General features: G+C 35.5%; 7 protein-coding genes and 2 pseudogenes across 7 annotated transcripts; 5 read left to right on the top strand and 4 right to left on the bottom strand.

The window, feature by feature from the left end:
• Positions 1-12,685: 12,685 nt before the first annotated feature.
• Positions 12,686-14,089, bottom strand: LOC112088097. The gene has a single exon (XM_024158255.1). It carries the CDS (start codon positions 14,087-14,089, stop codon positions 12,686-12,688), a length of 1,404 nt encoding a protein of 467 aa, XP_024014023.1.
• A 909-nt stretch (positions 14,090-14,998) lies between these two features.
• Positions 14,999-17,040, top strand: LOC112088092 (annotated as a pseudogene).
• Positions 17,041-36,351: 19,311 nt separating this feature from the next.
• On the top strand, positions 36,352-38,051 carry LOC18010338 (annotated as a pseudogene).
• Positions 38,052-38,776: 725 nt separating this feature from the next.
• Positions 38,777-42,678, bottom strand: LOC18010339 (leucine-rich repeat receptor-like serine/threonine-protein kinase At2g14510). The gene is made up of 13 exons (XM_006392187.1): positions 42,594-42,678; positions 41,895-42,432; positions 41,304-41,785; positions 41,053-41,197; positions 40,884-40,955; positions 40,648-40,719; positions 40,496-40,573; positions 40,247-40,398; positions 39,965-40,161; positions 39,752-39,878; positions 39,587-39,652; positions 39,288-39,477; positions 38,777-39,185 (listed from the first exon to the last, which is right to left on the bottom strand). Exons 1-13 carry the CDS (start codon positions 42,676-42,678, stop codon positions 38,777-38,779), a joined length of 2,613 nt encoding a protein of 870 aa, XP_006392249.1.
• A 6,272-nt stretch (positions 42,679-48,950) lies between these two features.
• LOC18010300 (glutathione S-transferase U16) lies at positions 48,951-50,253 on the top strand. The gene is made up of 2 exons (XM_006392186.2): positions 48,951-49,302; positions 49,752-50,253. The coding sequence occupies exons 1-2, from the start codon at positions 48,976-48,978 to the stop codon at positions 50,127-50,129; spliced, it is 705 nt and encodes a 234-aa protein (XP_006392248.1). The 5' UTR covers positions 48,951-48,975; the 3' UTR covers positions 50,130-50,253.
• Positions 50,254-50,974: 721 nt separating this feature from the next.
• LOC18010123 lies at positions 50,975-52,309 on the top strand. Its single transcript, XM_006392185.2, has 3 exons — positions 50,975-51,711; positions 51,789-52,083; positions 52,173-52,309. The coding sequence occupies exons 1-3, from the start codon at positions 51,136-51,138 to the stop codon at positions 52,193-52,195; spliced, it is 894 nt and encodes a 297-aa protein (XP_006392247.1). The 5' UTR covers positions 50,975-51,135; the 3' UTR covers positions 52,196-52,309.
• On the bottom strand, positions 52,032-54,228 carry LOC18010323 (pentatricopeptide repeat-containing protein At1g59720, chloroplastic/mitochondrial). The gene has a single exon (XM_006392184.2). It carries the CDS (start codon positions 54,198-54,200, stop codon positions 52,347-52,349), a length of 1,854 nt encoding a protein of 617 aa, XP_006392246.1. The 5' UTR covers positions 54,201-54,228; the 3' UTR covers positions 52,032-52,346.
• A 7,690-nt stretch (positions 54,229-61,918) lies between these two features.
• LOC18010128 (dnaJ homolog subfamily B member 1) lies at positions 61,919-64,126 on the top strand. Its single transcript, XM_006392183.2, has 2 exons — positions 61,919-62,622; positions 63,484-64,126. Exons 1-2 carry the CDS (start codon positions 62,006-62,008, stop codon positions 63,935-63,937), a joined length of 1,071 nt encoding a protein of 356 aa, XP_006392245.1. The 5' UTR covers positions 61,919-62,005; the 3' UTR covers positions 63,938-64,126.
• Positions 64,127-64,437: 311 nt separating this feature from the next.
• On the bottom strand, positions 64,438-65,356 carry LOC18010334 (thioredoxin H7). The gene is made up of 3 exons (XM_006392182.2): positions 65,159-65,356; positions 64,827-64,949; positions 64,438-64,718 (listed from the first exon to the last, which is right to left on the bottom strand). Exons 1-3 carry the CDS (start codon positions 65,288-65,290, stop codon positions 64,587-64,589), a joined length of 387 nt encoding a protein of 128 aa, XP_006392244.1. The 5' UTR covers positions 65,291-65,356; the 3' UTR covers positions 64,438-64,586.
• Between the last annotated feature and the right edge of the window lie 6,121 nt (positions 65,357-71,477).

Genomic DNA, 71,477 nt, shown 5'->3' with positions numbered 1-71,477 from the left:
TAAGCATTTCATTAATCCTTAATCCTGTTTAAGTTTGTACTTGTCTCTAGATTAATCAAAACCCACTCTTGTTTGCTTGAATTAAGAACTTGATCATATAGCTTAGTGTCTAACACCACATCTGGATTGATAAACCTCTTTGTGCTACATTGACAAGGGGATTGATAGCCCTGAGACCATAAAAAGTCTTGTCTATCAATGTTCAAGGGTTTATGTAAATATAGTTCAATGTAACAAGATACTCACAAATAAAAATCAAAAGATCATGAGTTAAAAGATAGTTATTACAGACAAAAAAAAGGACATAAGATAAATATTTAAGTGAACTAATAGGACATATATGTTCAAGGTTAATATGAAAAGCAAAGATTGAGAGAAAAGGTATATTATCGAAAAACGATTCATGCAATAAATTCTTGACCATTGATTGTGGTGTTTATACCATAAAGACCAATAATCATCTGTGATCGGATCACAATTTACTGGCGTAATCTCAGAAAACTCGTGCAAAGAAACATCAATGGTAACAAAACCAACTTAAATATAACTATGGAACAAGTCTACCATACGTACGGAACCTTTTTAACATACGACACCCCAAAACAAGTCTACCACACTACTGGTTTTTTTGTAGATTGTTGAATACCTTTAAGGAAATAAGTAATTTCAATTGAAAAAAGTCAAATGTCTACCGAAAGCAATGTAACTAAGTCTACCGCAAGAAATGTAAATAACTCTACCATAAGAAAAAGTCTACCATCAAGCACCATATAAGACTACCAGATCGAGGTTATCTGAGTAAATACCAAAGTAATTTAGTCTACCACATGAAGCTCAACATAAGTCTACCATACATGAAATAAAATTGTTTCAAAATCTTCCACAATTACAAACAAATCTACCACCATTTTTAAGTTTACCTTACCTAACAGTAAATCTACTACATAACGGAATGAAATCACTAATATTTTACTTGAATTTAAATCTACTACACTACTAATAAATCTACCACAAGAGCGATTAATCTACCAACTATATATAACTCTACTAATTTCATAACTAATCTACCACAAGATGTATAAATCTACCATCATGTTAGCTTAAATTTTAGTGAATAACTCTACCATCAAAAGAAATAATTCTACCAATTTGGATATTAAATATACCCCCATTGTCAACAAATCTACCAACAAAGTCAACTATTTTCTGTAAATCAATAAATTTGTTAACAAGTCTACCAACACTTTAACAAGTGTGCCATACAAGACAACAAATCTACCAAAAATTAACAAATCTACTGTGTCATTAATATAACTCTACCAAAAAAAGTCTACCAAAATTTTACAAATCTACCAACTTCCAAACATATATACCATTGTCCTAATAAATATGTCATCCAAAAAATTGCGTTTAACGGTAGACTTATCATTTTTTAAACGCACTTTTTTACTTACGTGGCATAAAAAAATAATGGCATTTTTGTAATTGGGTTTTTTTCATCAAAAACGAAAATGATATTTTGGATAAGGTATGTTAGTTTTGTAATAAAAATAAAAATATGTCAAACAACTAATAAACATAAAAGGTTAGTATAATAATCCTCCCAAAAATGAATGGGTTTTGTTCTCTAGGGAAAATGATGTTATGATGGTAGTTAATGGCTATGAAGTCGTTTCTCTATTTAAATCTAGATGTACGTGTGATAATGAAATTTTCAGTCTACATGTCTGATTTCTTGAAGGGGTTGGGAGAATTGAGATCCTCGCTTTATTGTGTTGAGATAGAAGATGAGACAAAGCTGGATTTTGGAAATCTAATCAACTTGGAGAGATTTAGAAAATTCTCAACAAAACATAGCAGTATGATTTAAGGGGTCTCTCAATCATAATTAACAGCGAGGATTCTTTGCCGAGGAGTGTACTTGTATGTTCTATCTTCATCGCTAGGTCAAAATTCAAGGTTGTCTTAGTAATATATCTCATGGCACGTTTTCTATGAATGTCACGCATTGTTTTCTTAAATTTTTAATTTTATGGAGAAAAAGTGGAAGAGGAGTGGTTGCAACTCGAGGAAAGTTTTGTTGCTATAAGCAAAGAAACCCCATTTTTAAGCTGGGAAGCAATTGGGTTTATGGACATTTGAGTTGGAAACTTTTAAGTTGTATGCTAGAGATAAACTTAAAGAACAAAAGCTTTTAGACGAGTCAAAAAAAAATTGTTTTCAATAGGTCAACAAGGTTTTTTCTAACGATACAATGAAGAATGTGATACCGGAATCGATAAATTCAATAATTTCCTTGGAAAGCTTAGTGCTAAATCTCGTACGAGATCTTGAGAAATTTGCAATGCAAGTGTGTGTCATGAAAGTATGAAAAAGAGTTGAAGGTTAAGTATTGTGTTAAATGTATGCTAGTATCGTGTTAAGTATATGGGTTCCATGGACTGTTAATTTTCATGATATGTTTACTGTGATTAAACTCGTGTTATAGAGCGGAGAAATTTTTCTTTGATTTAAGAAAAATTGTTAATTTGTTTTGAGATTTTCTGAATATTATAATATTTTAATAATTATTGTAGATAGAGTTGTTAAATCGGACAAAATTATTTATGTAACCAGTTTTGCAATAAAATAAAATATAAACTTATGACTTAATTTTTTTAATTTTTTTTTTATTTATATCTATATCCAAATTAAAAAAAATAATAATAATATTATAATAAAAAAATTATTGAAAAATCTCGAATATATTTAAGATATGTGGAATAATTATCATTATAATATATAGAATAGTTTAATATCATAATGATTAAAAAGAAATTTCCTCAATGATGATTAAAGACTATACAGTAAATATTCTATTTACTGAAAGAATTCACTAATTTTGAGAGATAATTATTTTTTATTTTAATTATTTTTTATTTGTAATAGTATAGTATGTAATAATGTACAAAATAAAATTTATTTCCCTAAATAACACTTAATAATATAGAGATGGATAATGCCTTCAACATTAAAAAATGGGTTTTTAGTGATAAAACCCCCCAATTAAATTTAAATTAGGCAAAAATTCTTCAACTATTTTTGTAACATAAAATCCCTTCAACTAAGTTTTTCTAATCATTTAGTCTGTCCGTGGACAATATCATTAAATTCAAATAGACTACAATTAAAAGTGAACATGTGGTGTTTTGTACTTGTAAAAAAAACGACATGACCTGAAAAAAAAATTCAAAATCGATTTAAGACGGAAAAATCCTAAATTCAAAAAGTAGGGTTTTTCATCCAATTTGAAAATCTACTAAATTCTTCTTCTAACATAGTTTCTTATTCTTATTCAGATCAAATTATGTAACAAAAGGATGAGATCAGCTTGTGAGACTTGGAACTCATTACATGAAGGGGGTTGATAACAAAGAGTTAATTTGAAAACTCATACAACTATCGAAGGGGGTTGATAACAAAGCAAATTCTTAGGAGGAAGAAAAACAAGTTGTTAAACATCAAAGAAAACTACAGGTTCCTCATCTTCTTCCAAGCTCCACATTTGTGATTCTTTCTCCTCTTCCTCCCAATTTGGGAAAATATTTCTTTCAATTCAACTGACTTCTCTCTCAAATTCGTTTTAATCAACAGAACAAATCATTTCTAGTCTCACCCAATTGACTTCTAAGCCATAAAAACTACTTAAAATCACACTTGCAAACTTAGAATTCATCAATTTAGGTTTAAGAATTTGGAGATTTTAGAACTTAAGTTAAAGCTGGAGATTCTAATATCTGATTTTCAAAAAACTTGTTGTTTATAATAAAAATTGTACTGTTTTGATATGTATGTGTGTATTTTTTTCTAAAAAACATAACACTTCATTTAGATTTAATAATACTGATCACGAATAGTTAAATCATTACGAAACTTTAGTTTAGTTGAAACATTTTTACGTTATAAAAATAGTTATAAAAGTGGTTGAGCAGTTTTTATCCAATTCAAACTTAATTGATATGATTTTTTATTAAAAAAAGGTTTCTTTCAGGTATAACCTCTCTTCTGAAGTCAAACACCAAAATAACTTTTTTTTCCTTTTTCCTATTTTTGCTATTTTGTAACTATATCATTTTCTCTCTTATATATCCATGAAAATACCATTATATATCATTTATTTCGATTTTCAAAATTATAACACAAAGACCCCTTGGACCTAGAAAACCACTCTTTATTACAAAAATGCCATCTTTTTAATACTTCCAACCACCATTAACAACCACTTTCAATCTTTAAATGTTTCTCAACCAATTTTAAAGCTGTTATAACTAAATATCAGAGCTCATACACTCATAATTTTTCTTATTCTTTTCAAATTTTATCTCCAAAACTTCTGGGTTGATTTACAATATCATAAGTGATGCATTTTCGGTGATTCTTGCATAACCATGACCTGAATTGTTTTTTCGGTGAAATTCAGATTTTTGGGTGTATGAGAGACCTAAAAACGAACTCAAAACCGATATAGGTAATAATACACTTCATTTTCGGTAATATCTATATCTGTATCACGAAAGTATACTTCAACATAAGGTCTACTAGTCAACATAAGGTTATTTGCAATTGACTTTTTAAAAATATTTAACCAGTATACTTCAGAAGAAAAAAAGAGGTTATTTTTGTAGTTGACCGATCTTTGACTTTTTAAAAGTTGCTAACTTCTGAAGTCTTCTTTATACTATAGAAGTCTACTTTCAAGTTATTTTTGTACTTGACCAAAATTACTGAGGTTATTTTTTTGTTTGACTAAAATTTGAAACTTCAAAAAAAAAACAAAAATTCCAAAAAATGAAGTAGACTTAAGGAAGAAGTCTAAAACTACTAGAATTTTTCAGTCAAACACAAAAGTAACTTTTTTAGTAAACTTCCCAATGAAGTCTACTATAAACAATCAATTGCAAAACTAACCTATTTTATCTAGTAGACTTCTATTGAAGCCAGTGGCCTGGTCAAATGCCAAACTACTCTTAAAGTCTACTCCAAAATCAATGGCATGGTCAAATGCCAAACTAACCTTTTCTGATAGAATTCTACAAGTGAAGTCTAATATGATATAGTCAATGTTTTGGTCAATTGCAAAAATAACATTTTTTGTATGTAGACTTCTCTCGCAGACTTCCACTGGGAAAAGTAGACTTCTCTTGCAGTATACTCATGCAGTCTAATTGTGTAGTCTACTTTTTGTTTTTATTTTAAAAATGCTTTTCCAACATATTTATAACGTTTTTTTTTTAATTTTACGTTTTGCTATGCGTGTTAGCAAGGGATTGAACTACTCAATGATTGTCATTTCATTTAAGTCGATATTTATTGTGGAATCAAAATTTTAGATTTATAAGCTAGTTAGCTTGTGAAGGTAGACTTCATTTGCAGTTTACGAATGTTGTCTGCGAAAGAAGTCTCTTTGATAGAAAAGTTTTGTTTCTTATGTGTTTACGATAATGTGGTTCATAATTTTGTTTGCTAATATGGCTTATTTGTGTGTTTTACGGGGGGAATGAAAGATGGAAGAGAAATTTTGGTATTTTGTGGTGGATATTGGCAAAGGAGAAAAAATGTTTTTTTTAGTAATGGTTGTACCTTTGGAAAACTTACAACCTTAAAGTCTACTTCATAAGTATTGTTAAGATGGTTATGGTTGTCTTTGTTAAAGGGGAATCTGATGGTTAAAGGGAAATCTCATAAGTATTGTTAAGATGGTTATGGTTGTCTTTGTTAAAGGGGAATCTGATGGTTAAAAGGGAAATCTGATGGTTGTATTTGTTAAAGGGAAATCTGATCTTATCTAAAATCTCTTATTCTCATATAATAAAATGATCATCTCTTATTCTCTTGTATAATTTTAAAGTAAAATGATCATCCATCTTGTTATTTAGAAGTCTTTTTCCATTTGAAACAAAGGACGAAACAAATTCTATGTCAAAATATCAAAGCTCATAATCATTAGAGAATTAGATAAGTACAAATAAGATACAAATGCTCATGACCATTACAAAACAGCTTTATGACCATTACATATTAGACAAACAAACGAGAAAATGTGTAATACAAAACAGCTCCTGTTTGAAAAACGGTCCATGGAAGCAGCATATCTGTTTCCTTGACTGTTGATGGTTGGCTCTGCACTTCCACCAATGGCACATATCTCCCAGTGTGTGTAGTCGTTGTTAACCACATGGAAATAACCAAAAAATATATATAACTTGTTAGTAGAACAACTGCATTAGGTAGGTTTCTAGATTAAATGACAAGAGCAAACCAAAAAAATAAGAGAAAGAAAAGAAAAAAGCCAATATGCAAACAATAGAAGACTAGACAATAGACTTTGATTCTTATCATATCGGCCACAGTCATAACAACAATGGTGATCATGATACCAAAATGTTAACAATAAAATGCTAAAATGATAGCAGAAGCTTAATTTGATTGCTAGGAAAGTAAAAAAAATACAGTAAGAGAAATGGCATGCAAGCTTCTTAATATGTAATTGCTCTTTCAAAGTCTACGAAAGTTACTTCTATCAGTGTTAGAATTCTTTTTTAAAGAGGTGATATATTTTCATGTAACAATGACAGCTTTGGTAGAGGAAACATCTGAGGTTTTTAAATCCCTATAATAATCAGGAACATCATACCTAAATAAGGTTCTTATCCAAACAATGTTAAGAGAAATGGTAAGATAGCTTACCTGTGGTGTACTCGTCATTAACCTGCTTGCAAGATCATTGTGAATAGAAACAGGCAGAGGTGGCATCCGGCTGATGATATCATGCTTCTCCTTCATGCTGCAGCAATGAGAAGTAAGAGTTCAGAAAATCAAGCTTTTTATTAAACAGAAGGAGAAAGACGACACAGGAAATGCATCATCAGCGATTCATTGTGCTAAACTGCTAATTGATCCAACTAAAAAGTAAAATCTGGACATAAACTGACAATAACTCCCAAACTCGAGAAACCTAATAGGACACTAAAATGATGATGGAGTAAGAGAAAGAATACTAAAACGTCTTAATTAAGGGAAAGATTCTAAAGATTACAAATCACACAAGCTAGACCTACAAACAGCTCCCTGTAAGTTAAGAATAGCTGTGAAAAAAAAAAAGCTTTAAACCAAACATAGTTAATCATTTAGAGAGGTCACGTGAATAGCTTCTCTGATGTTTGTGCAACGAGAAAGAGACTCAAAAAATTATTTTTACGTTACCTGAGCGGTGAAAACAGCAGCGGTGGAGAGGTGACCCTGATATAAGAAAATCAGATCTTGATAGAGCCGACGGAAAGAAGAGGAAGGAGGAAGGAGAAGGAAGGAGAAATCTGCAAAAAAAAAAAAAAAAGTAATGAGAAAGGATTTTCACCAGCGACGAGAAGAGGAAGAGGGAGAAAGAGCAACGACGTACCATTTTTAGCTGGTGACCAACAATAAATACGGTGAGAAGATGCAACTGACGGCAGCAATGAAATTATCATTTTGAGATGATATCGCTACTTAGACCGCCCTTAGGGTTTTTTTCTGTTTACCAAATAACAATGTAGATATGAAATCCTTTTTATATCAGCTATTTTAGATAATTTAAAATTGAACCGAAATTGGTTAAGAACAAACTAAATTCGGTTAGGTTAAATCTATAATTTTCTCGAATAGATTTATTGTCCGGTTATTTAATAACACTATTTATATCTGGATCTGGGTAATTCTCATCGATTACGTGAATTTTTTTTTGTTAGAGTTTATTTTCGATTCAATTTTAATTTAAATTTTGATTAAGTTAAACTTCCATATTAAAGTCTATTAAGTCTAAATCCTAAATCAAATATTTTGCTTTTATTAATTTGAAACTATATATTTAAACGTATGAATGTGAAACAATAATTTGTATAAATTAAAAATAACCATATCTAATTTATGATTGCAAATTTGAAATCAAAATTATTTTTTATTAATTTCAAAATTAAATTTTATGATTTAGTTATATAGTAAATTTCATAAACTTTATTAGAAGTCTACCTTCTATAGTCTTTAAAACATTTCGTAAGGATTTAAACCAGTGGCGGAATGAGCTTTGTGGGACTTGGGTCAGTTGACCCACGTGGATTCAAAAAAAAAATTGAATGTTGCATTAAATATTTTCCCACATCGACAAGTTCTTTTACTATAAATAAGACTCATTCATCTTAAAATATTATTTATAAATTGTGGACTCATTCTAATATAATTTAGAAACCAAATTCCACATTAATTTTTCTTTTTAAAAGGAAGCTGTATATCAATCAGCAATAAGTTTCAAGTAATTATATGAAACTTCCCTTTTATTTTTAAATGTTTTCTAAGATGTGGTTAAATTACTTGACTGTCTTTTTTTTAACGCTGGGTTTATTATTAAATAACGAACTCATACAAAATCATCAAAGGAAGTTGGATACCAGTAGGTACCATAAAGAAAAGACAACATAGAATTCAACCCAATAAGAGGACAAAGAAAACTCTATAGGGAAGAGGGGAAAGACACTAGACGCCTTCGATATTGCGCTAACCAGTATGAACCACGGGGGACTCCAATCAGAGATTACCAGCCTCCATTTGTAAGAGACGACTTAACCAAGCAGGGCCATAACGTGAGATATAGGATTGGTATCTCGCATCTCGGGTAACACTAGTAGCAATTGCCTCTGCCGCCATATTTCCAAGAGGGCCCGAGTGCTCGAGACTCCAGGAGTTGAAGGTCTGAAGTTGTTGCCAGATAACCGAGGTAAGGCCCAGAGACTGAGGGAATAGATGGGGATTTAGGAAAGTTTCCCTGGCCTCAATACCACAAGATTCAAAGGAGATATGTCGTACCGGACGAAGCTCACTTAGATTGCATAAGCTTTCCGTAGCCCACGAGAAACTCAGTAGTTCTGCTTCACGTTGGGAGGGAACATTGGCAAAAGCTCGTCTACTATGAAACAGTGTTCTACCCTTGTCATCTCGGACAATCCACGACACCCCACAGGAAAGCGATTCTCGACACCACGAGGAGCCAATGTTACACTTTAAGGAGTGGGCCAAAGGTTTCTTCCAAGTACTATGTTCCCATCTGGGGTTAGCCTCCTTTCCGTCATCTTGGTCATTGATATGGAACCAGCTCTCTGCATCCTCTCTGGCCTTAAGAACAATAGAATGAGCCTCATACCGAACTGATTCAAAGGTAAGAGCATTACGTGCTTTCCAAATTTGCCAAAGGATCCAGGGAAATGACAGCTTGTTCGCTCTAGACAGCAATGGGTTTCGACTGCACTCGAATAGGTGATAAAGGTTGAGCATTGTCGAGTTAGTGGTAAAACCTGCTGCTGGGAAGGGAATACCTGAAATTTCCCAGACTGCTCTAGCACTTTCGCAGGTGAACAGGACATGGCAAATACTCTCTGTTCCATCACCACAGGAAGGACATCGAACATCCACTGGCAAGTTACGAGATCTAAGCCTCTCTTTCACTGCCAGAGCCCCAGCGAGAACTCTCCACATGAAGTGTTTGATCTTAGGGGAAGTTTTGGACTTCCAGAGCTTATTCCACAAGGCTTTTTCCACTGGAGGGATAACCGGCCGGTTATTAGGTTCAGTGTATCTAACATTTTCCAAAAGCTGGTATCCACTTTGAGATGTATATTTGCCACTCTTAGTCATACACCACACCTGGTCATCCCGCCTTGTTAGAACAGGTTGCAGTGCGAGTATTCTTGCTGCATCCTCCTCAGTGAAGGTCTGGTGAACCAATGGCACATTCCATTGTCCAGTATCGTCCATAAGGTCTGCTACCGACATAGTGAGGTCAATATTGGCTCCCTCCTGGTATCGAGGAACCCTTGGGATGGTGTCTGGGATCCAATTGTCAATCCAAACCTTGGTTTCCCTGCCATTGCCAATAGTTTTAAGCAGACCTTGGACCAGAAGCTCCTTACCAAACATGATGCTTCTCCAAGCATAAGAAGGTCTAGTTCCCGTTACACTATCGAGGAATGAGCTATTCTTGAAGTACCGACTCTTGAGGATCCTCGCCAGTAAGGATTCAGGGTTTGACCAAATCCTCCATGCTTGTTTACCCAGAAGAGCTTGGTTAAAGAGGGCGATATCATGGAAGCCCATCCCACCCTCTTCCTTACTTCTACACAGCCTCTGCCATGCCACCCAGGATATCTTATTCCGATCATTGCACTAGTGAGCTTCGTACACAGATCCTTAGACAGCCTAAAGCAAGACATGGCGTACACCGGAAGGGCAAGGCATACCGATTTAAGGAGTATTTCCTTACCCCCTTGAGAAAGGGATTTAGCAAACCACCCTTTGAGGCGACCCTGGAGTTTTTCGCGTAAAAAGCTGAGTAATTTGCTTTTAGATCCGCTGAAGCTTTCCGGTAATCCCAAGTATTTACCATCACCACCTTCCTGCTCAATGCCAAGGACATTCTTAACTGAAGCTTTAACATGATCTGGGATCTTGGCACCAAATATCACAGACGACTTAGCCTGGTTAATCTCCTAGCCGGATGCATCGCTGTAGAGCGTGAGGCAGCGGATTAACTCACCACTCTCTTCTACTGAGGCTCTACACATTAGGAGACTATCGTCAGCAAAAAGGAGGTGGTGCACCGACGGTCCGCCTGTAGAAAGCCGAATACCATGAAGCTTCCCTTCCGCTTCAGACATGTTGAACGTATGCACCAGAGCTTCTGCACAAAGAATAAACAAGAAAGGAGACAAAGGATCTCCTTGTCTAATGCCTCTCTCAGGTTTGATGAAGCCATGAAGCTGACCATTTAGGAGCACCGAGTAAGTAACTGAGTTAATACACGCCATGATCCATCGTATCCATTTGCAGGCGAAACCCATTTTCTCCATCAAAGTTTCTAAGAAGCACCATTCAACTCTGTCGTAGGCCTTAGACATGTCTGTTTTAACTGCCATGAAGGTATCCGCCACTGAAGGGTTAGTCCTCAAGCCATGAACCATTTCGTGAGCCACGATAATGTTGTCTGAGATTAAGCGTCCAGAGACAAAGGCACCTTGAGTATCTGATACGATCGTCGGAAGAAAGGGTTTGATGCGATCACATAAGATCTTGGAGATGATCTTATATTGGACCGAACACAAGCTAATTGGTCGCATATCCTTCATTACCGTGGGGTTCGTAATCTTAGGGATGAGGCAAAGTTGCGTGTGATTCCATCCCAGAGGAAGAACAGCAGACTCAAAGAAATTATGAATCTCGCGTTTTACTGCAGGTCCAACTATATTCCAGAATCTCTGGTAGAAAATACCCGACAGGCCATCCTCTCCAGGTGCACTGCTACCCTTGACTGCAAAGGCCGCTCCTTTGATTTCGTCATCTGTTATCCTCCGTGTGAGAGAGGCGTTCATTTCCGGAGATACACGTTCATTAAAACCAGTGAATAATGACTCCAAGTCATAAGGGTTGTTACTCATGAACAGCTCTCTAAAGTACTCCACAGCTATATTACCTTTGGAGCCTTCCGAAAATTGCTCTCTGCCTTGATCATCTTTGAGCATTAATACCCTATTCTTTGCCTTTTTCCCTTTGACACAGTTGTGGAAATATTTAGTATTTTTATCTCCTGATTTCAGCCACAAATCACGACTTCTCTGTTTCCAGAAGGACTCTTCGTCCCTATGAGCTTCAGCTAACTCCAACCGATACTTCCGCATAAGATCCGGGTTAGGGTGTGATTTCGCAATCTCCTTTTCCAGGTCTTGAGAGAGGCGCTGAATTCTGGTTTGTGAATTGAGATTATTCACTCTCTTCCACCTAGACAATTCCCGACGGCACCGGTTGATTCTGTCCAAAAGAGGCGTATTGTCATTAATACTTAGCTCTCCCCATCCCCGCTTAATAACCTCCTCAATACCCTCACTATCCGCCATTCTTTTATCAAAGAAGAAACGCCCTCTTGCCAGCTGTTCATCTTCATAAGCAAACTTAACCAGAATGGGGCGATGATCTGATCCCAGCATCTCCAAGTACTCCATCATGGATTGAGGGAACATCTGGAACCATTCATCATTCCCGAAGCTTCTATCTAGTCTACATTGAATCCACACTCGGTCACGCCAGCCGGCCCAGGAGAAAGAATTCCCAACACTATGGAGTTCTGTGACTTTGCAGTTCTCAGCCATATTTCGAAAATCCCAGAAGGTGGATTCTCTTCTTTCCTCACCACCAAGTTTCTCCTCGTTGTTCATTAATTCGTTGAAATCTCCAAGTAGCATCCAGGCCTCATCCCTCACTAGCCCAATATCTGAGAGACGATCCCAAACAAGGTTCCGTTGAGAGCGAACTGGGTCTCCGTATATGCAAGAGAGAAAGAACTCAATCGATCCCATCTTGATCCGGAGATCAATGATACGTTTGTCCATGGACAACACTGTCACCTTGTAACTCTTCTTCCACATCACCGCCAAACCACCACTCAAGCCAATTGGGTCAACCGTGACCATCTCATCGTACCCCAAACTCTCCTTCAAACCCACCATATAGTTATGTTGTTGTTTAGTTTCCATCAAGAACATGAGATCCGGGAAACGTTTCTTCCGAAACTCCCGGAGTCGTTGAACTGTCTCGGTGCTTCCTGCTCCTCGACAGTTCCAACTCATTATACTCATTGGGACTGCAGCGGCTTCAAACTGGAAGCCACCGTCTTTTCGCTGGGTTTGGGAGATTTGGAAGGAGAGGGTACAGAAGGAGGACCAGCTTTCCTCTTCGACATCCCTTCCTTGGTCGTGTTTTCCGGCAAGAGGCCATTTTCTGTGGGCGTACTGATATTTGACCGAGGTCTTCTCTTCCAGGCTTGAGGTCTGCGTCTGTATTTCCTGCCAGTCATCGAGTTCCCGGACGTTAAGGCTTGTGTACCGGAGCCTAACCGAAAAACCGTTGGAAATCGAGTGGGAGCCGTAAGAGGGAAGCTATGCGCCGTGGAGTTTTCAGTATCAGAGTCTCCAAATGGATTTTGGCCCGGAGCCGAGAATATCGGTCGCTCATTGTTGATATTTCGACGCTTAAGTCTGTTAGAGGAATCCTCAAATCCAAAGACATGTCCTTTTCCTTTGTCCAGCTGGGTGGTGAACATGGGTAACTTTACCATAGATTCATCAGTCGCCTCCCTGGTCGGTTGACGTACCCTTTCGATTCGAACAAGCTTGTCTGCATCCTCAGCGTGCGTTACCAAACGAAGATTCGAATTTTTTCCTTCACGTGAGGGCCCAGGTAACAAAGGGGAAAAGCCAGGAGGAACCTCCAATGCTTTGTTGGTGGTAACTGGTGCCGTCAACAAACCAAAGTTAATGTTTCGTCTGGCTTCCAAAGAGGCTCGGAGGTCAGGATTTCCCCTGGGCTGAGATTTACGGAGCTGAGGGCAAGAGCTCTTTTCATGAGTAAGTCTCAGACAATGAAAACATTTCTTCCTCAGTTTCTCGTACTTGTACTGGATCACAACTCGCTCACCAGTGGGTAAGTTTAAATCCTTGAAATCTCTTGCCGGTTTGGAGATATCAAAAGTCACTCTAGCTCGTACAAATTCCGTTTTCTGAGATCGCTTGGGGTCATATGCAATCTCCTCCGGATGACCAACAGCCTTAGCCAGCTCAAACATTGTCTCTGCAGTATAAAAATTCATTGGGATATTAGCAATCTGGATCCACACCTCAAACTTGGTGAGGAAATCCGCCGGTGGGTTAGCCGTCCATCGTTCCAAAAGCATTGTCCAATGATTATAGGACCATGGTCTATCTTTCAGAACAATCTCCAGGTCTTCCTCTCTTTCAAAGATGAATTGAAACTTGTCTTTGGAAAGTGCAATACCCCGAACTCTGTTGTACACTCTCCAGATTCTCGGCATTGCTTCAATCATCTTTGCCATGGGTTGGCTGTCAGGGTTGAGAAGTCTCCCCAGTAAACTCAGAGAGTTGGCGTCAAACACCTTGAAACGGGGGTCGTCCGGGAGATTGATGGGTTCATCATCTTCCAGTGACATCGAACGGATTGCAGAATGAAGGAGATCCGCCATGAAATTCACTAGGAGGTCGCTGTAAACGAGGTAGCGCCGCCGTGTAGAATCAAGGTGGGGAAGAAGGTCGACGGCTAGGAGAGTAAATTTGCAATTAATGTTGCAGAATTCAATCACTAGTTTAAGGGAATTCATCTTAAAAATTTGGATTGATTGGCAAGGAATAGTTGACAAGGGGAAGTTTTCTTTCTGGAATGGAAGCCAAAATGGAAAGAATGAGAGCCGAGATATTGAATTGCCTTAAAGACCGTCGCTGAGGAGCCGGTAAATATTCCACTCAAACTAGAGGGAAAAGGAAATACCCACCAAATTACTTGACTGTCTATTTTAAGCAATTTAAAATATAGACATCAACTATCTATGCCTCTGATAATAGTATACAATTTTTTATATATATTATGCTACAAATTTTTAAATATTAAATTATGATTAACATATTTTTGTTTTGGTGTACATATAGGTCATAATGTCAAACATAATGGAACAGTTTCTGAAAAAAAAAAATCTCGACCATCTAATCCGGCAAAGAAAAAAAAATTCAACAGTCAAACACAATGGAACGGTTTTTGAAAAGAAGATCTCCACCATCTAATATTGAATTGGATGATTTATCACATGATCCAGCAAAGCGAAAAAACATTCAAGAGTCAAACACAATGGAACAGTTTCTGAAAAGAAGATCTCCACCATCGAAATATTGAATTAGATGATTTACCACATGATCCAGCAAAGCGAAAAAACATTCAAGATTATCATCCTGATCAAAGAGATGAGGTACGACGCAAATACTTGACTAGAGGATCTTGTCAACCTCGCGGTCATACTTTTAAACAAAAGTTAATAGGAAATGCATTGCGGTGCTTTAATCCACATTGGTTTGATCAGTATCCTGATTGGTTAGAGTATAGCATGGCAGAAGAAAAGGCTTTTTGCCTATTTTGTTACTTATTCAGAGTTCAAGTTGGAAAACAAAGTGGGTGTGATGCTTTTGTATCGACAGGTTTTTCTAGTTGGAATAAGGCTGATAGCTTCAGTAAACATGTGGGTGATCATACTAGTTTTCACAGCAATGCCAAAAATAAATGTGAAGATTTGATGAGACAAGGTCAGTCTATCAGGCATGCTTTACATAAGCAAAACGATATTATGAAAGACGAGTATCGGATCCGTTTGAGTGCTTCGATTGATGTTGCTAGACACTTGTTACACCAAGGCTTATCTTTTCGTGCTCATAATGAGAAAGAAGTCTCAAAAAACAAAGGTAATTTCATTGAGCTTCTGAAATATACAGCTAGACAGAATGAGGCTGTAGGAAAATTTGTGCTGATCAATGCTCCTAAAAATAATCAGATGACATCTCCTCCGATTCAAAAAGACATTGCACATTGCTTTGCAGAAGAGGTAACTAAATCTGTTATCCAAGAAATTGATAATGATATCTTTGCCTTGTTGGTAGATGAATCTGCTGATGTTTCTGATAAAGAGCAAATGGCTGTGGTTTTTCGCTTTGTTGATAAATTTGGGTTAGTGAAAGAAAGATTTATTGGCATTAGTCATGTGAAAGAGACATTTTCTTTAACTCTAAAGCATGCTATTGATTCTTTATTTGCCAAAAATGGACTGAGTTTAAAAAAGGTGAGAGGACAAGGTTATGATGGAGCTAGCAATATGAAAGGAGAATTCAATGGATTGCGCTCATTGATTTTGAAAGAAAGTAGATCTGCTTATTATGTTCATCGCTTTGCTCATCAATTACAGTTGGTTGTTGTGGCTGTTGCACAAAAAAAACATAATCAAGTAGGAGAATTTTTTGACATGATTCATCTTTTGTTGAATGTGATTGGTGCTTCTTGCAAAAGAAAAATAGTTCTCATTGAAAGTAATTGCAAAAGAATGGATGAAGGGATCAAGAATGGTGAAATAAAGAGTGGAACTGGGCTGAATCAAGACCAATCACTTAAAAAACCTGGAAATACTCGTTGGGGTTCACATTATAAGACATTATTGCGCCTTGTTGAGATGTTTCCGTGTATTGTTGAAGTTCTTGAACATATTCAGAATTATGGCACAGACAGCACCAAAAGACAACAAGCATATGGCCTCCTCAAATATTTTCACACCTTTGATTTTGTTTTCTATCTACAGTTGATGCTTGTTGTTCTTGGACTCACTAATAACTTATCAAAGGCTCTACAAAAAGGAGACCAAGAGATCTTGAATGCTGTTTCATTGGTGGAATCTACTAAACGACAGTTGCAAAAGCTTAGAGATGATGGATGGGATGATTTTGTGGCTAAAGTTTATTCTTTTAGTGACAAAAATGAAACTGAAATGCCTAATCTCGAGGACGAGTTTGTTGATTCAAGAAAGCCAAGGACAAAGACTGGTATAACCAACTTGCATCATTATAAGGTGGATTGTTTTTACACCGTCTTAGATATGCAACTTCAAGAGTTTAATGATCGCTTTGACGAGGTGAATTCTGAGATACTTGTTTGTATGTCATCCTTAAGTCTGATAGATTCTTTTCGTCAATTTGACAAGTCAAAGTTGGTGAGATTGGCTGAGCTTTATCCAGATGACTTTAGTTTTGTAGAGCGGAGATCACTTGATCATCAACTTGACATCTACCTTTTGATAATGTGCAAAAGGATGATAGGTTTACTAACCTAGAAAGTCTTGGTGATCTTGCTCGTGTATTGGTGGAGACAAGGAAACATCTTTCTCATCCTTTGGTCTATCGTCTTTTGAAGCTATGTTTGATTCTTCCTGTTGCGACTGCAACCGTCGAAAGGTGTTTTTCTGCAATGAAAATTGTGAAGACGACCTCACGTAATAGCATTGGTGATGAGTTTTTAAGCGATTGTCTAGTTTGTTTTATTGAAAAACATGTGCTTGAAACTGTGATAAAACGATTTCAAAATATGAATGAGCGTAGACTACATCTTTGAGATGTTTATCAATGGTGATTTTTTTTTTCTTTTCCATTAAAATTTATACAATTTTTTCTATTATGATCCATGTCAATGATTTTTCTGCCTCCGCCACTGGTTTAAACCGTAATTAAAACATCTGTTTTTTTGTCATAAAGGATTATATTGTCATTTCACTACTCCTTTAAATTATTTTTGTCAAATGTTGCATAAAATGTCTATTTTTCTGTTCAAAATCAATTTTTTTAGGTCATTTTTAGCAAAACCTCCCCCACAGATTAGTCGTCCTAATTAAGACCAAAATCTTATATATAAAAGACAATCAACTTTCTCCAGCTAAATGCCACATCAGCATTGGAGAGAGTGTCACATGTCCATTTACAATCTTAATTAAAAAATAATTAATAAAATTTAAAGAAACACATTAAAAATATAAATAAATAATATGTATATAAATAAATTTATATAATAAACGAATTAAAATTTAATTTAAATATATTACAACTTATAAATATTATATAATACAAAACTTTTTAAATGCACCATTCTATTTTCTTTTTTCAAATGATTTGAATTTCATTTTTAAACTAAAAAAATAACTAAATTTTAATGCAAGTGTAAAAAATTATGAAACTGAATATATTAAGAAGTTTCAAATAGTCTTATATAAAACTAATAAATTTATAAAACATAAAAATATTAATAAATGATTAAAGAGATAAAAAAAATATAAAAAAATAATAGTAAAAAGAAGAGTGGATATATAAAAATTTTCATAATTTTTTTTTGTACAAAAAAACCAGGAATCAATAAAATATATATAACAAAAAACTCAAAATTGTATATTGAGAAAATTGACAAATATTATATTAGTAGGATTTACAACAATAAAAAGAATATGAAGATGGAAGAACAAATAAATATTCCTCCCTGGTATTCAACTTATATTTTTATATGAACTATTACATTTTTATATAGAAATTAAATAGTAGGTTTTTAATTCTTTATTATAATGGGAGAAATTTTGGACTATTTCGTACAACTGGTGTAGAATAGTTACAAAATATGTTATAAAAAAACCAAAGAAAATATAAATATTTTAAAGGCAAAAAAATTGATAATAAAAACAAAATTTAATAAAAGTTTTTAAAATGTATAATTTAAAATATAAATTAAAATAAAACCGCTTATTAGGCACTGTACGAAGTATTTGAAATACAGGAAAGAGCGCAGGTTCTCTCCTAGTCTATATTATAAAACTTGCTCAACTTTCTTCAGCTACTTGTCACGTTGCCATCTGTCCCTAAAAAAATTACATAGACAGAACAACGCTTTTATGGACATTAACGATTCCCTTCCCGTCATACCTTCCACGGTCGCTTCTCCTTCCGACTCTCTGACTTTCCATAAATCTCATCGGTTTTCCTTTTACATGTAATTAATGGCAAAGAGAAATTGAAATCATCGTGAGACACAACTAGATTCTGTGAAAAATTACTGGTAGCGGTGAACAGAGCCGTGCCTGAGCACAGGCTAATGAAGCATATGTTTTAGGGTCGGAGGAGTTAAATATTTTTTTGGGGCCAATTTTTCAGAATTTGAATTAGTCTAAGTGGTTTGTGAATAGTTGAAAACACGTTTGGTTAGAGGTTTGTCTAGGTTCGATTCTTCCCAAGCGTATAACTGTCATTTTTTCTTTTTTTGCCAATTATTTATGGGTTAAGCTGCATTAAGAAAAATTTTAAGGGGCCAATTTTTTTTCTTCTCGCATGTACTTAAAAAAATCTCAGAGCCGTGTACTTAAAGAAATCTCAGGCACGGCTCTGGCGGTGAAGCCTGTAAATCTCCAACACAAATCGAAACGCCTATCCTAACGGAAACCTGACAAAGCTTGCAGTCTCCCCTAGACTTCATTTCCCATCCGTTCATGGTCTAATGAGTAAGGATCCTCTTCCAGAAGCTGCGATTCAATTTGTCACAGTGTGTTTTAATTCACAGCAATGGTACCACATATAATTACAGTACATCCAATAGCTCCATCTCCATGATGACTTCTACTGTCTATACTTTTTAAATCATGTTAAATATATCTATATCAGTTAGATTTCTAGATGTATTAGAGCTAAAAATGGTCCCATCCCGTTTACTTATTTATTCGATCAATTGATGTGGATGATTAATATGCTTCTTTCAAATGATTGTTCAGCACAGGTTGGAGTTATACATGATCAGTCAGTGACCTCTTGCAATGCATTACGTTTACGAAAACTTACATTTCTTATGCAGTAGGAAAATGTCTTTGATGGCTGCAATACTTTCTTGGTTTTGGTTGGAGTTATACTTGATCAACTCCTCTTTATATTTGTATTGGTAAAAGCTCTTCGTTTTAGACATTTTAACAGTCTGCTGGAGTCTAATTCAATCCCCGTAACTCTACTTTAAAAATGGCTCAGGAGCAAGGAGATTAGGCAGGTTTTAGGCAACTTGCGGCATCTCATCTATTGTGCACTTCTTATGCTTTTGATCTCAACAGAAGCTCGAGTTCAGAAGGAACAACACTCATTTTTCGCTTGGAAGGACAACACCCAACTTAATGAGTCAATAGATGAATGTTCCCGACCTGCACCATAATCGTTTAGCAACAGAAAAGAAAAGGAGGCGGAGGACAATAGTAAGCTATATGTTTATGCCAATCCAAATTTTAGCTCATACCTCTCTGGTGTGGGCTTTAGTTTTCGTGGTATGACCGTATGAGATGACGGACTTAATGGAAGTGAGTTATGAAATTCAAGACACACTCTGTAGGACCTACGATGTCCCTGATGACATTGACGGAGATAAACTCAAGGGAGGTAAGTTGTTGATGTGTGTTTTGGAGAACTCTCTTTACTTCACTCTTTTCTAGAAATTCATTTTCTGCTCTTTATGTTACTTGGGGTCAGTAAAAACTTTTGCCATATGTCTCCTCTTACACGTTTTACTGGTTTGTGAATTCAGAGCTTGATGCTCTCGAAACTCATGGGACTGAAGCAGACGGAGTGCCTTCATATCTCTAACCGAAAAGGAACCGGATATTGATGACAAACTGAACGAGCTCATGTCAGTTTCCTCTTAACTTTTTTCTCTTTCTTTTACTATCAATTAGAACTTCAAATCAATTTAAAAGAAATTAAGTTGAGAGATCACATCAGATAAGAAGTCTCAAATATAGGTCATAACCAGATTTATGGACCAGATGTGAAGCAATTATAGGCATATGCTTGGAAGCTCAATGTTGAATGAAAGTCAGACATTTTATTTGGCTAGCCATTTTAGAGTGTCTTTCATTTTTATAAAATTTGAGGGTAAAGGAATAATTTGTGATGTATATTGTGCTTGGTGTGGAACGAAAGTGGAAGACATTAATCGTGTTATGATTGAATGTCTTCTAGCTCTACAAATGTGGACACTTTCTCAGGTTACAACGCATCCTAGTATTTTTTCTATGTCATTCAGTATTATCTAATCTTGGTCATTTTTTTGGGCAACGCCCAAAATGCAAATTTTTCTTATTTGATATATTTGAAACGCAAAAAAATGATAAGTTTTTCTCAATTTCGGATAGAGGAAACTGAGGCAATGACTTAGGAATCAACACAAAACAGTAAAGAAATTAAGGTAACCCAAAACAACATTCCTTGACAACTTTGGTTCACAATTTAGCCCCTCAAGCATTGATTTCTTACCACTAGTCTCAGCTGGCCTATAGCTAAAACCAATGTCGATCTTGGTTTCCTCTAATTCTTGAGTTCCAAACTTCTCTGAAGAATCAGAAGTTATACCAGAAGTAGATCCAAAATGGAAATCTTTAGGAGGGCTTGGAGATCTGTTGAAGCTTTCCATGTCATGAGATTTTTGAAGGATCTCAGAGACAAAGAATCTCCTTTCAGGATTATTGTCATGATGATCACAATCAGTCTCTTCTCCCACCGTTTGATCGGCGCCATAGAGCGGTTCTTTCTTAACTGCACACTGATCTTCGTTATCGCCGAGGCATTGTTACTTGAGGAAGAAGAATTCCCCCCCACCTTCAAGCAGCAGTTTTCCAGCTACTGCAGCCAACAAATCGAAGGACGATATTTGATTGTTTTCGCTTTTCTTCTTGAAAGCACTCTTCTAGCAAACCACAAACACAAAGACATATCAGAGGGGAAGAACATTGGAACATAATAATTAATGTTTAAGAAAAAAACACACACACACACAAAAAAAAGTTAAGAGAATCAATTTACTCTTGGTGATCTTGCAGCTCGAGGTGTGGGAGGCACCTCATAGCCATTGAATCCATAATCGAGCCTCTTTTGCAACACCATGACTTGAATAACATTTCAGACATTCAACAAAACGAGTGCATTCTCACGGGGAAAAATCTACAGCAGACAAGACCTCTGCAAGATCCAAAACCTCAGTTAACTGATGATCGTAAAGAAAAAACAGAGCAGGAATTTCTAATTACCAAGACAAATTAATAGAAATTCGAACCTCAAACTACATTTTCATGGAACCCAAACACAGTTCTTGTTCTAAGAAACCAAAATTCAAGTTGGGACCCTCGTCCATTAATTCCAGCTTTGTTGTTGGTGTTGTTTATTAAACAGGGAATCTCGCATCTATGACCGCAATTGGAAAATCAGATCCAAAGGAAACTTAACTTCCTCACCGTTTTCCGGAAACAAGGCAGGGAAATAAGGAAATGCACGATCAGAGAAAGAAGAAGAATTGTCTACAGGAATCAAATGTTCAAAGCACCAACATTTAAACAGGAAAACAAAGAAAAGGTTTCTCTTTTTGTGTTTTTTTTTGTTTTGTTTTTGGTGCGAAATTGAAAAAACCCTTATGTGTGGAAAAAGTAGCGAACGTGAAAAGGGCTTAAACCCTGGTCTTATACCAGTAACACCGGACGTGTCTGAAGAGCGAATAACCGGCTATAACCAGTAAACCCCACCCTGAAGACCAGTTCTTCTTCTCCTTCTTTGGCTGACCCACCACTGTCTCACGAACCTCCCCCCAGATTCGGCCACGTGGAGTCTCTGTCGGATCGTGCGGCTTTTTTTACCACACACAAACTTCGACAAAAACGTTGAGTCACAAAAGCCATAGATTTTTTTTTTTTAATTTTTTTTAAGTCCAAGCCATGTCATTCTCCTTTTCTTTTTTAATTGTCTTTTCAGTTTTTCCTCTTATTTATTTGTTTACTAATATATATACTTTCATTTCATAATTAATAATTCTGTTTTCTTTAATTAAAAAAAAGTTATGTTTTGGTAGAGGGATACATTTATTTTCAGATGCAAAAATACTTTAATCATATGTTCAGATGAAGACTCGGAATTTCTGTAGCTTTTGCATAGTTCAAATCCCCAGGATAGTTGTGTAAGATTATATAGGTTTTGTACTCCTTCAAAGAAAATTATAGGTTTGGAACGGTAAAGAAATAGTCAAATTTCATTTAGCTGAATCAAGTTTTTTTTTTGGTTTTTAACAAATAATGAATCCAGTTTTAAGTAAAATAAAAGAATTTGTTTACGTCAACACTAGTATTTAATTCATATTTATTTGCACCCAATACATTGTATATGAGTTTTTCTTATTGAGAGGTTAAAAATGAATTAGGATTTACGTTTTTAAAAAAATTGATAATTGAAGTACACCAAACACCTACATATTTGGTAAAGAAACTATGGTCCAATTTTTCCGTAAGTAAGTAAACATTAATTCATATGACTCTTCAATGTTCGTATATTATTATGACCATAAAGCGCGTTGATCGGTCGAAACATGTCTTGATCGGACTGATCGAAGCCCAATGGCAAGATTAAGAAAACACGACGTGATCATGAGTCTTTCTGAACAATGCAGAGAACATGTGATTTGTGCTGGCTTTGTCAACTTAATGAACTCGTTTCTATGTTTTAATGTAATCTTGAAGAAGTTCTTGAGCGAGTGATAAAAATCTGAATCACCCTCTGGTTATATGTTGGAAAAAAAAACATGTGGTTTTTGACTTTTTGTTGCCTTGTCCACCTAATGAACTGGTTTCTATAGAAATCTGAAGAAGGCTTTGGGCGCGTGATTGTTGTATCTCGCGAGAACAATGATGGGGACTTTCAAATTATAGGCCTAGGCCCAATATTTCGAAAGTTTGGCCCAAATTTGTTTCGTGAATATGTAGTATAATGAGATCTTTAATCTATTCTATTAAAACATAAACATATTTAGTGCTTGCATCCAAATATTCTTAAAGGTCTTTTTTATAATATTTTATTTTATTTTTATATTTAATTTCTGAAAATTAGTTATTAATTTAGATATTTTTAAATTTCTTAAAATCTAAGTCATTTTTAATTTAAACTTCAAATTATTAAAATTTAATTAAATTTAGTTACAAAAATTTGCATTCAATTTAATTTAAATTAAAAAAAACTCAAAAAAATGATAATTAAATTTTATTACAGAAATTTAGATAATAATTTTAATACTTTAAAAATTTTTAAATACAAAAAAGATTTTAAATTTAAATAATATTTTTATAAAAATACATAGTAAATAAATATTTTATCGTATTTTATCATAATCAATTGGTTTAAAATATTAAATATTTGAGATTAATAAATATTTATATTATACAATAATATGATCGAACTGATTAGAGTTTATATATATATATATATATATATATTTAAGGTCCATGAGTTAATTTATTAAAACATGTAAGATATTAAGATGATTTGAGACAATTAAACTAACATGTTAGCCAGTTTATATATATATATATGTATATATACATTTTTTAATAGCACAAATAATAAATAAATATCTTATTATATTTTTTTATAATCAATTGGTCCATACATATTAGTAAATATTTATAGGGTTATACAATTATAATTATAGTCTTAGACGGGTTAGTTTGTCAAAACATGTAAGATATTAAAATGATTTAAGACAACTAAACAGATGGATTGGCAAATTCATAGATATATAGATTTTTAATGTATAAATCTAAATTCACATAACAACAAAGTTTATAATTAACATTAGATCAATGTATACTTAATTAACGCATACTCTTATTCTACTAATATACAAATTTTACTGTTTAAAATTAAAATATGATAACAATTTTTTGATTTAAAAAAATAAATAACAAAAACAAATTATATCTAAACAAAAAAGATAAATGCAACTTATATTAGAAATAAAGAATAAAACATTCTCCTGCGGACGCACGGGGTTAAAATCCTAGTTGTAAACTTGAAATTGCTGCACTCTCAGGACAGGATTATCGCAGTATACAACCGGGTTTCTAAATATTATTTTATAATTTTTTAATCAATTGATTTGAAAAAATTTCGGGAACATCTCTTATTTTGAGACTAAAAGAGACGGTCTCTACCTTCTCTTTCCCTCTTCTCTTCCTTCACGTGGTCATTCTTCTCAATTTAATAATAAAAAAAAACTAAGAGATCCAAATAAGAGCATCATTATCGGGGGATCTTATTGGGGTTTCAGGGCTTTTTTTATTTTAAAAAAAATGAATTAAAGCCCACAATGAAAAAAACTGATTCTTATTTCGGGCCTGGAGAATCGATTTCTATTAGACACCTGTCATAATATGATTGGATAAAAAAAGAAAGAGAACTTCATCTCTCTCCATCGTTTGTATCGTCGACCATTCTCCAATTTTTTTGATCGACGAAACGTTTTCTCCTCACACTGAATCGACGAGAAAAAAAACCTTGATTTCTGCATGTCTTATCTGTCCTGCTCGTGAAAATCGGCTCATCGGAGTCGTTATTGGCCGTCTCCTCTGGTCAGAAACAGCAAATAATCATCGCGGTTTTGTTGAAGAAATCGACTCATCAAAGTGTTCTGCATGTCCACCGAATCGACAGTTAAGCTAAGTCTCACACTTTTTTTTTATTATGCTTCGACTTCTTCCCTTGATTTGCTCAATCGGAGCACATCAATTTGTTTAATGATGGATGTTTGAACTTTACATCGGGTTCAATTTGGAATAAAGACTCTAATTCTATCCTGAACTTGTTATTGGCTGGTTCATTTGGTGATATTATTTGAATGAAGTAGTGGTAGAATTACTCAGTTGATCTCTTTGTAATACACAATTGTAAAATGATGATGATTTATTGTTTTACACATTCTCTGTGATCTTCGTAGAATTGATATATGGCTTAACACATTAAATGTTTTATATTAGTTGATAGCTAATAAGTGTTTGTTTTTCCTTTTGTAGGATCAAGTTGCGACGAAGTGATGGTTGCTGTTTACTCTGTACACATCCTGCTCTTCTAATCGGCTGTCAAGGTATGTATTCAACTCTGTTATTTTTTAATAAATGTCTAGTTAGTGTAAGGCAATGGTAGGTTAGTGTTGATGGTAAAGTAGAAGAACTTGATTGCTGTTTAGCGAAGTAGTTGAATTGATGTGTGAAATGGTAATTAATGATTTATTGGTTAGAGTTGGTGTTAAGATCGATGGTTGGTTTTAAAAAAGAGTTAGATATATGTCTACTCATTGTTCTTCAATGCTGTTTTAGTAGAGATAGATAGAGAAAATAGGTTGCTTGAGTGCTATTTGCTGAGTATCAAGTTGTAGAATCAAGTTGCTTGAGTGCTATATGTCTACTCATTGTTCTTCAATGCTCTTTTGGTTCACGTAGATAGATAGAGAAAATAGGTTGCTTGAGTGCTATTTGCTTTTTTCTTCAATGCTTCATCTACTTCTCTTCAATGTATCTTCAATGCTTCTCTTCCTTCTTTGCTTTTTATTAACGTAGAAGACTCTGTTATTCTCATTCTCCTTAACTCTCTGTTCTTCTTCTCATTCTCGTTATTTGTTTCATTCTCACTCTCCTTTCATTCTCATTCTCCTTTTTGTCTGTTCTTATCATTCTCATTCTCTCATCTACCTTTCTTCTTCTATCTATTTCCAAATGGAGTATTGTTCTCAGACTCCTTTTTCACACGCGACCAACTTCGTTGAGCTTCTAAACTCACAGCAAGACAGTGTCTTCTGTGGTTATCCAACAAACCTCGGTGAGGAGATGCTTGTCCCTGCTTCACCTGTCGTGGAAGCCTTGGGTGGAGAACATAAGACAACTCGGAAGACTTGGAGTCCTGCATATGATGTGCTGCTGATAAGCTCGTGGCTTAACACGAGTAAGGACTCCATCATGGGCAATGAGCAACGCGCAGGGCCCTTCTGGAAAAGAATTTCTGAGTTTTATGCAGCCAGTTCCAAGTCTTCAGGCCATGATCATCCAGATGCAAGTCAGTGCAAACAGCAATGGCAGAAGATCAACGTTTTGGTATGCAAGTTCGTGGGAGCTTATGAATCTTCAACAAGAGAGAAGACATCTGGTCAGAATGAGAATGACATTCTCAAAGCAGCTCATGAAATTTTTTTTAACCTTTACAAGAAAAAATTCACGCTTGAACATGCCTGGAAGGAACTCAGGTGGGATCAGAAGTGGACAACCCATGCAGCAAGCAAAGTAGGAGGAAGCAACAAAAGAAAGAAGCAGGTTGATGGTTCTCAATCACCAACCGATGAACAGACGGCTTCTGAGGCAGAAAAAATGAACAAACGACCCATTGGTGTTAAAGCGGCTAAAGCAAAGGGTAAGAGAACAATCATTGACGTGAAGGCTGTACTAGGAGACTTTCGTACCATGTGGGATGTTAAGGCAAAAGACTTAGCTGAGAAGAAAGCTATTTCCAAAATGGCGGTTCTTGAGAGGCTCCTTGCTAAGCCGGAACCGCTTTCTGAACCAGAGGAAGCACTAAAGCTGAAGCTGATCGCTGAGCTGATGGAGTAAGATGGTTGTTTAGCTAGTTTTTATGTTTGCTTCAGTCATAAGGTACTGAAGTTTCGGTTTAGGGTTTAAGACTTTTTTTTATTAGGACTTTGCTATGATCATTTCGGAGATGTATTTTTATTTCATGCTTCAGTTGTATTTTATTTCATGTTTTGTTTCTTTGTAAAACAAGTTTGGAACTTAAGTACAACAATTAAGTTCTTGAATGTTTAATGTAGGCAGTATGTTTTTCTATTACTTAAGCGTTTATACTTTGTGTGGTTTGGTTTGTTGATGATGATGATATATTTGTGTGTGGTTGGTGTGTTAAAACGTTTGTGTGGTTATTGTGTTTCAGGGATTTTGCAGCAAAGGAAAGTCAAAAAGCATGCACAACAGTACAAAGACAGTCACGAGCATTGTAGTCGGCACAAAACTACAAATGGATTGGGCCATTGCTTGTCATTTCTTTGTTTCAATAATCCTTTTCATTTTGTTTTCTTCTTATGTAAGTTTGAGACCACAATTTCCATGTAATTTTCAGACCACATATCTTCTATGTAGACTCTCTATTTATAGTGTGCAAAAGGAAATTGTATCAAACCAACTTCTTCACTTTAGTTTTCTCATACATTCGATTCCAAGAATTCAAGTTTTCCTTTTATTCCACCTACTCTCTTAATTTGCTTTTTGTCTTGCATTCGTCTTTACAAAAAAAACACTAAGTTTATTTCATTCTCATTCTCTTTGATTCTCTCACTTTACTTTACCAATTCTAATTACAAAACCAAACACCTTTTATGGCTTCCTCTTCCAATAATCCTTTTCATGGATCACCTGATGATGATTTAGATCAAAAGTTTGATCAAATGTTTGAGGATGTATTTGATCAAACATAAGAAAATCTCTGCGTTTTGTATGAACAACAAATGGAGGAACCGAGAACAAGAAAGAAACGAGCTTATATTGAAAGACAACGTGAAGAAGGCCATAATCGTTTATGGAACGACTACTTTAGTGAGCCGTCAACATACCCCGCAAATTTATTCTGACGCCGTTTTAGGATGAACAAATCGTTGTTCTTGAAGATTGTTGGAAAACTTTCCAACAAGTTTCGTCAGAAGAAAGATGCTCTAGGAAGACCTGGTCTAATATGATCGTGACAAGCTCAGAGGAGGAGGAACCAGAGATAGCTGGCAGGATCACTCGTTCCAGAGCTAGAGAGATGGCTAAGGAGGCTCACGCACTCATTGCCTCAGAGGACAGTGATCACCAGGAGGCTGGAGCTCACATCTTCAACATCTCTATCTTGAAGAATGAAGAACCCAGTAACAATGACTAGGTAACTTAGGTGATGATTCTGTACTCTTTTCCTTGGTGAAGATTTTGGAAAGCAAGGAGGTTCTTCTCCAAGGTTTTTAACGAGGCAGAAATCATTGCTACGTCGAGTTACTTAGAAGTTGTTACTAATGGGTAATAATGTGCAAAGTCACAATGACTTGTGCACTAGTGTTTTAGGCGCACCACTTAGGTTTAGAAGGGACGCCTCGCTATTTTATTTTTAAATTAAACTTCTTGTTGTTTTATTTCAAACTTCATGTAGTTTTGTTATTAGGGCTGCGATTTTCTCTCTAACTCTATATATTAGAGAAAATCGCCTAAGTGTTATTCAGTGAAGAATTTTGATCAAACTTTTAACGTGTTCTTCTCTCTTTGATTTCTGAGTATAAGAAAACTCTGAAATTCGAATCTCTTAAAAACTAATCTGTTTACAAGAGATTCTTCTATCTCTCCATCATCATCAATTCGATTATCACACTACCACCACCACCCCATCGATTCGAGAAACCAAAACATCATCTCAATTCATCGATCCGCCGAGTCTCCATCATCCTCATCGAGCCATCATCATCACCAGCAATCCGCCAAGCCACCATCGTCACCATCGATCCGATCTCCATAGCCCTATCACGACATCATCAACCCATCTTCGCACTTGTAGCCTTTATTCTTCAGAGTAGATCACCTTGGATCCTATCACGTGGTATCAGAGCCAACTCTGAACCAAAGGCTGAGAAATCTCTAACCCTAAATCGCCAGATTTGACTTGATTTATTGTTCGATCTTCGTTGCTTAGATTATTAGGGTTTATCGAATTCTGGTGATTGTTTGCATCGATTTTCTTCTGTTTCATTGAGTCATCATAACATTATTATTTTACTTCATTGCATCACTCCTACGTTTTCGTTAGGTTGCATCGATCTGGTCTCTTTTCGTTATTACTGATCATCGATTTGTTTTGCTGTATTATTGTTGTGTTGTGTAGGTTTCGTTTAGGTCTGTATCGTGTGGTGTCGAGTTTATTGCTTCGTATCGAGTTTGGTAGATCGTGTTTAGGGTTTCGATTGTTTTTTTTATTTAGTTAGGTTTGATTACTCGTGTTTTTGATTTAGTAGACTTGATAATTCGTTGTTCATCATTTTTTTTCGTGTAGGCTTGTTAGGAAATATTTTTGTGATTTCGTTAAGTTTGAATTAAAAAAAAAAAGAGTACAAAACAAAAAAAAAATTTCGTTAAAATTCTTTGGTTTCGTTAAGTTTGTTTTTAGATTTCGTGGGGATCGTTTAACTTTTTTTTTTATGATGAGTTTAGTTCTGCTGTTTTTGTGATTCCTTCTAGAACAAGTTATTGCGAGTTTTTTTAAAAAAATATTTTCAGGTACCATGGAGCTTTCGGCTGAGGCGATGGAAGCTCTGAACCGAGCAATGTCTCAACAAATTAAAGAAGCGAATCAAGCCATAGCAACTCAGCTCACACAACAAATCGAACAACTCAATGATAAGTTCGAGACGAAGATGAATGACCTGCTCAAAGACCTCAGTGCAAGTGGAGAAGAGTCGTCTCAAACTTCAACTCCTTCGGAAGCAATACGCTTAGCAAAGGGTAAAGGGCACATAGGATCTTCCCGGAAACTTCCACGTCACCCAACACCTTCCGAAGCCAGGACTAAAGCTAAGTCCAGTCAAAGCCAGATTGGGGGCAGAGAGACTACGTTTAATCCGAGAAGGAATCCTACTGGTGCCGAACGAGATGGCCCCAGAGTAGATCGTCAGCACCGCAGAGAGGAATATATTGCTGGGTATCGAGTTACCCTGGAATCAGACCCATAATACTATGAGGAGGACGAAGCTTCTAATCATAGCCAAGAAACTGTGAGACGAGATCGAGGCCGAGGACATGGTCGAGATTATGATCCTCTACGTCAGCAACTGCGTCATATCAAAATCCAGTATCCTCCTTTCCATGGAAATAATGATCCCGAAGCTTATCTAGATTGGGAAAGGAAGATGGAGTCTAATTTTCTGGTCCAAGAAACCTACGAGCTCAACAAGGTGAAAATTGCAGTTTCAGAATTTCATGGGTATGCGCTTCTATGGTGGGAGCAGTTGGGAGTCACCAGAAATTGTCTGAGGGAACTTCCGATTACTACTTGGGATCAGCTTGTTATACAGATGAGGAAGCGGTTCGTTCCGGCCCATCATCAGCGCGAAATACTCAACAAGCTTAGGCGCCTCGTCCAAGGTACGAAGTCTGTTCGAGATTATTATCAGGAATTGGAAACTTTGCTCATTCGTGCAGATTTACGAGAAGGAGAAGAGATGGTAATGTCGAGATTTCTTGGAGGACTTAACCGAGAAATTCAAGACAAGGTGGAACTTCAGGATTTCGCAGATATACATGAGATGGTGCATAAGGCTGAATTGGTGGAATCTCAAGTCAAGAGGCGAAATTTCAAGTTTACATTCACGCCTAGTATGCCTAAGCCTAAGGAGATCAGCAAACCAGCTTACTCCAGGGACATCAAACCACCCTCTACTGGAATTAAAGAAGAAGCTAAAGCTGAGTTCAAACCTAGAAGTGGTACCTCTATCAGCAATGTGAGGTGTTTCAAATGTCAAGGAATGGGACATTACTCTCGAGATTATCCGAACAAGAAGGTTTTCTTGTTACAAGAGGGAGGAGAGATAGTTCCTCAAGAGGACTCAGAGGCCGAATATGAAATAGAGGAAGAGGAAGAAGCTGCTGCCGTGGGCGAGATGCTGGTTGCCAGAAGGACTTTGAGTGTTCAGAGTCAACCTGAAGAGACTTGTCAGCGAGAGAACCTGTTTCATACGAGATGCTTCATTAAAGAGAAGGTTTGTAGCCTGATCATAGATGGAGGAAGTTGTACTAATGCTGCAAGCGAAGAGATGGTTAAGAAGCTCCAGCTCAAGAGTATTCCTCATCCAAGACCGTATAAGCTTCAGTGGTTGAATGACAGTGGAGCCTTGACCGTATCGCAGCAAGTTATGGTTTCTCTATCTATTGGGAAGTATGGAGATGAGATTCTATGTGACGTCATTCCCATGGGTTCGAGTCATGTGTTGCTAGGCAGACCGTGGCAATCAGATCGTAGGGTGATACACGACGGTTACACCAACAAGCACTCATTCGAGTTCAAAGGTCGCAAAATTACCCTCCTACCTCTCACGCCTACCGAGATTTACCAGGATCAGATCCAGATGAAGCTCAAGGAGAAGGAGAAAGTCGCCAACAGCCTCTACATAAACCACAGTGAATTTTCTAAACTCTTTGATCCTGAAATGACTACTTTTATGTTTGTGTACAAGGAATCCCTTGAAAGTACTAACCCTTCACAGGAGCTTCCTAGTGCTATGTTTGAGATTTTGCAAGAATACAAGGATGTTTTTCCAGTATAAATTCCACCAGGGCTACCTCCAATTCGCGGGATAGAGCATCAGATTGACTTGGTACCAGGATCAGCCTTACCTAACAGGCCAGCATACCGAACCAATCCTGTAGAGACTAAGGAGCTGCAGAAGCAAGTGGAAGAGCTGATGAGCAAGGGAAATATCCGAGAAAGCTTGAGTCCATGTGCGGTTCCAGTTCTGTTGGTGCCAAAGAAAGATGGTTCCTGGAGGATGTGTGTAGACTGCCGAGCTATCAACAACATCACTGTGAAGTATAGGCATCCGATTCCAAGACAAGACGATATGCTGGATGAGCTCTGTGGATCGACAATCTTCTCTAAGATAGACTTGAAGAGTGGGTATCATCAGATCAGAACGAAGGAAGGGGATGAATGGAAGACGGCGTTCAAGACAAAGCAAGGACTCTACGAGTGGCTAGTTATGCCATTTGGTATCACCAATGCTCCCAGCACCTTCATGAGATTAATGAACCATGCCCTGAGACCATTCATTGGCGTGTTCGTAGTGGTTTATTTCGACGATATCCTCATCTACAGTAAAGGTTTGGAAGAACATCTAGATCCCATCAGATCGGTTCTTGATGTTCTTCGCTCTCAATCTCTCTTTGCTAATTTATCTAAATGTTCATTCTGCACTAACGAAATTGTTTTCTTAGGCTTTGTAGTAAGTGCAGGAGGAGTTAAAGTAGATGAAGAGAAGATAAAAGCTATCAAGGAGTGGCCAACCCCCAAGAATATTGGAGAAGTCCGAAGTTTCCATGGCTTAGCAGGATTCTACAGGCGTTTTGTTCGTGATTTCAGCACCATAGCCGCACCCTTAACAGAAGTAATCAAGAAAGACGTGGGGTTCAAGTGGGGAGAGGCGCAAGAACAGGCTTTTACAGCCCTTAAAGAGAAGCTTATCAATTCACCTTTACTAGTACTTCCTGATTTTACTAAGACTTTTGAGATTGAATGCGATGCTTCTGGTGTAGGTATTGGAGCAGTCCTTATGCAGGATAGGAAGTTCGTCGCTTACTTCAGCGAAAAGTTAGGAGGATCAACGCTGCATTATCCCATGTATGACAAGGAGTTATACGCATTGGTTCGAGCTCTCCAGACGTGGCAGCATTACCTATGGCCTAAGGAGTTCGTCATTCATACCGATCACGAGTCTCTAAAGCACCTCAAGGGTCAGCAGAAGCTTAACAAAAGACATGGGCGATGGATGGAGTTCATTGAGACATTCCCCTATATTTTTAAGTACAAAAAAGGTAAAGATAATGTGGTCGCAGACGCATTATCCCGGAGGTACACTCTTATTTCGACTTTAACATCAAAGTTAATTGGATTTAAGCACATTATAGATCTTTATGAATCTGATACTGACTTTTCTGAGAGCTATGCCAAGTGTCATAAGTTTGCCTGTGAGAAATTTTATAGACAGGATGGATACTTGTTCTTCAGTAACCGATTGTGCATACCACGAGGATCCATTCGAGAGTTACTGGTACGAGAAGCTCATGGAGGTGGATTAGCTGGACATTTCGGTGTTACAAATACACTTCTTGGGCTACAAGAACACTTCTACTGGCCGAACATGAAGAAAGACGTTGAGAAAATCTGCTCTAGATGTGTCATATGTAAGATGGCTAAGAGTAAAGTTCAACCTCACGGTTTGTATACTCCTTTGCCTACTCCTTCTCAACCTTGGACTAATATCGCTATGGATTTTGTAGTAGGCTTACCTCGAACCAGAAATGGTAGAGATTCTATTTTTGTAGTTGTTGACAGGTTTAGCAAGATGGCTCACTTCATTGCTAGCCACAAGACAGATGATGCTGTGAATGTAGCTAACTTGTTTTTCAGGGAAGTAGTAAGACTGCATGGAATGCCACAAGTTATCTTTTCAGATCGAGACACGAAGTTCTTAGGACATTTTTGGCGAACGCTTTGGGCTAAGCTGGGAACAAAGCTCTCATTCTCAGCTACGTGTCATCCTCAGACCGATGGACAGACCGAGGTGGCGAATAGAACGTTTTCCACACTTCTAAGGACTTTGGTGAAAAGTAACCTCAAGACTTGGGAAGAGTGTCTGCCTCATGTCGAGTTTGCTTACAATCACGCTAAGCATTCCGCTACTCTCTTTTCTCCTTTTGAAATTGTATATGGGTTTAATCCACAATCACCTCTAGACTTGGTCCCTTTGCCTTTAAGTGGAAAATGCAGTTTGAATGGCAAGGAGAAAGCTGAACAGGTCTGAAGAATACATGCTAAAGCTAAGGAGAACATCAAGAAGAGGACAAAGCAGTATGAGACGCATGCCAACAATGAACGAAAGGAGCTGATTTTCGAAGAAGGAGATCTGGTGTGGATCCATCTGAGGAAGGAGCGATTTCCAGCTGAACGAAAGAACAAGCTAATGCCCAGAGTTGATGGACCATTCGCAGTCGTCAAAAGGTTCAACAACAACGCCTATCAGATTGATCTTCAAGGTAAGTATGACATTTCTGATACTTTCAATGTTTCTGACTTGCTTCCTTTTGTTGCAGATTCAGATTTGAGGACAAATCCTTTTCAAGAGGGAGAGGATGATATGATCGTGACAAGCTCAGAGGAGGAGGAACCAGAGATAGCTGGCAGGATCACTCGTTCCAGAGCTAGAGAGATGGCTAAGGAGGCTCACGCACTCATTGCCACAGAGGACAGCGATCACCAGGAGGCTGGAGCTCATATCTTCAACATCTCTATCTTGAAGAATGAAGAATCCAGTAATAATGACTAGGTAACTTAGGTGATGATTCTGTACTCTTTTCCTTGGTGAAGATTTTGGAAGGCAAGGAGGTTCTTCTCCAAGGTTTTTAACGAGGCAGAAATCATTGCTACGTCGAGTTACTTAGAAGTTGTTACTAATGGGTAATAATGTGCAAAGTCACAATGACTTGTGCACTAGTGTCTTAGGCGCACCACTTAGGTTTAGAAGGGACGCCTCGCTGTTTTATTTTTAAATTAAACTTCTTGTTGTTTTATTTTAAACATCATGTAGTTTTGTTATTAGGGCTGTGATTTTCTCTCTAACTCTATATATTAGAGAAAATCGCCTTAAGTGTTATTCAGTGAAGAATTTTGATCAAACTTTTAACGTGTTCTTCTCTCTTTGATTTTTAAGTATAAGAAAACTCTGAAATTCGAATCTCTTAAAAACTAATCTGTTTACAAGAGATTCTTCTATTTATCCATCATCATCAATTCGATTATCACACTACCACCACCACCCCATCGATTCGAGAAACCAAACCATCATCTCACTTCATCGATCCGCCGAGTCTCCATCATCCTCATCGAGCCATCATCATCACCAGCAATCCACCAAGCCACCATCGTCACCATCGATCCGATCTCCATAGCCCTATCACGACATCATCAACCCATCTTCGCACTTGTAACCTTTATTCTTCAGAGTAGATCACTTTGGATCGTATCATGGTCTCTCTGCACTTCAAAAATGTACCGCAGCCAACCGTATCTTGGCATATGGCAGTGCTGCTGATGCGGTCAATGAATATCTTTGGCTAGGTGAAACTACTAGTCGTAAATGTTTGGAACATTTTGTCGACGGAATAATAAATTTGTTCGGTGAAGAGTACTTAAGAAGACCTACACTGGAGGATCTTCAACGCTTACTTTACTGGGGAGAGGAACGCGGATTTCCTGGAATGATCGGGAGCATCGACTGTATGCATTGGGAGTGGAAGAATTGCCCTACTGCTTGGAAAGGACAGTATTCACGTGGTTCCGGAAAACCCACAATCGTTTTAGAGGCAGTAGCGTCATATGATCTGTGGATATGGCATGCGTTTTTCGGGCCTCCAGGTACTCTAAACGATATAAATGTTCTAGATCGCTCACCCGTGTTTGATGATATAATACACGGTCGAGCTCCAGCAGTTAATTTCTCTGTCCAAGGAAGGGAGTATAATTTGGTTTACTATCTCACTGATGGTATTTATCTGAAATGGGCAACTTTCATCCAATCTATTACTCTTCCACAAAGGTCGAAAAGCAAAAAAAATTGATGAAGTTCAAGAATCTGTCCGAAAAAATGTGGAGCGCGCTTTTGGAGTATTGCAAGCTCGGTTTGCCATTGTTAAAAATCCAGTTTTTTTTGGGATAAAGAAAAAATAGGTAAAATTATGAGAGCTTGTATCATACTCCACAACATGATAGTAGAAGATGAAAGAGATGGATAAAATCTACTAGATGTGTCAGATTTCCAAAAAGAAGAAGAAGACGGAAGTGCAAATGTGGATAACACATATTTAACGGCTATGCCTACAAACATTGCCAATATGATGGATACTCGAAAAAAAATCCAGGATCCAGGAATCCATGAACGATTGAGAATATATAGCAAAAATTTGGATGAGATCAAGATATCTGAGTTCACGTTGTTAAATTTCGTTTACAAATTAATTTTATGTCTGAGTGTGTTTATGTTAAGAATGTTAATTTCTATTTTATGTTAAGAGTGTGTTTATGTTATAATCAAATTATTATCTTTGTTTTTAAAAAAAATTCCTTAAGAAACTCAATCTAGATTTTATCAATGCATTATTATTATAAATAAGAAAGTTATTATTTTAAACTCTTATTCCAAAATTAATAATAAAATATTATGAATCCCATGAACTCATATAAACCTTGCGTTGGACATGATCTTAGCAATAATGATGGTCTTATGGTTTCAGTCTCATCTATGTCCTCGACGTTCTAAATTCTAATCCTCAGATAAAGAGATTGGCTTCTTCGTCTTTGCTTCCGCCGGAATTGACGTCATCGATTCTGCACCGGCTTGGCGCGATTGAGATATTGGAAAACGCACAGAAAGTTTGCAAATCGTGGTATCGCGTTTGCAAAGACCCCTCGATGTGGCGGAAAATTGACATGCTTAACTTCGAAGACGTGGATTACGACCTCCTCGAGAAAATGTGCCGTCACGCAGTTGATCTTAGCCATGGCGGTTTGGTTGAGATCGATATTCGGAACTTTTGTACTGTTTCTCTCCTCAATTACATCGCCGATAGGTTCTCTCTCTTTCTCTCTCTCTCCCGCTCTCTCTCTTTCCATGTGACAATATCTCGCGAATTTTTGTTTTCTTCAAGGGGAATTTTTGAATCTGTGTTTAGAGAATTGGGTTACTTTGATTTCAGTCGTTATATGGGGTTTTGCTAAATGTAGGGTTAGTACATATTTTGGCCATGAAACAACTTGCTCGTTCTGAGTTCCTAAGTTCTTCTTCCTTAAGAGAGGTGTGGAAATTATTGGTAGCTTAATGATTGCTTTTGGAGGAGGAATTTTTTGTTATCACTCTCTAAACGGTATTTATCTCGTCTCTTTCCGTCTGCTGGATCTCTTCTGATGAATGCACTTTTGGACATTGAGTTACTCTTACTTGTGAATGTACGTTTTGCAAGTTTGAAGTCAATTTACTGGCTTGTGACTGTTATTCACCTGCCCTTCGCATTTCGGAGTAGAAAACATCCACTTTTGATTCTAAGATTGTTATGCTTCTGAGGTCTAAATGGTTAGTGTTGCGGTGCTAGGAAAAGATGTTTTGCATCTTATCGTTCTTCTTCTCTATCTTTGATTATGTTTCTAAAGTTTTACACCAAACTATTTGCAGTTCAAGTAATCTGAGAAGCATTAAACTTGCAATGTGCTATCAAATAACAAACGAGGGACTTATTGAAGCTGTCGTGAAACTTCCTTTGCTTGAAGACCTCGAGATTTCATACTGCTCATTATCAGGAGAGTCTCTGAAAGTTGTAGGCCAGTCTTGTCCTAATCTGAAGACATTGAAAAAGAACTGTGTGGGTTACAGGCGTCCTCGACACGAGTGTGACGATATTGCCCTAGCAATCGCTGAAACGATGTCCGGACTTCGCCACCTTCAGCTTTTCGGGAACAAATTAACAGACGCCGGTTTAAACGCCATTCTTGATAGTTGTCCTAACCTGGAACATCTTGATTTACGCCAGTGTTTCAACGTTAACCTTGTTGGGATCTGGAGAAGCGGTGTTCCGAGCGGATCAAAGTTGTGAGACGCCCCAATGATTCGATTCATGATTACCCATTTGATGCAACGATTAACGATGTGGATTCATCAGAAGATGACTACCCTTATGGCTTCTCTGATGTCGATATGGTGTCAGATGATGAGTTTTACTATGACCTCTCAGGTGCTTCTGACTATGATGACATGTTCGATGATTACGAATTACGATGATATGCATTTCTAGAATAAACATTTTCAAAGTCGTTCATGACCCCTCCTTTTAAGCATGCTCGTAGTTTCATATGTGCCCTCGTGTATTGTTGCATTTAGTAATATTGTCTTTTTGCTTTTTGTCGTTCTACAATATCTAAACGCCAAAAAAGTTTCAAATGATGTGAACTATCTTCCTTTGACTAAAAATCTTGAGTTTATTAACATCAAAGAAATCAAGCCTTGTACTTATTCTGCAGTGAGAATCCTCCAAAAATTGCTTAAGCTTTTTCTGTTTCAACTTAGACATAACAAGAAATAATAAGATTAAAACTAAGATATGTAATATAAAACTGTTTTGTCTCAGTTATCAAACTCTACATGACTACATGAGTCATCTCTTTGATGCGCAGTAAGGATCAAAGAGATGACTTGGCATCCGAGTCGTGGCCTTAATTTTTTTTTTTTTTTTTTTTGTGGGTTTAAGAGTAACAGAGTTACAGTTTCAGTTAGCCTGAAAGCAAGATCAAGCATATCATCATCTTCATCTGTTGATTCTTCAAATCTGTTATAGTAGTCCGTTTGGTGTAACTATAACTTTAGTTATTCTATCAGCAAATCTTGGTTTCAGAGAAGCAGATGATCTATTAATAATGAAGGCGTTTGTTTACCATCACGATCACGTGACACGTTGAACACGCTAAGGAAGAACATTAATTCATATGAATCATACGATTCCTCAATCTTGATACATTGTTCAGAAAAAAATCAAATAGTGAATTCCATAGCATAAGATGAAGCTTTTAACATATTCACATTAAAGACTTGAACACAACCTGTGGGGAGAATATTTTTCAAAGAAAAAACATTAGAGAAGAAAAGATTAACGAGCTGAAGGAGTATCACTGATGCAACTTATGCTATGTCCCATGGAGTTGGTTGAATTTGCATCTTGGCTCCTTGTTTTACTTGAGTTGTCGTATATTTCCAAACACTCATTTAGTTCATGAGCAACCCGTGTCATGTTTGGTCTCTCTGCGGAAGAAGGGTTGATGCATGACATTGCTAATTCAAGAGCTTTCCAAGATGAACCTGTGTCGTATTCTCGATTGAGATTCGGATCCATAATACTTTCAATATCACCCTTTGCGAGCATAGACTTGGCCCATTCTACTATGTAAGACTTTTCACGTGATTGTTCTATCACAGGCTGGCCAGTGATAATCTCCAGTAACACAATCCCAAAGCTATAAACATCACTCTTCTCCGTTAACCAATTCTTTTGGTAGTATCTGCAAGACAAATACTTGATGATGTTTGAACCTTCTTGTTTTTTTTTTTAACTAAACAAGCAAGAAAGCAGATATCTTTGAAACTATAATACGTATACTTACTCGGGATCAAGATATCCAAAAGTTCCAGCAACATCTGTTGATACATGAGTTTTACTCCCCACTAGGAAAGATCTGGAAAGTCCGAAGTCGGCAAGTTTGGCCTCAAAAGTTTGACCTAATAATATATTGGTACTTTTCACATCTCTATGGACCATTGGCGGCTTACATCCAATATGCAAATACTCAATTCCTAGTACATAGAAAAAACCTTCACATGTTAACTACATGTATCATAAACATGAAAATTAAAAGGAATAAGAACATATCAACTTTAAATAAATAAAAAATGATATACAAACCTAGCGCAGACTCGATAGCTATTTTAAGTCTACTCGACCAGTTCAAAGCAGAGCCTCTACGTTTTCCTGCCAAAAATCACTATATAGTTAAATATTTACTGGAGTGTTTTGAAGTTGAAAGAGATCATTTTTTTTTTTTTTTTGTCTTCACTCTAATAAGTCTACCTGAAAGATGTTCCTTTAAGTTTCCATTTTCCATGAACTCGTAGATGAGAGCCAAGTCATTTCCTTCATCACAATATCCAATGAGGCTTACTAAATTTACGTGGTGAACTCTTAGTAGTAGTTCGACCTATGGATCAAGGATATAAAAGGGAATGATTGATGAAGTCAAGATTGCCAAAAAAAAGAGTGAAAGATTTGAATGTAACTAAGTACTTCTGTTTTGAATTCCTTGTAGCCTTGAGTTGATGACTGAGAGAGAACTTTGACGGCTACTTGTTCATTATTTAGAAAACCCTGACAAACAACACCGAAGCCTCCTTTACCAAGAACAACTTGAAAGTTATTAGTCATTTCCTTGACCTCCAAATAGGTAAATCTTCTATTCTTCATTTCTAGTGATGGCCGTTTAACTGCAAAAAAAAAAATGATTTGAAGGACCCATGACTTTTCATACTTTCGCAATGGAGCATATATAATTATTTTTTTTCTAAATACCTTTAGAGATTGATGGCTTTTTCCTTTTGAAAATGAAAATGAGAACCAAAACAATTATGATAATGGCCACAGAAGAAACAGAAGCAGCAACAACCGCCGCCACCGGGAATTTTTGTTTGCATGACTTACATTCCTTTAGATATCTATCGAGACTAAGGAATAAATACATTGTAGAAGACATCGATCAGATATTGAAACAGAATGGATGACACATAATAGAAAGAGGGTCACCTCAAAGAAGAACCTTACTTTAGCTTTAGTCCTTCTTTTTCCTTTTTCAAAAGGGCTTGAGGAATGGGGCCTCTAAGTTTATTTCCACTTAAGCTTCTATATATGGATATGAAGAGATCATTAGAAATTAGCACGGCAAAAAAAATTGTTGTGCTTTTCAGAAAACGTACATGACCATCAATGATTTGATCTCGGCTAGAAATTCAGGCACTTCTCCAGTCAAGTTGTTATTCGACAAGTCCCTAAAATTTGTTGAGTTAAAAAATGTCAACCATCTGGTTTAATCGTACGTAAGAGTTTATGACTGTTTTTGGTTTCTGGTTCATAAAGTCTATAGACGGAAACCCCGTAACTCGTTGGTCATCAAAATAAAATAATCCTAATATGGAATCCCGGAGGTACGTACAATTCTTGAAGTTGAGTTAGATTTCGTATGCTAGGCGGTATAACTCCACTTAATCCACCTGAAGACAAATCTCTGTTGACATGATCCGAGACATGCACTTCACATACGAGTTAGTTTTTGAATTGCTTAATCAAGTTTTGATAACAAGATTGGTTTTGAATGTTCTTACAATGCTACGATTCTAGGTGGTGTGGACACATCTATAACATTGCAGCGTAAACCAGTCCACACATATTGTTTAGGAACACATGGATCACCTTGCCAGCTGATTCTACTGAATTTATAAGTAGCACGGATATTCTTCATAGCAATGACTGGAAAATGGGATAAAACTCATAAAAGAAGAAACAAGAATTAACATGTACGTAACAAACTATAATCAGTATGTCTTGTATTCATTAAAACAACACAGTTACATACCGTCATCTTGGTTCGTCTCTGATTGTGGAAACTCAATGACCTTGAAAATCTCTAAAGCATTGATCAAAGGTGGAAGAGTGGATTTCCGAGTTCTTGAGAGTTGCACACGACATACCCCTCCCTCGCATTTCACCGGTACACGGTTAAACAAAGTCTCTACTTCGAACTTCAGGGGACTATAAGGATCGTATTCAACTTTACCATTTGCGATAATGTCAAATTCCCTGGTTTCATTATCTGGCACATCTTGGATGTCAGCGAAGTAAAGGAACGCATAAGTCTCGTCGTCAGTGGTGTCCAGAGTCCAAGAATAGGTCATTGATGATTCATTGGAAATGGTTGGTATGGCGGCGGTCTTAATCACATTTTGTGGTGGGTTATAGTCTTTATAAGAATCAACAACGTTGCGGGTTGTGTTTATCTCCGTCCAATCTAGCGGCAAGAACGGAACCCAAACACGATCATAGATATCTTCAGGATAACTGCCATAGTCAAGTAAAAAAATACTTAGAATAAGTGAGAAAATATTAGAGCATATTCGTGATGGAAAAAAAGGAAGCTTAGTTGGGCTAATTAAGTTGACATATATACCGTACAATCTTTTCCGAATTGCTGAAATAGATTCGGTCAACAAACTTCAAGGAACCAGTTCGAGCAATATAAGTATCATATTGCAACGGTCTTAATTCTATGGCTGATATTAGTGGTGTACTTGTCCCTGTCTTAACGACACATATTTCCAAAATGTTTGATCTTGTGATGTGAATGATCTCTTCAGCAACACCTATACCCGATATTTTCACATCTACGGTTGTCCAAAGATTAGGGCCGAGATAGAGGTCGAATCTTGGAGAAGTATTAAGACCATCGTAGTTTCCATATAAAAACACAGTCCTGATCAGATACTTTGTGTCTTGCGTCACGCTCAGATTATAGCAATTTCGTATTCCATTTGGAAAGTATCTCAAACTCCTATATGGCTTCAGAAATCGTGTCTCCAAGTCTTTCTGGATGGTACCAGTTTTTCCGCCGTGGATGAAACCGGTATCAGATATGTATGTTAGATTGGTCAAGGGCGCGTTATAAGGAGACTCGTTAGTAGGTAATCCACAGTCCAAACTGATGAATCCTGGTAAGATCGGATATATATATACATATATTATTTTGTTGTTGATTAAGTTCGATCTCAAACTCTCACAAAGGTTAAAGGCTTTGTAACTGTTCAAAAAACATATTTATTTAGAGAATATAAATACAAAAGAGATAAAGATGGTAACAATATATATATACCTTGTTGATTCTGAGCTTGAGCCAGATGAAAAATGGAGAAAGTCGCACACACAGCAAACAGAAGCTCGTTTAAAGTTGCCCCCATTTTCTCGACTACCTCTCAGTTCTCATTTTCTCAAATAACAATAACTTGGCAACTACCAAATTTTTTAAATGGCTATACATCGAACCAAACTATATATATTTCTCTTATGCATAACGAAAGTGAAAGCTTAGGAATGTCAACTTTTGAAATTGTCACCGGCCGAAAGAAAAGATCAATTATATATATTTCTAATACAAATGGGAGAGAATATCTAGAGTAGAAGATCGATGGAACGAGTAGTCTCTTAGAAACGATCGACCAATGTTGGTGCCCGAATAAAAGTACTAATCTATAACTTCTTTGAGTCTTAATACTTATCAGAGATTCTTTGTCCCCAATACTTATAGATGGCTGATATGTCCCATGTATGTGCATAAAAGATCAATATTTTCTTTTAACACACAAATAAAAATCGCTAGACATTAAAAAACAAAAATCGCTAGACATTATTTACATACAAATAAATATCGTTAAACATCAGAAAAGTTAAAAATTACAGCGCAAAATAGAGAGAGTTGTGGAATATTGGTGGCAGAAGGCACATGTGTGATGTGTGTACACATGCAATAAAATTACAACGTTAATTTTTTTATTAATATTTTTTTTATTAATATGTATTTCCCAGTTACTTACGCAGATTAAATTTCTAAGTCTTCGACCAAAAAAAAAAATAAAAAAATTTCCAAGTCTTGATTGACTGCGCTTAACTGAACTTTAAAAAAATCTTTTATACGATGATTTCTAGCTATTTTATCGTTTGATTTTTTAAAACATAATTTGACGTAATCAATCAAAGACTTGGTAGTTTAATATGCTTACCCCGATGGTTACATGATAAATTTTAAAATTTTATATACATGAAAAAATCAGACAAACATATTCCCTATAAATATTCATTAAATTCTCCAACTATTTACAATTGGTATATTAAATCTTCAACTATATGATTTCTTAATTCGTGGTTGACTTTGTAAAACTGTAATAAAAAATAGTCAACCGTTAATTTCAAAATGGTGAAACATTAAATCTGTTATTTTGTGATTAGTTAGTTTTTCATTTAATTTTTCAACTATTTACAATTGTCACATCAAATCCCAGCTATTTATCTGTGTAAAAAGAATTTCTCAAAAAAGTTGTGATAAAAATAGTCAACGGTTAGATGAAATTCATGTCTCTAAGTATAAATAAATATTCAACGACCTTCTCTATCGGTTAAAATAAACAAATTATAATTGTTTTGTCTTTTGCAGATATTACCAAACAATTAGGTTGTCTGAGAAGATTGATGTCTACAGTTTTGACTTACAATGTTATGGATCCTAGACTCCAAGGGATGTATGAGTATGACTCTTTTCTGCATGGAAAGCTCCTTCTTCTTTAGAAAGACCCAACATGTCACATGTAGTTCATGAGCTAAAGGAGTGTCTGATATCTGAAAACAAGAGGACAAGAGACATAGTCACGACAAGATCCCTCGACATTAACTTGAGCTTTGGCACTGAAGTGAACCCCAAGGCACGTTAGTCCTCACTTTGCTGCATTCGGTTTTTCTATCTGCGTGTCGTGTCACAACATTTTTCTATATGTAAATGAAACGAAATTAAAAAAAAAAAATACAAGAGATGTATCAATAATAGAAGAGATGTATTAATGAACCCTCACGTTACAAAGATCAAAATTAAATGTTTGTCGTCCTGTAATGAGACTGTAACGAACTGAATTCTTACATTAACAGAGACAAAACTGTACATCCAGATTCCATATACAGGACATGATATGAGAACTTCAAGTGCTGCAAGAGTTCTATCAAGAACACAGACCCAAGACGTGTAATTATTACGCACTCTTCTCGCATCTCTATATTATTATTTAAGTAATCATTAAAATAAATAATTTTATTTTGTAAATTATTACATGATATGCTATTACAAATAACAAAAATAATTAAAATAGAAAATGATATAATTGTCACTTTAAAGCAACTCGTGTGAATATTTATTACCCATTAATATGCATTTAATTAATTTTATAATCTATTATTCTAGTTTTCTTAAAATTTATGTCTTTTGTTATATTTTAATATTTTATAACGGTTTTAAAACGAATTTGGATATTTTTAGATATTAAAAAACTTGGATCCGAAAATTTGTTCTCGGATTTGATAAAACTGGATCCAAATTCGGCTATCTTAAAATTTGTGATTTACTATTCATATCTATCGAATCATATAATAAAGTAAATTATTTAAAATATTAATGAATTAATGCATTAATATATAAACTATTATTTATAAAGAGTGTCTTTTCATATTCTTGTTAAAGTAATGGATGATAGTTACCATGAGAATTCAAATATAATAACACAAATAAAATAAATTATAAATTAATAAATGAATTGATGATGTGTCAAAATTTTAGAGTTTGAAAAAATGATGTGGTATCATGAGAAGAGATAATATTTTACTTTATATATATAGATAATCATATATATGATTTTAGGTGAACTCTCTCCATCATGCTTGCACATCAGCATCTGAATGAAGGACACTTGTCCTTTCAACTAATTAATAAATCATAAATTTTAAAATAAAAAATTAAAATTAAAAACTAATTAATACCACTAATTCTAACTTAACTATTCTATTTAATGTTTATTTCATCTATATTTATGTTCATAACTATTAAGTTACATTAATATTAAGGCTTTTCACATTCCTAACAAAAATAAATAAACAACATTTCTAACTTTTTACATTTCTAATTTTTTGGTATTCGTCTAAAACTTTTTAATATTTTTTTATACTAACTTGATACTTTTCTTCCGGCTTATCCTCATCATAAACACTTTTTTCGAAGCTTGTTGTATGAAAAAATGTAAAGATGTAGCGTTATCTTCATTCAAAGATTTGGCGGTTTTTATGGATCAAATATGATATTATTATAGCTGCATTTTATTGTGAAACACAAAGTATGAGGTGGTTCTTGCAGAATCAAGGCAATTGTACATGTCATAAATTTGAGAACATTAAAAATTGGAGGTAATTATATGTTTTATCTTACTTTTATCTACGTCTTTTTTACTTATAATATGTTTATGATTTCTAGAATAGTAAAATAATTTTCCTAATTACCATATTTCCAATCCTTAAAAAAAGTTATTTGTTTTACAAAGAATTTATTTTTAAAAAACCTAATACTAAACAATCAAACAAATTATCATATTCTTATAATTAACTATATATATATATATATATATCAACACAAACATATTTTTAAAAATATTATGTGAAATAAAACCTGCGTGTATGCGCGGATACAAGTCTTGTCTAACATATAATAGTTGGAGGAGACTCTCTAGGGATTGACACATCAGCCTCCCCTTTATTGGTCAATTATTATTTATTTTTACAGATCAGCAATTACTACAAAATAATAATTAAAATTAAAAAATTCATAAAACAACATAAAAAAAATATATATATATATATATATAAACTATTTAATTTAAATTTAATTATGTAATATTAAAAACATTAAAATATAACTTAGAGTAAATAAAATTCAAATTTATTAAAGTATAGTGATTATCTTCTCATTTTTATTTTTCTTATGATTTTATCATCATCTTTTGAATTAATAAAGATAATTCAATCAATTATTAAAAAAAAAGTTTTCAGACCAAAAATAAAAATAATAGTTAAAAGATTTTCAAGCACCTAAAGAACAAAAATATAACCTATAAAATCATAACACACAAAAGAATAAAAATTGATAAGATAAGAGAATATCAAAATTAGAGAGAAATATGATAGACAAAGTAGAAAAAAAATTGGTAACAAAGAAAGATATAAAATTTTAATTATACTGGTTGGAAAGAGAGATTCAATGAAATACGTGTGATAACAAAATATGAAAATGATAAATTAATAAAGATTAAAATTATCATTATATAAATATTTAAATGAAAAAAATTGAAAATAATGGATAAAATTTTTGACTAAGATCATAAAAAAATGCAATATGGTAAAAATCAAGTTATGAGACTAAACTGAAAACAATATGTTTGATAAAAACCAAACAACTGAAGAATAACAAATAAGAATAATAAAGAAATTTTATTAAACAACATAAAAATAGAAAAAAATATGGTGATAAATAAAAATACAAAATTTTAATTATACTGATTGGAAAGAGAGATTCAATGAAATATGTGTAATAACAAAATATGAAAATGATAAACTGAGAAAGATTAAAATTATCATTATATGAAAAATTGAATGAAAAAATTTGAAAAATGAATGGATAAAATTAAGATCATAAAAAATACAAAATGGTAAAAATCAAGTTACAAGATTAAACTGAAAACAATACGTTTTAAAAAAAACAAAAAACCAAAGAATAATAAATAAGAATAACAAACCAATTTTAATAAAAACATAAAAACATATTAACTATTTAATTTACATTTAACAATGTTAAATTAAAAATATTAAATCATAAATTTAAAATAAATAAAATTCAAATTTATTAATTTATACTGATTATCTTTTGATTTTATTTTTGTGTGATTTAATCCTCATCTTTGAACTAAAAAAGTTAATCAATAAATAAAAATAAAGAAATAAAAAAATTTTAAGACCAAAACTAAAAACAATAATTAAAAATATTTTCAAGCAACTGAAGAACAAAAAACAAGAACTATAGAACTAAACACACACAAAAAAATTCAATAAATAATCGAGAAGATAAGAGAATATCAAAATTACAAAGAAAATGATAGACAATAAAAAAGAAAAGAATATGGCAATAAATAAATATACAAAATTTTAAAGATATTGGTTAGAAATATGGATTGAATATAATATATGTAATAACAGTTATGAAAATGATAAATTGAGAACTTTCAAATTAATTGTTTTGAGAGGATTTAAATGAAAAAAATTCAAAAATAGATAAAAATATATAAAAGAGATAAAAAAAGCAAGTTATGAGGTTAAAACTGAAATAATATGTTTAAAAAATCAAACAATTGAAGAATAATAAATAAGAACAAAAAAAATATAACACAAAAAAAATCAATAAAAATTAAGAAAATATCAAGATATAAAAAAAATGAGAAAATGAAAAAGAAAAAAAGAAAAGAAAATAATATGCATGACAACAATTTTGAAGATATCGGTTGGAAAGATTTTTTGAATGAAATATGTGTAATAAAAAAACTATGAAAATGATAAATTGGGAAAGTTAAAAGTGTTGTTAGTCTGATTTTTGATGAACAAAACTCAAAAAAAAATAACATATGAAAAAAAGTTACTAATATCTTAAAAATCTAACACATATTTACTTACAAAACAAATGAACGGGTTCTCTCTTAGTGGATATAATATATGAGCAGATGGACTTAACAAAATCTGAGAATTTACATGATAAACCTCTAAAAAAAAATTATTTTCTTCCAAGATTCTGGTCAATATTGTCATCAACTACGATGGTTACACTTCCTCAGCATTTTCCATTCATCTTTGTTTTTTGGTAACATGTTTTTTTATAATTGTATTTTGATGCGGTCGGATTCAAACAACCAATATGGCAGTAGTCTATTCATTTATAATGATCATTAGTAATTTTCATTTGATTGCTTGGATGTTTGTTTCATATCTTGCCACTGGTTTTGAGTCTTTTGACTAAGGTCCATCATTGTTCTTATGATTTTATCCGCTATTTTTTTAGTTCTTATATCTTTATCCGCTCTTTGTTAGTTTTTATATCTTTATCCGCTCTTTGTTTTTTTTTTTTTTTCCGCTCTTTGTTAGTTCTTAGAAATACTTCATTGCAATTTTAAGGATAAGATGGAGAAGCTAAATGCCATCATGGGTGAAGATGATGTTAATTAATAAAAGAATGATTGCATGGGTTTGGACGAAAAGCCGAGATATAAGAGTGGACAAATGGATGTTGATGAAGGCTGTCCCCAAGGCAAATATTACGGTAAATGACAAGTTAGACATGCTATAATTAATTTAATCATCACTTTTATCTTCATCTCTAAATAATTACGACACGTGGACAATCTATAGCTCATATCCTTAGTGAGAATCTTTCTTGAATTGTCATTTGGCACACATTCTAGAAAATGCCTTATATGTCACAAATTGTTTTAAGTACGTTCGAATTTTAAAACGTAACGTATGACTTACTTTGTCATTTTCTCAAAAGCAGACAAAATAAAAAGAAGGAATGAGCCGTGGAAAGGAATACACACCAAGTAAAACATATTTCACAAAAAAACCAAAAAAATATGGGCGAGAGAGATCAAGTGAAACTATTGGGAGTATGGTACAGTCCCTACGCCATAAGACCAAAAATCGCTCTTCGTCTCAAATCGGTCTATTATGATTACTTTGAAGAAGATTTGTTCGGATCCAAGAGTGAGCTTCTTCTCAAATCGAACCCGATTCATAAGAAAGTCCCGGTTCTCATCCACAATAATAAACCGGTTTCCGAGTCTCTCAACATTGTTGAGTATATCGATGAGACCTGGAACTCATCTGGACCATCCATTCTTCCTTCACATCCTCATAATCGCGCTCTAGCTCGCTTCTGGTCTGCGTACGTTGATAACAAGGTCTGCTTTTTTTTTCCTAGAGATTTTTTAATCTGTGATCAGTGGTTTGTGGATGCGATGAATTTTTTAGTGTTATAAGAGGGATACTAATTAGATTTGCCTTTGCTAGTGACAAAAAGTCATTGTTTACTCTTATATAGCTAGATCGTTGATATTAAATGGACCATGCAAACAATTCGGCTTGAAATAATTGGAAAATAATCCCGTTTTACTTGTTGCAGATTGCTGATTATATTTTATATATACACATATTAATATAAAGATAAGAGACTGAACTAGTTTATCTCCCAAAATATATTGATGGAAGTTTGAAACTAGCCCGAAACCATTAAGCTAGAGTGGAAATAATCAAACCTTTATTAAGAAACCATCATCCTTAATTTGTTTAAGATTTAGGACAAAAATCTTATAACACAATTCTCACTAGACATCCCTTTTTTAAAATACAGTGGTTTCCGGCTTTGAGAGCAGCGGCAACCACAAAATCGGAAGACGGGAAAAAGATAAGCATGGAAGAAGTGGAAGAAGGGTTGTTGCATCTCGAGGAAGCATTTATTGCTCTAAGCCAAGGGAAACCATTTTTTGGCGGTGAAACCATCGGTTTCATGGACATTTGCCTCGGAAGCTTTTTGGTTGTCTTGAAAGCTAGAGAGCAGCTTAAAGGAGAAAAACTTTTAAACGAATCAAACATTCCTTCTCTTTGTAGATGGGCCAAAGAGTTCTTGTCTGATGAAACGGTGAAGAATGTGGTACCGGATATCGATAAAGTCGCAGAGTTTCTAGGCGAGCTTGAGGCTAAAGCTGAATCCGCGTCTTCCAGATCTTGAGATCATCGTGAAAAGGAATTTTGTTAGAAATGGACTTTTAAAAATGTCAAATGACTTATAACTTTTTTAAAATTACTTATTTTAAACGGCTGGAGTAATCTTATATATAAAAGTTGCTCAACTTTCTCCATATGAGTGACACATCAGCATTTGAGAATTGATATGGAAATGACATGTGTTATTTTTTAATTTAAAATTATAGTTTTTTAAAAAAATTAATTAATAAATTTTAATATGAAATGTTAAACCACTCAAAGAAAATGAAAAGTCTTTTTATTAATTAATTCTTAAATAACATTTATGTAAATATTAAACAAAAATTTATGTTATAATTAATTAAAAATTAATATTTTTAATAACTTTTTGTTTTTAATAATATTATATTTTAAATTAATTGATTTATAATAATATATTAACAAATAACAAATGATTATACTTAAATTTGAAATAGTTGAAGAAACAACCTATTTAAAATTACAGTTTTAAAAAGGAAAATTAATTAATAAATTTTAATATTAAATTTTCAACCAATCAAAAATAAGAAAAAATCTATTAATTGATTTTTAAATAATATTTATGTAAATATTAAACACGAATTTATGTTATAAACTCTTGATTTTTAATGATATTACATTTTAAATTGATTGATTTATAATAATATACTAACACATAATAAATAGTGATTATATTTTTTTTAAAAAATACAAAATATATAAATTTGAAATAGTTGATGAAAAAAATCGGCAATTTAGGTGCGGGTATTCACCTAGTTTAGAATAAATTAAGTAACTAACAAAAAGCGTACGAAAAAAAAGAGTGAAAAAGACACAATTTATTTAGTTCAAAATTCAGAAAATTCCATAAAAAGAAAGACGAAAGCGAATAATTAAGAATATTTAATACCTTTCTTAAAGACAAGGTCCCAAGACCCAATCAAAATCCAGCTCTATATTCATCAATATACTAACTACATTCACACCATCTTCAACCTCTCCTTCTCTCTCAAATGGAGTTTTTTCAAAAGGCCAAAGCTGTTCGTTTAAAGAGCCACCACGACAAATACCTAATCGCCGACGAAGACGAAGAATCCGTCGCTCAAGAACGTAACGGCTCAGCAGGCGCAGCCAAATGGACCGTCGAGCTAGTCCCTGGCTCCACCAATCTCATCCGTCTCAAAAGCGCTTACGGCAAATACTTGACGGCGTCAAACAAACCGTTTCTCCTCGGAGCCACCGGAAGAAAAGTCCTACAGTCTAACCCGAGTCGTCTCGACTCGTCTCTCGCTTGGGAACCCATCAGAGACGCAGCTTTAGTCAAGCTCAAGACTCGTTACGGTCACTACCTCCGCGGTAACGGCGGTTTGCCACCGTGGAGAAACTCCGTCACTCACGATATTCCTCATAGATCCGCGACTCAAGATTGGATTCTCTGGCACGTCGACGTCGTCGAGATTCTCACCGATCAACAACACCACCAGCAACAACAACAACAACAACCTCCGTCTCCGCTTCACCATTCCGATTCACTCGATTTCGAACCTGGATCTCCTTCTTGCAGATCTAACCGATTCTTCAGACAAGAAGTGAGTTCTTGAATTGACAAAAACTTTCCGAATTTGACGAAGTCGTTGACTTTATGTTCTGTGTTTGTGTGTTGCAGTCAACGGATTCAGTGGCGGTTGGATCGCCGCCGAAATCGGAAGGGAGAGTGATATACTACCACATGGCGGACGATGACGGCGAGGTTGAGGATGATTCCGTTGAGGTAAACTCGTTTACTTTCAAAGGCAATGGCGTTGAAGAGTTGACTAAGAGATTGAAAGAAGAGAGCAATGTAGAAGACGTTATCGTTTGTACTCGTAGTCCTTTGAACGGGAAGCTTTTCCCGTTGCGTCTTCAGCTTCCGCCGAACAATGCCGACATGACCGTCGTCTTAGTCCCGACCTCATCGAAAAGTTAGTTTCTTTCTGTCCTAAATCCAAAAAAATCATTCCTTTGACACTGATACTGAAGCTTGTTACTATGTTTTTCTTCCATGTAACAGTAGCAGAAGAGTTCATCAAGTGAGAGATGTATATGTTTGAAGGCTATGGCTGCAAATGATTTGTTGTTAGCTCAGCTATAAGAAACTGATTGTTTTAGAGATGCTGCTTGATTGCCAAACTTATGAAAAATACTCTCAATCTTGTTTTCAATTGCTCTCTGCGGCTAGTTTTTGCTACCAATAGTCTGAACAAGAACAGGATCCGTCTTTGAAGTGATGGAACCGAACACGATCTCTCACGATGATCTCAGTGTTGAATACTTTTGAGATCAGTTTAGTAACCTCGTGGCAATCGCTGCAGACGCGTAGATTCTTGAATACACGGATCGGAGTCTGAGGTGGCAAGTTTATCATACCAAACGCAATAGCAAGTCTCTCACTGTGGAGCCTAAGTGAATACTCTTTGCTACCATCATCAGTTGCATCCACTAAAGGTGCTTGAGAGCGATCCGGTGAATAACCAATTGATCTTAGCTTGTCTTCAATCACTTTCAACTGTTGGTATATCTCCTTAGTCTGAGGATGCGATGTGTCTCCTGCGAAAAACTCATGTGAAATTCCATTTACTTCAATGGAGCTGCATCCGGGCTCTTTCCTGATTCCATGTTCAGTCATTAGTTTTCTCACAGTTCCAACATCGTTCCAACGACTAGCTGATGCATAAACCCTAGACAACAGAACATAAGCACCACTTGAGCTTTGGTTATCTTCCTTTGTTTCAATCACACGTCTAGCAATTTCTTCACTTAGCTCCACACTAGCACTTTTTCTGCAACAAGCATCAAGAAGACTTCTCCAAATCACTACATCTGGTTTCATCGCCATGCTCATCACCATATCAATAGCTTCTGTAATGTAGCCTGCACGAGCAACAAGATCGATGATGCAACCGTAATGCTCCAACGCAGGTTCAATGCCGTAATCTCTGACCATCATCTCAAAATACTCGCGCCCTTTGTTCACCATGCCTCGGTGGTTGCAAGCGATGAGGAGAGCAACAAACGTGACTGAGTTCGGTTTAACATTCATACACTCGAAGCAATCAAAAGCTTCCTCTGCTCTTCCGTGTGTAGCAAACCCTAGAATCATCGCGTTCCATGAAGCTAAGTCACGTTTTTGCATCCCCTGAAACACCTGCTCTGCCATTCTCAAGGATCCGCATTTACAATACATTTCGATGAATGAGTTCTTGATCAGAACATCCATGGCATTAGCAACATCGCATTTTCGCAAGAGAAACGCGTGTGCCCAAGTACCTAGTGACAAAGATCCAAGACCAGCACAAGCACTTAAAACACTCTGCATCGTATAACCATCTGGTTCGAAAGATTTTTGCATCTGTCTAAACATCTCTAACGCTGAATCAAACTCTCCGATACGAACCAGAGCATCAATCATCGAATTCCAAGAAACGAGACTTCTCTCAGGCATTTCATCGAAGACATTCCGTGCTAAATCCAAACATCCACAAGATCCATACAAATGAATCAAACCGTTGTTCACATACACATCTCCACTAAGCCCGTGTTTCAAAATCTGACAATGAACCTGTTTCCCTTCGGATAATCCGAACACATAAGCTAAAGCTTTCAAGACAAATGGAAAAGTGTGTTTATCCGGCGTTGATTTTCCTCTCTCCAACATTTTCCGGTAAAGAAGAAACGCTTCTTCTTTCCTCGAAACGTCATGTGCGCATGCTCTGATGAGCGTGTTCCACATGAAGGAGCTATGGTTTTCTTGTTGGATCGAATCGAAGATCCGGAAGGCGTAATTGACGTCGGAGAAGGAGGAAGAGAGATGGAGGATTCTGCCGTAGAGAAAGAGGGTGGCGGTTTCGTCTGGGAGAGTCGTGCGGAGAGTGAAGGCGTGGAGTTGCTTGAGCTGGGATATGGTTGTGCATGTTGCGGATAAGGAGAGAATGTGGCGGTGATGGTTACCGGCGGCAGAGAATGAGGGAGATCCGGTGGTGGTGGGAGTTGCAGGTGGGACATGAGGAGACAATGGGTGGAGCAGAAGTTTGATAGACATTTATGGATGATAAGTTCCTTGCTGGAGTGACACGATAATAGTACAAATTTTTTTTAGTTTTTTTATATTCATTTACAAAAAAGTTGAGGTTCAAAACAAATTTACATATGTTTTCTTTCTTCTTCAGCAGTTACAAAGTTTTAAATACCAACAACTTCAATTTAAAAAAAATGTTTTTCTAGAAAGAGAAAAATTCTCTCAAGTTTCTTCGAAAACTTTTCATTGTTGTTTTATCTTTTTGGCCGGTGTCCGGTGGTAATCCGATGCCGGCACTATATATATTTTTTGGAGAATAAGTCTGATTAGACCGGATCTTTGTTTGTATCTTTTTTCGTTTATTGGATATTATTTTTGACTTGTTCGATTTTTGTGTTTTGTGTTTAGTAGTTTTTAAATCATCTCCTTTTGCATGTTTTATTCGATTCTTCGTATGATTTCGAAGAAGTCAAATTCCGAAAGATTTGATGAGATTTTGCCTCACCGGTGCTTATTATTTTTTTATGAAATGTGAATCTCCACTCATCCTAGATGATTAAAAGGAGCGATGGTTTTTTTATGGAGGAGTTAATAAGGTGATGCGGTTATCTTAGAGAGGAGTATGACGATCTGGTGTTCTCGCCGTGTTCTGGTGGCTCCCTGGAGAATATTCCGTCTCCAGCTTACCGAGGTTTTATTCCGGCGTTTCAAGCTTAGCCTCTTCGATCTCTCTCTCGGCGAAATTGCAAAAGGTTCTTTGGTACATCCAGCCATGATTTGACGTTTCACGGCGGTGACAACAAATTATTTTGCTGAGCACAATCGGCGACAGCAAATTATTTTGCTGAGCACAATCGGCGATGCATGCCTGCGGCAGAGATGGTGTGGCTGTTTCTACTCTCTCCGATGGACACGTGGGATGTTTTCCATGATTATTTTACACGTGTTAAATCGTCAACTTATGTTTATCTTTTCATTAACAGTGTAAAGTCATTGGGTTTTATCTGGGCTAAATGTTTGTACCGAATTTTGTTCTTTTGGGCTTTAATGAATATTGTGTTGACAAAAAAAAATGTCTTTTATTAGTTTGGTATTTATTAGTTATTAAATCCATTTCGAAATCGGAAACATCTCCATAAATAAAAGCCCAAACAAGAGAAGCAAATTTTAAAACGATACTAGAATAAACTCAATTATCATGGTTCTGTTATGAATTATTATATATATTTATATGTGTATATATCTCCATCCATATATTATATATTATAAAGAGTATATGAATGAATAAACATAAGGGAAATAGACGAGAGAAAGAGATGAAGTGATTTTTGCTTCTTATTGCTGTGTCTCATCCTCTTTACAAGACGTACATCTCTCTATTTATAGGAGAGTAATAAACATAAAATATTGATGTGAGTAGGTAAAGGTTATGGTGGAGAAATGTAAGAGTAAGCAGGTAAGATTTGTGGTGGTGAATAATGGATAATCATCCATTTTATAACACTCCCCCTTGATTATCCATCACTATCAATATATCGCGTACTGACTCGGTAAAAATCTTATTATGAAAAAACCTGTTTAGGACAAAAACCATAACAAGAGAAAAGAGTGCAGTAACGCTCTCCCTGGAAAAAATATATATTCTTATTTTCCTTTGAACGCTTAGATGATGGAGTCTCTCTCTTTGATAGATGAATATGGACTTCTACTTTTGGATGTTTATCTTTTGCGTATTCTTTGATACCTTGTTAAAAACCTCAGCATGGAAAACCCAGTGAGACAAAAACCATGATAAGGGAAAAAGAGTGCATCTACGCATATCATCGTACTTTTCCTCCCGAAAGTATTCCTCTTTGGAGGTCTATATTTTGTGTGTTCCTTGCTGCCTCGTTAAAAACTTTATCATAGAAAACCCATTGGGATAAAAACCATGATAAGGGAAAAAGAGTGCAGCCATGCTCGTCTTCTAGACGATTCTCTTTATATGGTTCTTATGGAACCTATTAATATATGTTTTCCGGACATATATCTTTGTATGGTTCTTCTAGAACCTTTTCATAAATGTCTTCAGGACATTTTTCTCTATATGGTTCTTCTGAAACCTTTTTACAAATGTCTTTAGGACATCTTTATTTGGTTCTTCTGAACCTTTTCACAAATGTCTTTAAGACATCTTTATTCGGTTTTTCTTGAACCTTTTCACAAATGTCTTTAGGACATTTTCTTTATATAGCTCTTTTAGAACCTTTTTAGTTAAGAGGGGATTTTACCTTACACGCCCATCGGCCTCCCACACTTTAATTGGACCTGCGGTTCATTTGCTCTATTCTCATCAATAATTTGTTCCAGAACATTTCTTTTGATGGAGCATTAGCAACGGGGATATATGATTTCATCACCCATCTTATATCTTTGAACGCATTAACTAACTGGTTTTCCAAACTTTGCAAATGTACAATTTTATGAACTCCACCTCACGTTTATTGGTAGGAGGATCGAGATAAGCCAAAGTTTATGTACACTTTTGTGCTATCTTTTGGTGATTCTCTAGATCCTCCCCCTCAACGCAGGGAATTCATTTTTGTCAAAATGGCAATCGGCAAAATGTTCCTTAAACATATCTCCAGTTACTGGTTCAAGATATCACCTCTGGAATAATCCCTTTTATTATACTACTCGATAAATTTCTTCAGGAGTTTTGATGATCATCATTCTTTAATTCGATCGAGTAGTGTTCCTGGGAACAGAATTCCATTATAATCCTTTAGGTCCTCTAGAGGTTAATCTTTGGTTCCACTTTTTATAATGACATGGTGAATCGAGATCTCTTATCATCGATTTCATTCAGGTACCTGATTTTATTTCAAACCATGTCAACAATCTCTTCAGGAGATTAATCCTCTTTCGCTCCTTTTCTTTTGAGGATTTGAAACCAAAGTAGTTTATCACATTTCTTACGTGTCATAGACTCAAATAGACCGTCCTTCTGAGACATTTATTTTAAGTGGAGCTCAGCTGGGATATAAGATTTTGTTTTTTCACTCAATATGAACTTCAGGTTCATATGAGGATCCATCAGCTGTTTTCTATATGTCAAACTACATATTTTATATCACAACATGGAGATCACCGTAATTGGTTTTGCAGTCCCTTGGATTTGCTTTATCTTAAGCTCATTTCAAGTGCGAACATAATCTTCTGGATATTCAGCTTACACTCGATGTGGGATTCTTTAATTCTCTCCTTCGAGATGATGACACTTTCAAGGTCTATCCATCTCGAATTGAATCCCACTCTAGGGCCAGCACATATCCAATGAGCTTTTTAAAAAAATGGTGATCCATCCATGGATGGTTTTCACGATGGTTTCATTGTTTTTTCTCTGTGACATGCAATAGTTGAAAAATCTTCTGGTTTTTCAACATGTATTCTCAATGATCTTATATCATTGGAACTACCGGAATGGCTTAACCGGTTTATTCAATTAGTAAACTTCAAGTTTACTATGGTATATACCCTTGCCATCTTTTTTTTATTATTATCACATATATGCATATCACCATCGTGTGCTCTTGTGGAGCATTTTTCTCTTTCGGAACTTCTAGCTCTTCCGGAGCTTTTAGCTCTTCCGGAGCTTTTATCTATTCCGGAGCTTCTAGCTTTTACGGGGCTTTTAGCTATTCCGGAGTTTCTAGCTCTTATGGGGCTTTTAGCTCTTCCGGAGCTTCTAGCTCTTACCGGGATTTTAGCTCTTCCGGAGCTTCTAACTCTTATGGGGCTTTTAGCTATTCCGGAGCTTCTAGCTCTTACGGGGCTTTTAGCTCTTCCGAAGCTTCTAGCTCTTACGGGAATTTTAGCTCTTCCGGAGCTTCTAGCTCTTCCGGGGATTTTAGCTCTTCCGGAGTTTCTAGTTTTCAGAGCTTTTTAGCTCTTCCGAAAGTTTTGATTTTTCAAAACATGTTTCAATGTCTTTAACCCAAATTATAATCGATAAAATATATCAGATAGTTAAACATATTAATTCATAACAATAACATACCTGGTAGAGCTTCCATAGGTTTTGAAGACGCCGAGCCTACCATTAAATAAGGAGGAGGCATAACCTTCCACTCCATCATTTTGTGTTCATGGAGAAGGCTTAACCTTTCACTCCATAAAATATGATTAAAAAGGAGGATTAAACCATCAACTCCATAATTTTATGATCACCGAAGAGGTTTAACCCTTATGTTCCATAAATATATGATCAAGGAGATGTCAAAAAAAAATATATGATCAAAGAGGAGGCATAGCCTTCTACTCCATAATATTATTAGGGAGGAGATTTAATCTTCCACTCTACAAATATAAATTTAAACGTAAAAACATAAATATGGATTAGGAGGACGATTAACTTTCCACTCCATCATTTTCTGATCATGGAGGAGGTTTAAACCATCAACTCTATAATTTTATGATCATGGATGAGGTTTAACCTTCAACTCTATTTATAAATTTAAATGTATAATCATAAATTAAATAAGGAGGAGACACAACCTACAACTCGATAAATAAATTTAAATATATAATCATAAATTAAATAAGGAGGAGGCATAACCTACTACTCCATAAATATAAACAAGGAGGAGGCATAACCTACCACTCCATAAATATAAATATAAATAAAGAGGAGGTTTAACCTTCAACTCCATAATTATGACCTGAGGAGACATAGTCTACCATATGATCATATGATCGTGAAGGCATAATCTATCATAACGATCGGTTCGGGGAAGGCATAACCTATCATCTCGTAAACTTGAAAAGAAATTGAATATAAATTTAAAACATTGGTTCGGAGAAGGCATGGCCTATCAACCCGAAATAATACGTAAACAGAGAGACATAGTTTATCTTTCTGCTTCCGTAAATAATATATTAATTTTAGATCGAATAAACATAAATACAATCTTACCTCCAAATATATGACGGATTAGGAGTCGGTCGTACTGATAACGTGTTATGAACTATTACATATATTTACATGTATATATATCTCCATCCATATATTATATATTATATAAAGAGTATATGAATGAATAAACATAAGGGAAAGAGACGAGAGAAAGAGATGAAGTGGTTTTTGTATACATCTCTATTTATAGGAGAATAATAAACATAAAATATTGATGTGAGTAGGTAAAGATTATGGTGAAAAAATGTAAGAATAAGCAGGTAAGATTTGTGGTGAAAAATAATGGATAAGCATCCATTTTATAACAGGTTCCTATTTATAATCAGCTTGGCCTTTGTTTTTATGGCTTTTGAATTTAACTTTGTGATTGATTTTTATACTCTAACTTGTTTTTTTTTTTTTTGCTTTTGGTTACGGAAGGTTTCGACCCTTCTCGACTTTTTTTTTTGTAATTTCAGGCTTTAAATTTCTATGACCAACAAAAAATCTTAATACCTATGTCTTTAAATTCGGACCAGACCGGCGGTCCAACCAGATTAAACTGCAAACCAGAAATATAACCAGATTGGATTAATACTAGAACCCAAAAGAAAATTAAACCGGTTAGAAAACTGGATTGAACCATTAAAAACCTGAAAACCAACCAAACCGGAAAACCATGTTAAACCAAATTCAATTGAAAAAGCTTAATTATATCGCTTATTTTTTTTCCTTTTTAGTTTTACGTCTTCTACCTTTGTTTATTAAAACTCAAAAGTCATAACTTGTTTACAGTTTTATGCTTCTTTTGTTTTTCCTATTCTAAATCTCTCTGCAACTCACCACAACTTTAGATCAATTCAAATTCAAGATAAAGTATTTCAAACTTTCGATAAAGCATGGAACGATCTTTACATAATACTAGATAGTAACTCGCGCAAGAGTAAGGTATCTATAAATTTTTTTTTTATAATATTCAAGTTTGAAATAAAAATATGGATAATAAAAACTTAAAATTCTGAAACAAATAAACTATATTATTTCTCTATTTGTTTGTTTTTTTTGGTCAAATGTTCTTGTGATTTGTTTAATGCATATAAATTACATTATTAAAATACATACATAATATATTAATAAATAGTTGTAATATCATTATATAATAAATATTTTTTTGGAACGTAATCTATATGTCTAGTTGAAAGCCCATAATTTTATTGGCATAATCAATTAGACATATTAGATATAATTGACTTATTGGACAGGTTATATATGGACCTCTCTAGTAAATATATATGTAATCATAAAAAAAAAAATTCTCAAGACACCAAAAATTACGATATGCAAACATATGTTCTTAAGCTTTGGTTTTTTTTTGTCAATTTTTTTTGTATTTTTTTAACGCATATAAATTATATTATTAAAATACATATATAATATATTAATAAATAGTTGTAATATCATTATATAATTAAAAATACATCTATGACAATGATAACATGCTTCAAAATATAGTTGTAATATCATTATACTTTATATTATGCATATATATATATATATTAAATTTGTGAATTATGCAAATATATAAACATAGTAGTATAGGATAATTAATATATTAAAATATAAGATAAAATAATGTAAATGGTTGTTATGATCTAAAATGGCAGAACTGTAATTATTTTAGTAATTAGAGACCACTTTTAATATAACTCTGAAAAGCTCCTTAGCATGGCATAATTGTAAATCACATATGACACAAAGATCGTTTTTAATGTGTCTTTGTAAAATAATAATAATAAAAATTTTAAATTTAAATTATGAAAAAATTTTCAAATAATATAATTATTAAAGAATTTTATTTAATATTTAATTAATTAAAATTTATAAAATATTATCAAATCCGATTGAACCCAATCAAACCATATTATTCTAGGACCCAATAACTTTTTTGTTTCGGTCACCGATCTGGTTTTAAAAGCATAGCTAAATACCAAAAATTAGGTCTGAATTTTTCAGGAATCGGGATGAGAATTTATGCGTAAGAGATAGAATGAGAATTTCGGGAATCTAAATATATTATCCAAAATATTCCCACAAAATAACGGGAGGGAAATTTACGGGTATGGGATAGGAACGAGAAATTTGGGAAACAAAATATACTATCCATACAATCTCAAAGTAAAATATAATTGGGAAAGGGACGGGAAAATGATGAGAAAGAGTTCGGATAATTCAAATAATTAGACTAAAATCAATATTTATTAAAAAAAATTATTAATTGTTAATAAATTCGAAAAAATCAATGTTTATTATAAAAAAAATTGATTAACCAAAATCTCTAAAATTTCACTTTATATAACTACACAACGGGAAGTTCGGGTAATCACATTCCCGCTCCTACACTTTTTCTTATCCATTCAAATATTATTTTCAAACTCGAATGGGAAATTATAATTTCTTTTTTCAGTTTGGGAAATTCAGGACGGGTGTGGGACTTCCCGAAAAATTCAGGTCTACCAAAAATCTAAAAAAAAAACCGTTATATTTTTAACGGAATTAACAGCCTGCGACTGGGCGTTTATTTGGGCTTAGACGACTCGTAGCCCACCTGAAACAACTCCTCCCTAAAACGCACGTCATTACTTGAAGCTTCTGTACTTATTATCATCCATAATTGTTTCGAATTGAATAGTTTCCATTAATTAATGTAATGAAAGAGACACATTCTGCTTGTCATGTTCTACCTTACACGCACTCCACTCTCTCTTCATTCATCTTCCTCTTCTTCTTCTCCTTTCTTCCTCCTCCTCAAACTCTCCTCTGTAAATATCTCGAATTCAATTCTAAAACTTCTCCGATTGGTTGACTTCTCTTTTAGTATAACCGACTTCGAAAATCAATGGGTGTTGATTACTACAATGTACTAAACGTGAATCCAAGCGCAAGCGAAGATGATCTCAAGAAATCTTACCGGAGATTAGCAATGAAATGGCATCCCGACAAAAATCCCACGAGCAAGAAAGAAGCGGAAGCTAAATTCAAACAGATCTCCGAAGCTTACGACGTCTTAAGCGATCCTCACAAGCGTCAGATCTACGATCAATACGGTGAAGATGGACTCAAGTCTTCCGATCAAGAGACGGCGGCTCCGCAGCGGAGTTACTCATCCGTTAACAACGACGCTGGGTTCCGGTACTATCCACGAGACGCAGAAGATATCTTCGCCGAGTTTTTCGGCGCGTCGGGGGAAGTATTCGGCGGAGGAGGGACCAGCGGCGGCGGAGGCGGCGGAGGCGGCGGAGGCGGCGGAGGCGGCGGCGGCGGGAGGAGGAACGGTGAAAACGGAGGAAGCAGATATAGAAGCGCGGATGCGGCGAGTCAGACGAGTAGGAAAACGCCGCCGGCGAATAGGAAAGCTCCGGCGATTGAGAGCAAGTTGGCTTGTACTCTTGAGGAGTTGTATAAAGGTGGGAGGAGGAAGATGCGAATTTCACGCGTTGTTCCCGATGGTTTTGGGTTAGCTACTCCATAACTCTCTCTCGTTATGATCTCGATGAAAATGCCATTTTCAGTTTTAGCTTCGTCTCGTTGATTCTTAGTTCTCTGATTTGGTAAAGATTGAAATTGAGTAATCAAAATTGAAACGTTGATCAAAATGATTACGGCCTTGTTCGTTTTGCAGTCGCTGATTTAATCGCCAGGGATTAGCAATAGGGGTTAGAGATAGATTTTTTAATTGTTTTGTTGTTGCTAGCGACCAGCGATTAGCGGCAGCGATAAAATCTTGTTTGTCGCTTGTTCAGCGACAGATTTTCAGCGATTGGCGGTTAAAAATTTCAGTCGCGTTTTAAAATTTTGGTTCAGCATCAAATCGCTGATATCTGCCGCGATCGCAGGGACTGCAAAACGAACTACAAATAATCACTAAACCGATTTAGTCGCAGTCTGGTCAATCTTGCGTTTTCTTGTGTGATCCGATGGATGATCTTCCATATAAGTCTCTTGCTGCTCTGTTTAGTGTATAGATTATGGCTTCTCTGTGACTGACCTTGAAAATGAAATTGGGAATCAAGATTGATTTTGGAGAGATATTCTTTCTTGTACGTTTCTTGTTGCTACGTTTGATTTTGCATAGCTTAGTTGCTTTAGATGTTGATTGTGATCCAATGGATGATCTTCCATCTAAGCCTCTTGCTGCTCTGTTTTGTGTAGAGCTTATGTCTTCTCTGTTATAGACCTTGAGAATGAAACTGGGAATCAAGATTGATTTTTTTAGATGATATTTCTTGTACATTTCTTGTTGCTACGTTTAATGTTGCATAGCTTAGTTGCTTTGGATTATGATTTTGTCGTCTCTAATAATACCTTTGATTGCAGAAAGCCAAAGCCAGTCGAGGAGATCTTGAAGATAGACATAACACCAGGATGGAAAAAAGGAACAAAGATAACATTCCCAGAGAAAGGAAACCAAGAACCAGGCGTGACTCCTGCAGATCTCATCTTTGTCATCGACGAGAAACCACATTCGGTCTACAAAAGAGACGGGAATGATCTGATCGTAGAGAAGAAAGTCTCGCTCTTGGAGGCTCTAACAGGGCTCACTCTTAGCTTAACAACATTAGACGGGAGGAACCTGACTATACCGGTTTTGGATATCGTTAAACCGGGTCGGGAGATTGTGATTCCTAACGAAGGAATGCCAATTTCTAAAGAAGTTTCCAAGAGAGGAGATCTTAGGATCAACTTTGAGATTTGTTTCCCTTCGAGGTTGACGCCGGAACAGAAGACAGATCTTAAGAGAGTTCTTGGTGGATGTGGAATTGACAACTAGTTTCAAGCTTAAGTTCTTGAACTCAGAGAGTATATTCAGTGTACATATACAATATGGTACAAAAGCTTACGAATAAAGAGCTCAAGATGAGACGCATCGGGTCTTTTTCGGTCCAGATGTCATCTGTTGATGGATAATTTTTGGACAGAAATGCTCTGTTCGATGTCATCGAATATATTCGGACTCTTATTCCGTTAATTTTGGACTATTATGTTTTTAACAAGCCATCCGAAAATGTTCTGTAAGTGTTGGTTTTGCCATTTATATTCACATATACTTCGAACTTGAACTCTTTTATGGTATGTATACTTTTTTTTAGTTATCATTTTCACATAAGCATTGTTATAGTTCTTTCACCTTGGTGTGAATACGTGAATATAACTTAAGAGAGCTATATTCTGTTGCTAAGAAGATTTTGTTAATTGTGTTACGTTACATTTTAGTTACGTTTTAACGATTTAATGATTTTAATAAAAACGTAACTAAATCGTTAAATTATGCCTCATGAGTGGCGAATCAGTTTTTCTACATTTTTATTCATAAGCATTTGAGTAAATAGCAAACCAGAACCTCAACTTCAGACAATGAAACAGACACACAAACACTCAAAACAGTATAATATTTTGTTCTTCAAAGGAAATGTAAAATCTTAAACCCTATGTTTATCAATTTTGTACATAAGTTCGTCAGGTTTGGCTCCAACAACCCTATCAATCTCTTCTCCTCTCTTCAAAAACACAAAAGCTGGAAGTGTATTTGCTCTATATGTCCCAGCCACATCCTGCAGTACATACGAAATAGCTTAGTCTTGAGACTTAAAATTCGTAGTTTCGGTTACAAGAAGCCGTTAAAAATATTATTCCTCAAGTAAGAGAATGAGATAACTTACCATGAGTCTATCCACATCAACCCTTGCAAAAACAGCTTCCGGGTACCTTGAAACGATCTCCTTAACTCTAGGTTCCATAGCCTTACAAGGTCCACACCATGCAGCTGTGAAGTCAATCACTAGCTTCAAAACCACCAAAGTAAGATCAGAAACAAAACCATTTCAATAACATTATAACAAGATTAAACACTGATATGAACAATATTTTTATAAGATTCACTACGAGCAATTTGGATTTGGAGATTAGTATTTATTGAGGATGAAATGCAGTTTTTTTCTAGGTCTAGAGGAACGTTAACGGTAAAAATACGTTTTTGCTTATAAATATATACCAACTTATTTGAGACTTTCATGGAATCAAAGAGTGATTTCCATTGTCTTCTTGATTCGATTTCCACAACAAAACCATTCTTGCTTTCCATCGATGAAGGAACATCATGCACAGATGAAACATTGGAACCCATTATCTTGCTCTTTCGAATGTGTAGTACTATAGAGATGATTTACACTTGTTTGCTTGTGACTAATATGAAAAGAAGAAAGAGATATGAAGGAGCTTTATATAGATTTTAGTCGGAAATAGCTTATTGATTACAACAAGTAAATAATTGTAAATGGAATATGATTCAATTTTGCAATCCTTCTCTAGCCGTAGGTTTGTTTTTTTAAGAATATGGAGCTTATCCCAATTAAATTTCATTTTAGTTTTTTGAAGTTCCATTTAGTTGTGCAATATTCTCCACTATACAATTAAATATTATATTTTTGGTATTAAACAATATATTTAAACAAAGTACATGCGGCCGAATAAAAATTACATACACCTCTTGACGTAAATGGGTTCTACTTTTTATTGTCAACTAGAATTATATTATTAAAACTTCAGTAAGAACATTATAAGAGTTGGCAGAAAATGTTAATATTTTAGGAAACAATAGTCATTTATCTTGCTAATTCATTTTTTTTTCTAACTCCGACTTCTTTTTTGCTAGTTCAGGTTGATTTCTTCCTATTTTTGGGAGTACTTGTGCATTTTGTAAAATCTTAATTTTAACTTTACAAAAAACTAACAGAAAGGAAATTAGAATAACAGGAGAAAAGAAAAGGTGAGAAGGACAATGCAGCTCCAACGTAATGTTACTTGACGTGGAAGAATATTGGTTTGTGTTTGTGTTTTAAGGAGCTGTCATCAACTCTTCTCCAAGGTTTTCTTCTTATTCCATTTGGGTACCTTAAGAACGTACAAGATAGGAATAATAAATGAAAATGATTTGGAGATTTTAGCAAAACAAAAAGAAAGAAAATGATTTTGAAGTTTATCAATTATTCGATACTGAGGAGACATGCACGTAACACTGTCTTTAACATCTTTCCCATGATTGTTACAAAAAAAAAAAAAACATCTTTCCCATGAACTTTCACGTCGTCCTATCATAGGGAACTCAAAACTATTCTAATTCTCAAAGAACTAGAAATGGAGATTCAAAAATTCTTTTTATTTTGAATGAATGTAAAATTTATTCACAAAATAAAAACCATTACATTAAATGCCTCTGTTTTTTAGTGTTAAAATGATTAAAAAGAAACAAAGCAGAAATCACACAATTCTTCATCTTCGTGTTGTAGGCCTTACTTCGAACCAGCGTATTAGGCCATTGTCGAAGCATTTGTCTCCTGCGGCTCGAAGTGTACTGAGGCGGTAATTCTCATTGTTTTGTCAATGGGTCTGATGAGTCCATGCGATGTCGATAAAGGTTCTCCATGTTTGCGCCGACTTCTCACTACACGGAAACAACCATTTACCGACTACAATTTGCGACTACCAACGTAGTCGTTAAATTTTGTGACTTATTTGCGTCTAAATTGCGACTAATCTGCGACAACAGTAAATTAGTCGCCAAACAGTCGCATATTAGCGACTAAATCAATCAGGCATTAATTAGTCGCCGAATTACGATTAAAGTGTGATTTCATAGTAGTCAGGATAACGTAGTCGTAAAATAGTCGGGACTTTGCGATTAATTAGCAACTTATGCGGCGAGCGCAAAAAATAGAACACGTGTTTTGTGTTTGGTGGTTGGTGTACCTAATTTTTGCGACTAACTTCTTGTAGTCGGAAATCAGTCCCAAAACAGTCGGACAATAGTCGCAAAAATTTCTATATATACAACCTCTCCGCATTCTTCTCCTCATTCTCATAAACCATAAACAAGAAAGAAAAAAACGTTGAGCGAACAAAAAAAGACATTTTAACAAAATGTCTGCAAACTCTAATTATAGAGAATGGATGTATAAGCGGATCGATGAAGAGATAGGAAACTTCTCGGCTGAGTTCGTCGCAGGAGTAGAGTAATTCATGAACTTTGCAAACAATCAGTCTCTAACACAAAGCAATGGCGGTAAGTTTCACTGCCCTTGTAGTGTTTGCAAAAACAACAAGTTTATACCGGGAAGAAAAATTTGGGATCATCTGTTTAGTAAAGGATTTATGCCGGATTATTATATTTGGTATAAGCATGGAGAAGAAATCACTCTTGATTATGGAACTAGTCATGGTAATACAACTCATATAAGTGGGAGTGAAGAAGATCAAATGGGTCATGACGTTGAAGATAGATATATGCATATAGTGAATGATGCATTTCGTGATAATTATCAGCAAGATAATAATTATTATCAAGATGATAATTATCAGAATGTACAAGAACCTGTACATAACCATTCCCAAAAATTTTACAACTTGTTAGAAGCTGGGAAAAAACCGTTATATGATGGTTGTCGTGAAGGCCAATCGCAGTTATCCTTAGCTGCTCGATTCATGCAAAATAAGATAAATTATAATATGAGTGAAAAGTGTGTGGATTCATGGGCCTCTTTGTTTACCGAGTATCTACCAGATGGGAATCAGGCAACAAGTTCACATTACGAGACAGAGAAATTGATGGGAAATTTAGGTCTCCCATTTCATAAAATTGATGTTTGTATTAACAATTGTATGATCTTCTGGAAAGAAGATGAAATGTGGGAGGAATGCAAATTTTGTCAAGCACCAAGGTATAAGCCGAACGAAGAACGACGATCACGAACCAGAATACCATATAGTCGTATGTGGTATCTACCTATTGCCGACAGATTGAAAAAAATGTATCAGAGCAAGAAGACGGCAGCGGCAATGAGATGGCATGCTGAGCACCAATCAAAGGAAAGAGAAATTTGTCATCCCTCTGATGCTGCAGAGTGGAAATATTTTCAAGATCCACTACAAGAAAAACATCATTTCACAACGGCCGAAATGGTCGTTATTTCGTCGTAATAGGGCCATTATGACGAACTACCGACGATTTCGAAATCGTCGTAAAGTCATCGTCGTAATAGAAAAATCGTCGTAAAATCGTCGTATAATATACGACGGTTTCGTTCGTCGTAACATCGAGGGAAATAAAATCGTCGTAAATTCGTCGTACAGTTTACGACGATTTTACATCGAATTGCGTCGACTTGGTCTTCGCCTGGACCGTCGTTGAGTGGTCGTTAATTGTCGACGTAAGATCGTCGTAAAATGTACGACGCATAAATCGCGTAAATCAATCGTAAAGTATTTAATCATTTCGTCGTAAAATCGTCAAAAATCTCGGACGTATAATCGTCGTATTTGTCGTCATATATTTTAGTCATAGATTTTAGTCGTAAATTAGTCGTAATATTTACGACGAATGTACGACGGTTTTAATAAAGCTATTACGACGATTATACGACGTTTAATATAATTGAAAATTAAAAAAAAAATTAATTCGAATTAAAATTTAAATTAAAAAAAAAATTTACAATTTAAAATTTATTAAAATTTGAAATTAAAATTAATTGTAATTTACATAAAAACCCTACAGCTCTAAATCTAAATCTAAATCTAAATCGTCGATCCCGTCACCGGCCTCCTCCCCATCGTCCTGGACGTGTTCCTTGCCGGGTCTTCGGTTTGATGCTTCCGCCGGCGCCTGATCTCCGGCTCTAGGAGGCTCAACCCCGAGAGATCGGAACATCTCCTCATCCGTCTGCACCAGCGGTTGCGTCCTAGTGGATGACCCGGCGGCAGACGATCCGACAACCCCATCAGCCCGCAGCTTGTCCAACTGCGCCATGAGTACCGGGTTGTCGGCTCCCATGATCTCGAAGAGACCGTAGAGCTGGTCGATCCTCGTCTCGTACCGGGTCCGCATCTGATCGATCTCCTGGCGGATAACCGGATCCGGGACCCGGACGTGACCAGTCGCCGTAGCTCTCGGGGTATCACGGATGGACTCCATCCCTAATACCCGCCCCTTTTTCTTTGGGGCAACCTACAAATATTTAAAAACATTATGGTTAGAAATTTAATTTAAAACTAAAGTTACATTAATTAAATATAGTAATTAAATTTACCTCTTCGAGGATCTGGTCCATCTCCGCCACCGTCAGCGCCGGGGTCGATTGGACCGAGCTACCTCCGGGAGACGTTTGACGCGCCTGCTGAGTCAGCTGCGTCTGTCGCTCCTCGATCGCCGCACAGGCGGCGTTGTAGATCTCCTCTGCCCGAGGATCCGTGAATTCGCCCTTACGCTTCTTATGCGTCTCGGCGAAAACCTTCGTCATCGGAGGAAGTTCTCCTCCGTTATCTTCGACCTACAAAATCAAAATGAAAAAATTAATTAGTATCGAGAAATAAGAGTTAATTATTTAAAAACAAAAAATTAGTAATTTTAATTTACTTACAATCATAAGCCGTCTTCCGACAAAAGGAATCTGGCCGGAAGTGTGCGGAACGTTCTTCCGAATTCCCGCATCGTCAGTAGCGTTCCTGAAAAATATTTTCATTAGAATCTATTATAAGAAAAAAATAATGTAAATATTATTGGAATTAACTACTTACCTAGATCCGGAACACTTGGCGGCCGTAGTCTGGTTGTGCGGATCCAACCAGTACTGGACAAGGCCCCGCCAGACGGTATTGGCCATAGGCGCCGGCTTGGCCTTGTCGTTGTCAACCTCCCACTTCCGTTTCCAGTCGGAAACGGTGTTGTTGAGGCGGAATTTGGCCTTCTCCTTGAAGGCCGTCTCCACACGTCCGTGTGCGGATGTTTCCCAATGCCAGTTTTTCTAAGGAAAAAAAAAGAAGTTAGTAATTATTGTAAAAAGTTAAAATTTAAAATTAAAATTAAACGAAATGATAAATTACTTACCGCAAAACACTTGAACCAAGTGTCAAGTGTGGCCTGATCCAGCTTCTTCCAACTGGTATGGGAATGTACGAAAAACCACTTGATGATATCCGCAACGTTACGACCGACTGCATTGTCGGTCGTAAACCTAGTCAAATAGAAAGAGAAAAAGTAAATTAATATCAAATATATAAGAATTAAAATTAATTAATTTAAAAATATTGTAAGAAAAAAATTACGTACCAAAAGATGCTCGGGGCTCGATCCGGGTCGAGTTTGTTCATGGTCTCACGACCGGGTTGCGCCAGAAGATCCTGTACCGTAAACTGGGAATACGGTACAGGCGGGATCGGATCAGCCTCAGGATCGGCCTGTGCGGGAGCCGCTGGTTCGGCTGGTGGTGGTGGAGGCGGTGCCGGCTGCGGAACAACGATCGGTTGGGAAACCGTCCGTTGTGTTCCCGAGGATTCCGGGATGGCTGATCCGGTCGCCGAGGTAGACGGGGCCGTACCGTCAGAATCGACGAGCTGTCGGTAGTGAAATCTCTTAGCCCGAGGAGCGATTTCAAATGTTTATTTAAATTTACCAAAATCCGGGCCTAACTAAATTCCGAAATCTAAATCTAAATTCCGAACCTAAATCTAAATTCTGAACCTAAATCTAAAATAATATGTAATGAAATTAATTTAAAAAAAATACTTACAAATTAATTGGCTGGAGAGTAGGGAGAGAAGGGAGAGGTAGATTTCTAGAGAGATAGAAAGATTTCTAGAGAGAGAGTGAGGAAGAGAGGAATGAGCGACGAATGAGGAAATCTCGCGTCCCTTATATAGATTTTGTGATCGTCGTAAAATCGTCGTAACTTTACGACGATTTTACGACGATTCAGTTGTATAACAGTCGGTCCACTGCATGACATGACACGTGTCGTGATGGGAGCATTTGACCGTTACGACGGTTTTACGACGATTAAACCCAAAACCGTCGTAAAATCGTTGTAACGTCTAAACATTTATAACCTTTGCATTGTTCTTTATGCAATATCCCATTTATAAGATTTAGGGTTTACTCACTTTTTAAAAAAACATCGTAAAACCGTCGTAAATTTATGATTATATTACGACGGTTTTACGATGTTTTTTTAAAAAGTGAGTAAACCCTAAATCTTATAAATGGGATATTGCATAAAGAACAATGCAAAGGTTATTGTATTCTAACATATAACAAAAGGTTTACAACTTTGCATGTATGATGGATTTATGACATGATATAGTAAAAATTGAAATTCCGTAATCTAATATATAACCTTTCACTTAACATTTATGAAAACATGCATGAACTTGTAAATATGTATGTTTTTTTTTCAAATTTTTGATTTTGATCAGATTGATAGCATTTCATATAAAATAAGATAACCAATCAAAAACATTTGTGAAATACCTTAGAACCAATAAGA

This window comes from Eutrema salsugineum, unplaced genomic scaffold (genome assembly GCF_000478725.1).
Source record: "Eutrema salsugineum unplaced genomic scaffold, Eutsalg1_0 scaffold_8, whole genome shotgun sequence".
Lineage (NCBI taxonomy): Eukaryota > Viridiplantae > Streptophyta > Magnoliopsida > Brassicales > Brassicaceae > Eutrema > Eutrema salsugineum.
The sequence above is the reverse complement of the archived record's forward strand: the minus strand, read 5'-3'. Positions and strand labels throughout refer to the sequence as shown.

Excerpts from the sequence above, each read along its gene's own strand:
- LOC18010323 (XM_006392184.2), bottom strand. The coding sequence starts at position 54,200 with ATGTCTATCAAACTTCTGCTCCACCCATTGTCTCCTCATGTCCCACCT.
- LOC18010339 (XM_006392187.1), bottom strand. The coding sequence starts at position 42,678 with ATGGGGGCAACTTTAAACGAGCTTCTGTTTGCTGTGTGTGCGACTTTC. Across the intron at positions 40,399-40,495 it reads AAAGAAGGACTAAAGCTAAA|TCTCGATAGATATCTAAAGG; the intron begins GTAAGGTTCTTC and ends TTTATTCCTTAG. Across the intron at positions 40,162-40,246 it reads AAAGCCATCAATCTCTAAAG|TTAAACGGCCATCACTAGAA; the intron begins GTATTTAGAAAA and ends TTTTTTTTGCAG.
- LOC18010123 (XM_006392185.2), top strand. The coding sequence starts at position 51,136 with ATGGAGTTTTTTCAAAAGGCCAAAGCTGTTCGTTTAAAGAGCCACCAC. Across the intron at positions 51,712-51,788 it reads ACCGATTCTTCAGACAAGAA|TCAACGGATTCAGTGGCGGT; the intron begins GTGAGTTCTTGA and ends TGTGTGTTGCAG. Across the intron at positions 52,084-52,172 it reads AGTCCCGACCTCATCGAAAA|TAGCAGAAGAGTTCATCAAG; the intron begins GTTAGTTTCTTT and ends TCCATGTAACAG.
- LOC112088097 (XM_024158255.1), bottom strand. The coding sequence starts at position 14,089 with ATGGCGGATCTCCTTCATTCTGCAATCCGTTCGATGTCACTGGAAGAT.
- LOC18010128 (XM_006392183.2), top strand. The coding sequence starts at position 62,006 with ATGGGTGTTGATTACTACAATGTACTAAACGTGAATCCAAGCGCAAGC. Across the intron at positions 62,623-63,483 it reads GTTGTTCCCGATGGTTTTGG|AAAGCCAAAGCCAGTCGAGG; the intron begins GTTAGCTACTCC and ends CTTTGATTGCAG.
- LOC18010334 (XM_006392182.2), bottom strand. The coding sequence starts at position 65,290 with ATGGGTTCCAATGTTTCATCTGTGCATGATGTTCCTTCATCGATGGAA. Across the intron at positions 64,950-65,158 it reads TGAAAGTCTCAAATAAGTTG|CTAGTGATTGACTTCACAGC; the intron begins GTATATATTTAT and ends GTGGTTTTGAAG. Across the intron at positions 64,719-64,826 it reads TTGATGTGGATAGACTCATG|GATGTGGCTGGGACATATAG; the intron begins GTAAGTTATCTC and ends TATGTACTGCAG.
- LOC18010300 (XM_006392186.2), top strand. The coding sequence starts at position 48,976 with ATGGGCGAGAGAGATCAAGTGAAACTATTGGGAGTATGGTACAGTCCC. Across the intron at positions 49,303-49,751 it reads CTGCGTACGTTGATAACAAG|TGGTTTCCGGCTTTGAGAGC; the intron begins GTCTGCTTTTTT and ends TTTAAAATACAG.